Source organism: Urocitellus parryii, chromosome 2 (genome assembly GCF_045843805.1).
Source record: "Urocitellus parryii isolate mUroPar1 chromosome 2, mUroPar1.hap1, whole genome shotgun sequence".
NCBI classification, from domain to species: Eukaryota; Metazoa; Chordata; class Mammalia; order Rodentia; family Sciuridae; genus Urocitellus; species Urocitellus parryii.
Window position 1 is genome coordinate 109,158,475 of NC_135532.1, and position 72,089 is coordinate 109,230,563.

Genomic DNA, 72,089 nt, shown 5'->3' on the forward strand with positions numbered 1-72,089 from the left:
AATATTACTCGCAATAAAAGAGAATAAAATCATGGCATTTGCAGGTAAATGGATGGAGTTTGGAGTTAGAGAAGATAATGCTAAGTGAAGTTAGCCAATCCCCCAAAACCAAATGCCAAATGTTTTCTTTGATATAAGGAGGCTGATTCATAGTGAGATAGGGATAGGGAGCATTGGAGGAATAGATAAACTCTAGACAGGGCAGAGGGGTTAGATGGGAAGGGAGGGGGCATGGGGTTATTAATGATGGTGGAATGTGATGATCATTATTATCCAAAGTACAGGTATGAAGACACTAATTGGTGTGAATATACTTTGTATACAACCAAAGATATGAAAAATTGTGCTCTATATGTGTAATAAGAATTATAATGCATTCTGCTGCCATATATTAAAAAAAAGAGAGAGCGCAACTAAACTGTATCTGCCTCTCTTTCCAATAGACTCGAGTTCAACGTTTGCTCACACGCATGTGCAAGTGCACACAAAATTTTAAAAAACATTTTTAAAAAATTTACATAAAATTATAGTAAAAAAAGAGGAAACTAAACTTTAGCAGCAGCTGGAACAATCCCTGGCAGTGGCAGGAGAAGAGGTTTAACTTAGTTGATTTTCTGTGGTTGTTGGTTGGTCACTTTCTCACAGTAATGGAAGCTGTACATTTATTCAAGGGACCAAGAAGCTGGTGGAGGTTTGCTTCTCCTGGCAGCACCCTGCTGCAAACCGAGGGTATGGGGGATCTTGTCACTCTTCCAGGATCTGAATGGGATGTACTTTTGAAAGGTGTGCAATGACAGTCCTAAGTATAACAAAACCTGACAAGCAGGAAGCTTATGTACTCAGAGAGTAGCATGGTTGTGTCCAAGAGCTCTTTCATTTTGAAGACATGTGATACCACTCTCTTGCTGAAAGCATTGGTCCCCTGTGGAAGCTTGTTAGGGATTACAGTGGGTTTGACTTAGTTGAAAGTTTATTTAATTCTTGGAAGAATTTTATGAAGCCTCCTCACCAAGGACACCCATCTCGAGATTTCCAGGAAGAAATAGAGCTTCTTAATGCAATTTTCCCAAGTGGTGCCACATATTTTCTGGGACATATGAATTCTGATTGTTGGTACTTGTATACTTGGGATTACCCGTCTGGGTAACAAGGCAACCAGACCAAACCCTGGAAATCTTGATGAGTGTGTTTGACCCAGAAGTTATAGACCAGTTTTACATGAAAGATAGCATTACTGCAAAGGATGTCCCTGTGAGAGTGGAATTTGTGACCTCATAACAGGTTTTGTCATTGACACCACACGGTTCAATCCTCATGGGTTTTCAGTGAAGGGAATGAAATCAGACAGAGTTTATTGGACTATTCATATTGCTCCAGAACCAGAATTTTCTTATGTGAGCTTTGAAACAAACTTAAGTCAGACCTCTTACAGTGACCTGATCAAGAAAGTTGGGAAAACCTCAAGCCACAAAAATTTGTGACCACTTTTGGTCCATCAGAGTTCTAAATGCCGCATAGAGCTTTCCTCTCACCCCAGAAGACTGAAGGTTTTAAATGTCTTTGTTGCCAGAATGCTGTGTTCAATGGTTACAATTTTGTTTTTAGCTATTTTTGTAAGAAGCAGCAACAACAGAAAATTTGATGGAAAAAACAATGAAGAAAAAATACTAAACGAGAAAACACATAAGTGGTAGCTGCTTTCTAGATATTAATACTGGGGGCCATGCTTTTCCTAACCACCACCTTGTAGATGCAGAAAGTGGTAGATGAAGGACAGCATAATCATTTTGAAGTGTATGCATTATTACATCAAGGAGTTAGCTCTCTTGCATGAATGTTCTCTTCTGTGTTTAGGTGTTCTATGCCACTCTTGCTGTGAAATTGAAAAACATGCAGAAAAAATACATTTTACTATGTAAAATATCACCACACTTGTGAAAACAATTCAGTTCAGTTTATGCACACTGTAATATTTCTGCAAGTATTATTCAAAATTCCCCACAGTAGAGGCTTTTGTCCTTGCTAGGTATTGGCCTCAGCCTAATCATTTGGGACTCTTCTATTAAATTGTTGTCAGAAACTTATATCCAGTTACCTCCACTTTCTAGAACCATATTCTCTACTGTTAAGGAAACCAGTTTCTACTTCATACAGATTTTTTTTTTTTGCAGAAGCAATTAAATTTTTCATTCACAGTTTAAGTCTTTAAGACAATGATTCCAATTACTCATTTGGGGTATTAATTTTAATTAGTGTTTTTGCATTTGTAGTCCTTTAATTGATTTCTTCCCTCAACATGGTATCTTCCTCCCAGCCCCACAAATGAAGCAACACACTTAAACTGTGGGCTTTTGGACCAACCTTATATTCCAGGTGGACAGTGAAAGAAGGGCTCTCGGTTTAAGGGCATGTTAATTCGGTCTCCTTTTTATTGGCATGGAAACTTCTGGAAGGCAAGTGACAACATTAAAAGTCTTCAACAAAGAAAATTTAAGCATCTTGAATGTTGACTATCAGGAAGGACCCATAGAGAGTTAGAGATTGAGATGCACTGACTGAACTGTATACCTTATGCTATACTCTGTTCTTTAATAGGTGAGATTAGCTTATAATGGAGAACCATGCCTTTACTAACTTTGCTAAGTAGTGATATAAAAGGATTTTTATAACTAAGTAGATAAGTAGGGAGATTTAGCATCTAGGTTGTCCTGGACTCATTAAGTCCTGTTAATTTGGATCGTCCACTTTAACTTTTGCTTTTAATAGCTATTGCCACTAATTTTCACTAACAGTATACTGTAAACTTTGGTTCAAAGCACTATCAGGGGTCTTCCATCTGAAGACTGACATATTCTGTCAAGTGGGCGCTATGACTTCGACTGTTCCTGTGTCATCTTCCTTCCACCATGACCTTCATAGGACCAACATAATGACCGCCCAGAAGGAAAACTGCCCAGGTTATTCATATATTACCATGTTGCAGAATGTAAGGATAGATAAATAAAACTAAAAATTCCAAAAATATTCAGCAGGAAATGACTAGCAATATAGGCTTTCAAGAGTTGGAATCTTTTAGATACCCAGCAAAATTATTTAGATTTTATCTTTCTTTCCCTTCCTTCCTTCCTTCCTTCCTTCCTTCCTTCCTTCCTTCCTTCCTTCCTTCCTTCTTTGCCTCCCTCCCTCCCTCCTTCCCTCCCTTTCTTCCTTCCTTTCTTCCTTCCTTCCTGCCTTCCTTCCTTCCTTCCTTCCTTCCTTCCTTCCTTCCTTCCCTCCCTTCCTTCCTTCTTTCTTTCCTTTCTTCCTTCCTTCCTTCACCAGGGATTGCACACAATGGTGCTGAACCACCAAGCCACCTTTCTAGTTCTTTTCATTTTTTTGTTTTGAGACAGGGTCCCACTAGGTTGCTTAGGTCCTTGCTAAACTGCTGAGGCTGGTTTGAACCTGTGATCCTCCTACCTCAGCCTCCTGAACTGCTGGGATTACGGGTGTACACCACCACGCTGGGCTAGACTTTATATTTCTTGTACTCACAATATTAATAATTTCTGAATTGAGCAGTGATGATGCTCTGTTCCTTCTGTAATTATAAACAAAACATGAGCAAAACTAAAAAAGTGTTTATAAACATAAAATCTACTTGGTTTTAAATCAAGTGGTTGGAATACTATTTTGACTTGAATCTCAAGCATGTTTTTGATTGATTGTTTCATTGAGGAAGCTTTCAATCAGCCTGATCTGTCTGAGTCTTCACTGACCACAGCACCTAATGTTTTGAGTTGCTATGGAGGACTTAGTCTCAAGGTGGATTTTGTTTTGGAGCAATATCCCAGTAGATTGTTGACATTCATGGCTGGAGGACTGATTCATTTTTTCTTTTCTCATAAAAGACTTCAGCTTCTAACACTGGAAACTTGCAGAAACGTATGTGAAACAAAGTCTAGAAAAATGAAAATTATACATTGAGTAACAAGATGTCCCAGTATAATAGAAAAAAAAATTTGGTGCCATAAAGTTTCTCTGTGTTGGTGTTGGACTTAAGTCAGTTGAAATGTATTTCTATATTACAATTTAAACTTCAATAAAAATTGCTTACTTAAAAAAAGTGGGCTTCAGTTAGCAGTACTGCTGGGGCACCCTAGAAACAAGGGCAAACTTATTTGGAGAGAGCTCATTGTAGACAGGACCTCCTTTAAACCTCACATGCTCCCAAACATCACCTTGAACTTCAAAACACATGTGGTGATTGCCCCCATTATTTTCTGCTTTCCTCTTTGTTTCTTTTTTAGCACACAAGTAACCCAACATAACACAGAGATAAGAGAAGTACAGGGTATGAAGGTTTAGAGTGCAGCCAGTATCAAACAATGAGTTCATGGACATATAGGGAACTGATGAGCTTATGCAGAATACTTTCTCATCTCTACAAAGGGGGTTATCATGCTAATCTATCTCATAGGCTTTTTATAAAAATAAAATGCATGAATATATGGAATGTAGCCAGAATCATAACTACACCTGGAAAAAAAAAAATATATATATATATATATATGAAACACTAAAAAGGAATAGGTATTCATACCAATATCAGCATCATCATCTTTATTGTATTACAGGCAATTGTTCATATTACTCCACCTATTTTATGTTATGTTGTGTTTTCTCCAAATATGCCCAGATACATATCTATCTGGGCTGGAATCAAATCTTGATTTAAACCTAGCAATCTCAGAATTAGGTCATTTCACATAGTTGGCTTCTCTCTTGAGAAGAAGCAGAACTAAGAACTATGAGAAAATTGAAGGAAAACTATTACACTTAATAATTACAATATGTGTTCCTGGGATTTGCTATTTACTTTTTGTTTATATTTAAGCTATACTCATGTATGTTTTCAGTAAAAATTATTTGCTTTATAAATACCATGTGTCCTATGTACATGTATGAATACCCCACTGTGAATCCTACCAAGGTGTACATCCATAAGAATGATGTCCTAATTAGAATAAAATACATTTCCTGCTTATATAATTATATCAAATACACTCTGCTGTCATGTATAACTAAAAAGAACCAATAAAAATAAAAATTAAAAATTAAAAAAAAGAAACTACCCCCAAAAAATGAATAAATAAATAAATACCATGTGTCTATATTGATGTACACATATTTTAACTCTTCAGAATTCAGAAAACATCACGTGGGTATATACTTTAAGATGAACACATGGTTGATTAAGCGTATGCAGCTTTTACCTCAGAAGCACGTGTCAAAGTCATCCAAGTCCTACTACCTCCTCCTACCCCTACCTTGTAGTTGCTAGAACCAAGTGATATTGATGTGCAGCTGATTAATTTAAATTTATTCTATGGAGTGATTTTTGTTCAGCTGTGTGCTATAATTATATATTTACTTGCTCTATACTTGGTGAAGGATAGAGTCCTATTCCATTCATCTTCTTGTCTCATTAAATACCTAGCACAATATTTTACAAGTACTGGGACTTTTCATTCATTTAGTCATTTATTCATTCCATGAATGTTCATTGACTATCTTGAAGTTTCAGATACTGATTTTGACTTAGGTGGAGGTGAATACACAACCAAAATTTACGCACTCGACTTTTCAATTAAACCTGATTTCAAGTCATGTAACTAGTAAGTGAACAAGTCATGTGAACCAATCAGGAAGTATACTAGTTCCCAAGTGTACTATTTTTACTGTATGCTATACTGACTTTTTTATTTTTTTATTCTTATTTTCTGGTAGGGAGGATTGAACCTAAGGTGCTCTGCCACTGAGCCACACCCCCCAGCCCTTTTAATTTTTTATTTTTTGAAATAGAGCCTTGCTAAGTTGCTGGGAATGGCCTGGAACTTTCTATCCTCCTTCCTCAGCCTCCCAGGTAGCTGGGATTACAGGCATGTACTATCATGTCCCACCTATATACTGGTTCTTATGAGAAAAATAATTGTAGGATAACTCAAAAATGACAGGCTCATAATAAGGAAGCAAGGTCTGAAATCATGGCTTTCCTCTCTTCACCCAGGTCCAGTGGGAGATGGACATCAAGGTGGCTGGCATTGGCCATTGCTCACAGCAGCCATTACACTCCTGACAATACTGCTGATGTGCCCTTGAGCTATACCATCAAGGGCTTTGATCCAGAAGGTGAAAATGTGACTTGACTAGGCTTAGAAGTTGTGGAAGTAAATGTTTTCTTCTTCAAATTAAAAGCAACTTACACTGAGATGGCATAATTGCAATGCCAGAAAAGAATGCAGTGATAACATAATTTCAAATGAGGGAATTATGGCCAAGAAGGTTTAAGCAGGTTGCAACCTGTTAGTAGCTAAGCTAGGGCATATCTTACAGTTCTTATGCCGGGGTTCCTTGTTCATTCTCAAATGAGGCACTAGGAGGAGCTCATTGCAAAAAGTATGATTTGAATTAATTTCTAAATTTTTCTCAGTGTGGTAAAAGTTTAGGATCAGAGAGTCTCCTTTTTTTTTTTTTTTTTAGGAAGACTCGTGGAGAAGTATGAACACAAATTACTGTGCATTTCACAAAATCCATAGGATCACGTAAGATTTTGTGGACTAAATAGACTGTGTCCCCTTTAGGTTATCTGAAGACACCAAAAGACTTCTGTATCTCAAATAGGACCCTAACACTTTTAAGACAAGTATCCTAATGTCAATTGGTCATGGGAATAATGTACTTCCTCCTCCCCAGAACAAGACTCACCTACACACTCTGTTGCCTACAATAAAGTTTTTATTACATAAGCAATATTTGGTGGCATAATGAAATGAAATGAGAAATAATCAGTTTAATGAATATATATAGTGAGTGATGATGTATTGTAAGACATTCAGAGAGGAATTTTAAGAAATCCAGCAGACATTTCTGGGAATGTATTTTGTTACATATGTGGAGAAATAAGGAATTATCCATAGCAACTCAGGTAACAATGAAATAATTTTTAACCAAAGAAAAATCTATAATGTAACCCATTATGAATTTTAGAGTTTTATTGTTGTGTATCTAAACAGACTTCTACCCCCGTCTTATAAGTGCTCTTTATCTGTGATAAAGTATTAGGCCATTTGATTATTCAGGACCTATATTCCCACCCTGGAAATCTTTGGCATGGTGAATTACATACAGTCAGATGTAAATAAAAACATTAGGTTGGATATGTCTCTCAGAGGTTTAATATTTTTAGTGTTGTCTTACTCTTTTTGTCAATCTGAAAAAGGAGCTCACATTTTTGGAAAAATACCATGTACCGGCAATTGTTTGCAAGTTATCTTACGACAGCTAGTTAGTTAAGTTCTCCATTACAATAAGCATTTTATAAGTGATACTGAAAACCTGCCCACTGCATAGCATGATTTAGTTGGTTAATCCATTTACAGAAAATGCTGAGGATTGTGTGGGTGCTGGTTTCACTGAGAAGCAGAGCCACAGCCACAGCCACAGGTTGGGCGTGCGCATTCTCTTGCTCCTTATTTGTGGATGCTATAAGAAGCCCTGCACAGATTCCAGTATTCTGCCCAAAAGCCAAGAGTGACACCAAGAGGACACTGTATATCCAACTACAAATGAAACAGCGGAAGAAGTTGGATGCCACATATGCACTTCACAAAATCTCTGTGTTCTTACTCATTTAAGGATCAGGGAAATTACCATTTGGAGAGGTAGCACTGCATGTGTGTCTTGCTCTACTGAACGTCCTGCTGCATGTGCTGAAAGTCAAGGTCCTGGCCACACTTTACTCAGCCATTTCTCCGTGGTTATCCCCACAGGGAGGAACCTGCAGGAAAGAGGTCATATTTCCCCTCAAATACAAAACAGGCCTCTTTATTACTTGCTAAAAATAGTCAACTGACTTTTCAGTATTTTGGTGCCTGTGATTATAGAAGGAGATTGTCGAGACACAGAGCTACCAATATCTGCATTATGGTGATGGTTGTAGGAATCCATGCAGCTGATAAGACTGAAGAGACTTAAATACATACAGACATGCATGAATACAAGTTAAGCTATATAAATCAGAATGAGATCCAGATAGTACTGTGGGATAAGTTTTCCATAATTTTGGAAACTTTGTAATTTCTTTTTGTGGATCTGGGCATTGAACTCAGGGCCTGGCTCATGCTAAGCACATACTATACCACTGAGCTACAACCTCAGCCCCAAGTTTGCAATTTTGGTTAGCTTACAACCTCACGGCTTCCTATAATGTTGTAAAGTTACACATATAAGATACGAGAAGAAAAGTCAGGTAATGAATATGAAGAAAATTTCTAGTATATTTAAAAGAATCAAGGACAGTAGTGAAGATCCATCTCAAATATAAAGCTGGTATTACAAGTCAGTGGTAACAAGGGAGCAAAACATCTAGGAACGATAACTAACATTCTTGAACACTGGACTCAGGGCCAGGTGCTGTTCTGAGCAGTTAATATTTATTTTCTATTGAATTCTTAAAACAATCCTAAGTGATAGTACTCACATCTCCATTTTATAACTGAAGAAGTCAAAAGTCAAAGCACAAGGAGGACTGAATTAATTAACATTTAGTAAATGCTGATACTTAGCATAACATGCATTTTAAATATCCCAGGAATTCTGTAAAGTATTTCTATGCACCTTTGTGTACAAGTTCACTGAAGTCCAAAGATGTTAAGTAAACAGTAAAAATTTATGCAAGGGGTGTATCTACAATTCAGACTCTGATTGGCTGCTCACTAAAACTGCTTTCCTTTTTCCTGTAGCAAACAACTTTCCTAGAACTGACAGGTAATAGAAAAATCAGCAAATTTAACTCAGCACATCTGCATTCTAATTCAATTATGACTATGCTTAGTATCACCTTGCGCAGGAATATGTAGGTGCATTTCAATAAACGTGTGTCTGCTGTTGATGTCCACAGACTTCTAATTCAGTAGACACAACTGACAGAAATGGAGTCACGGCCCAGATAGCCTTCATTTGAGCTTAAGCCACCAACAAGCACTTGAAGAGAATGAACTGCAAGAAAAATCCCTGTGTAATTCTTCACAGGTGAGAGGATGTGGCTTCCTTCTCCTGGCATCTTCTTTCCTTTGATGAGCAGAGCCAGTGAGAATCCCTCCCTTGGAACCCTCGAAGGAGCATACCACACGATGGAGGCTGGATCAGGAAGAGACAATGGCTGAGACTGCCTTTCTCTACCTCTTTCCTGGCTGAGGGGCAGCAGAAGTAGCAGCAGGTGCATCGGAAAGGTCTCTGCATCGTCATGATCTCTCATGAAGTCAATGACCCTGAGGATGAAGGGCCTTAGCGTCCAATAAGCATTGCTGGTAAAGTCATCAGTGTCTTCATTTACCATGTAAACCATCTGGTCTGCACTGTTTTTAATATCATATATGTTATTATTTTCAAACTGTCATCACTGTGAGATAAAATGAGAAAACTATCTTAAATAATTAGCTGTTAAAACTGGCCTCAATGAGGCTTCCTGTATCATTTTTCAGGGTGTATGGAAAAAGAAAAATAGTTTTTTAAAAATATCAGTTGAGGGGGGTGGGGCTCTAACTCAGTGGTAGAGCACTTGCCTCACACGTGCAAGGCACTGGGTTTGATCCTCAGTACCACATAAAAATAAATGAATAAATAAATACATTGAGTCCATCTACAACTAAAAAAATTAAATTTAGTTGAAACACACACTTACAACATCAAAATACTCCATCACCTTATGAATATTAATATCATTTAGGGTTGAAAATATTTGTTTTAATCTCATTTAAGTATTGATGTGGTTTAATATTGAAGACATTTGTTTTAATCTCATTTAAGTATTAATATCCTTTAGTATTGAAAATATTTGTTTTAATCTCAAGGCAAGATAATATTTTTCATAAAAGATTAAATGTGTCTTGTATAAAGCTGATCTTATTTATTACTTCTATTCAGAACTTTAATTATAAAGCTATTTTAATGAAATTATACACTGTGTGATAAGTTAGTTGATTTGGTAAAATGATCAGGGTCATTACTAATTAACACACAAAAAGGAACCAAGAAGATTTGAAGGCCTTGTGTTGTGGAGGAATGAGTTTGTAGAGCTACAGCCTCAAAACTTCATTGATGAACACAGGGTAGAATTCGTGTGTCCAAATTCATGCCTTCCTACTTTGAAAGAAAAAGACATTGAACTGGATTTCAGTAAATCTAGTAATTCACATCATTTTTCTGCTCCTCCTTTTCTTTATCTGTCAAAGGTAAATTATGAGTAGGTAGATTAAGCGTACATGAGGGATTGCCCATATAATGTACAAAATTCTTTTCAGACTAAAGCTAATGATTATAAGGCTTATAAATATATGATGTTAAATAAAATAACTCCCTACATTAATTTCTGGAGGACAGTCTTTTCTCTTTTTAACGCCAGGAAAAAGATCAATATAAAAAAGGAACTGAGTATTCATTCATGCAAATTTCTACCTGATTAAAATATTGCTGACCACTACAGAATTGTATATACTTTGCAGAATCTCAAAATTATGGAACAACTATTGGCAGATAACAAGCAATTAAGAGAGAGAAATGACAGAAATAAAACTGGTTAGCCTTAGAAAATAAATTGATGATAAAATTTTATAACAAATTAAATTCTAAAAATGTATTTTATTAACTGAAATTAGCTTATCTTTATTTGACCTGAGGGATATTAAAAGAATTGTCCAATAAGAATATGTTTCCTCTAGATCTACTGTAAAAAATTAACACATTTGTCTAAAATATCAGAAACATCAGCTTGCCACAGTATTAGGTTTTTTGTTGTTTTTTGTTAACAGGAATTGAACTCAGGGGCACTCAACCACTGAGCCACATCCCCAGCCCTGTATTTTATTTAGAGACAGGTTCTCACTGAGTTGCTTTACACTCTCACCATTCCTGAGGCTGACTTTGAACTCGAGATCCTCCTGTCTCAGCCTCCCAAGCTGCTGGGATTACAAGTGTGTGCCACCACACCCGGCCAGTGTCAGTATCTGGAAGTAGCTGTTTTCATGGGCTGTACCTACCTTGGTGGGTCTCACTGGTCTCTGATATGCCACCAGTAGACTGGAGTTGCTTTGGACCTGAAATGTTCCCAAAGGTCTATATGTTAAAATCTTGATCCCCACTTTGACATTACTAGGGAGTGCTACAAACATTAAAAGGCATGACCTACTAGGAGGTCTCTAGGTAACTGGAAGGGGATCATAAAATCCTAGTTTTCTCCTTCTCTTCCCTTTTGTTTCCTGGCGATGAGGTGTGCATGCTATTCAACCCTGCTCTTCCCCCATGATATGCTGCCTCCATATAGGCCCAAAGAAATGGGAACAAATGATCATAGAATGAAACCTCTAAAACTCTGAGTTTTAACTTCACTTTCCTCTTGTCAGTTGCTTATCTCAGGTAGAGTAAATTAACAGACACAATTTGGAAGTCCAGGATGTCTGCACATGGACCAGCCATAGAGATTATAATTTTCTCAATGGTTTAAGGAAGGTAAATCCACCAGGGAAGGCCTCCTACAATGTTGGACAATTTTATGTTATTTCACATGTAGCTCTGAGAGATGAACATTCTAATTTCATTCACTCAAGTTAATAATTCCAGGGTCTTTCATAAGGGGAGAATCTAAGAGGGCAGGAACATGTGAATGGGATTAGGGAAAAGGAATGGAAGCATTCTGGATGGGGAACATGGAAGGGAGGTTGGGAGCACCATTAGAGGAAATTTTTGTCTAACTTTTGCCTGGCCATCACTCCCAAGATGGAAATTTGATGGTCCTTTATCTGTCATACTTGAGAACGTTTTAATGGAAGAGAAGATACAAAACCTACTAGAAGACAGATTGATTATGTCTTCTACAATTTTATGTCACTACTAATTCTTGGGCAGGTAAAATTTACCAAAATATTTTATTTCCTTAAATATTTTTTGAACAAGTTAATGAGAAAATGAAATAACTTGTTAAAAAATTAGATATTAAAATAAATAAAACTGCAAGTGACTTTTCTCGGCATGACATTCCCATCACATACTTGATTACAGGAGGTAGAGAGAATGCAGTCTGTGCCTGACTAAGGAAGACTTTTCTGTGTATGAAAACACAGTCAGGGGAGGGGATATAATCATATCTTAAATCTTTTCAAAAGTGGTCACTATGTGCATATCTGAATATGCCACAGTGAATGCCACCTTTATGTGTATCTACAGAGCACCAATTCAAAAACAATAAATAAATAGAAGAAAGGTTATGGAGTGGAGGATGGGGAATGGGAGAGGAGGAGGGAAGGGAAGTGGAAGCATTGGGAACTGAAATGGAGCAAATAATATTCCATGCATTTATTATTAAGTCAAAATGGACCCCAACATTATGTGTAACTATTGTGTATTAATAAAAACATTTTTTAAAGTGGCCACTAAAATGGTTTAATATCTTTTTTAAAAGTTTTGAAGATTTTAAAGTCCTAAGTCTAAAAAGTAAAAACATTTACTGCTGATTAAAATGTCCTTTGATGAACAAAATATCCTGATAACTAAAGCCCTTTAATATAGGCAATTTCTACCCAGATATCATGACGGTTAAGAAGCAGTCTTTTGACAAGTTAATAGACTAATTGGCAAAGCCAAGACTTAGAAACATTATGATTCTGCTATATTGAACAGAGTTCCTCTAAGGAATCCTAAGAATCCATACATGAGATCTCAGATGTCTGGGGAAGATAGAGGAAAATTACTGGGCATGCACCTGTCACTTACAACCAAAGAGGCATTTCAACTAGGTAACGTTCAATCTAGCCGTCACCCATTCAGTACCATGTGCTGGGCATTGTATTACACATCATCAATTCTTATAGCTGCCCAACAAGGTAGGGATAGGTAGCACTATCTTATTTGTGATAAATTGAAGCACCAACAGGTTAAGAAATATGTTCATGGTTGCAGAACTACTAAGATAGAGCCAGAGTTGGAAACACATTGACTCCAAAGCTTATATCATTTTTATTTCATTCTTCTTGTTATTTTTTTTAACTCAAAACACATATAAGAAGAGAAAAGTGAAAACATTTTATCTTTTATTTAACTTCTGTCAGGATAATAGAAGAATGGGAGCAACTATTTTTTTAACTTGAACAACTTAAAAACTACCATTTTAAAAGAAAGAGAAATGGTCTAGGAGATGTCAGATTTGCAAGGACAAATTCCTATATTTACCTGCAAGTATGAAAAAAGATCTAACAAATCTATTAAGAATAAAATTCCTAAATTTTGACACAGTGAAGAGGTTTGCTCTAGCATTTTAATGTCTCTATGTGTGTTTTATAGTTATTTTATAAAGAGAGTAATTTAATACAAGTTTTGTCTCCAGTAAATTCTTGGAGTTTATAGCATTTGGTTCACCGAATCTGCCTGTTCCTCTCATTTCTGATCTAGGTGTCAGCATGGCTCCATAATATTTGTATGGAAAGAAAATAGACCATCATCAATTCATAGGGACTTCAGGAACATGGTGGGCAGCTACAATTGCTTGGGATACACCTGTTTGTATTTGGAAAACAGGTGTTTAAGGGAGTGAAGTAGCTGATGAAACTTGCAGTGGAGAAGGAAATCACAGGTGGAAGCCCTTTACGACTAAGCTTTTAGTGTCCTTCTTTGTTGCCTGCTCTGACGGCCACCACTACTGCCAGGAACGAGGTAACTGAGCTAGCAACCAAGAGCTTTTCTTTACTCCTGTTTTTTCTATTTTCCTTCCAGATGATATCCGGACCATCTTAAAAGTCAACCTAAGTCCTTTATAAAGACAATATTCACTAAAGCCTCTCATATTCAATGTCCCTCTTCAATGAGCGCCACCATTCCTCATCCCAGAAGCTGGGCTCTGGTGTCCCTGATTGCCTCCTTTATTCACAATATCCAGTCTTTTATCTTTTACTGGCGCCCCGTGGTCATACTTCATGTGAAAATAATTCATATTTGTGTGGAGTAACTGAGCTAAGTCTTCCACGCATGGGAGATGGTCGTGGCACCCACGGAATGGGAGTGAGCTGATTCAACAGAGGATACATGCAAGCTGATACTGGACAGGATGGGTACTACCAAGTTGGCTGGAACAAGAAGAAGGTGCTGGGCAGCTGTGGACTGTACTATCCCATAGGCAAGCCTCCTGGGTAATCTGTAGGTGGAAGGACAGCTGGTCCAGAGGGTCCTGGGTTCAAAAACAAATGCAGGCATCTTACATCATGAGCACTTCAATATACTGGAAGTCGGCACAGTCTTGTCACTTGGAAGTGACATGGCCACATGACAGCTTCTTAAAAGTAATGAGGCTGCATTTTCACAGAACAAGACATGCCATGCACGAAAAGCATAGTGGGGAGATTTCTAGATTATTGATTCATTTAATCCTTTTACGCTTTATGAAATATGTATGCCCTTTTCACAAGTACAAAAATGAAGAGTGACAAGATGAAGTAATTGTGGATCCCTGCCTGTCTCATAAAGTGCTTACACAGCAGACCCAGGGCTTAAACTGGCTTAAAACCAGGATGATGCAGACTTGTGTTTTCTATTATTGCTGTTCAAGTTCATGTAGATAAAAGGTAAAATATGGGGATTTGAAGTCAGGTTTTAACTTCAATGTGGTGAATATGACTCTGCCCTGTTGGCTCTGACCTCAGTCACTAGTTGGTACCCTCATCGTCTGGCTCTCCCACTGTCCTTACTTCCAACTGGGGATCAGTTAAATGTTAACTTTGTCAAAGTAAATAAGATCCCAGTCAGGGAAAGCAGGCTTCTTTAAAAACACACCACAGTTTAAAAAGAGAAGCACTCAGTCATGAATTAGTATAGGGCATCAATAATACCTGACTTCAGATTTTTTTAAATCAAATTTCTCTTAAAAGTAGCAGTGATACCATTTTTTGTCTCATCCTCTTCTTCCTGTTCCAGTGGGAAAAAAAAATCTCTGGTTAAGGGAACAAGGTCCCTCTCCAACCCTGAGAGAAGCAAAGATAACTCAGCTTGTCACAAGGATTGTGAAAATTTTAAAGAATCACCAGAATTTGGACATGAGACTGTCCATCCTCCCACACTTCTGTCTGTACTTCCCTTTCCTGCATTCCTTCACTAACCCAACAAATATTTACCAAACCAGGCTCCAGAGGGTGAAAATACAGTAACAATCAGACAGTGAACTTGTCCACCCTGCTGGTGCTTGCATTTTAGTGGTTCAAGGTTTAAAAACATGATAACAGATATTTAAACTTACAAAGCACCACTCTGAATAGAACTGAAGATTGAAGAAGATCATGCAGCAGAGGTTCCAGAAGGTCAGGGAAAGCCTCTCTCAGGAGGGGCCTCCGAGCTTCCTGGACTCTGAGAAGGAAACAGCACAATAAAATTGTGGGGAGAATTCCAGGAAGACAGGGAGCTCGCCCAGAGGCCCAGAGGTGGCAGTGAGCTTGGGGTGCTCGAGGGACAGAAAGAGAAAGAGGTCGGTGACAGGGCCACAGAGAAGGAAGAGAACCCAGGTGAGAGATGAAGACAGAGGTCGGCTCACACCTGAAGGCCATGGCGAGGGGTCTGGAAGTGGTAATCATGACAACTGGAGGATTTGAACCCGTGGGGTGGGCAGATCTGACTTAGGCTGGATCCTGAGAGGTGGGAGCAGAAGCAGGGAGGGGGCCGCTGCAGTGCAGGTGAGAGCTGCTGCTGGCTGAGGTGGCCAGTGCAGGCTGGCCCTGGGGAGGGACAGACAGAGGCAGGACATGGGTTGGACAGAGACCCACAGGAGTCCCTAATAGACCAAGGAAAAGAGAAGGCACAAGGGAGTATCAGTTTTCAGGCCAGGGAAACAGGGGTGGTGATGACTTAACTACAGAGAAGGTGGTGGGGTAAATGGAAGGACTGGAAAGCAGGACTCAACAGTTCAGGCTGAGGTATGTTATGCAGAAGAAGGGGCCAAAGCAAGACCAATTGAATATTTATTTATTTATTTATTTTTGGTACCAGGGATTGAACCCAGGGATGCTTAGCCACTGGGCCACATCCCCAGCCCTTTTTATTTACTTTTTTTTTGAAATTTTGAGATAGAGTCTTGCTAAGTTGCTTAGGGCCTCACTAAGTTGCTTAGGACCTTGCTAAGTTGCTGAGGCTGGCCTGGCACTTGTGATCCTCTAACCTCCTGAGCCACTGGAATTACAGGTGTGCACCACTGTGACCAGCCAAATTGAACACTTAAATTGAAAATAGGTATGTAAATATTATAAGAATAACTCAAAGAAGGGAACAGGGAGTTGAAATGAGATTTAGAAGAAGGAATGAGATGGGCTAGAATTCCTTGGATTCAAATAGAAAATATTTTTCAAAAAAGCTATTATCAGAGAAACTAAATTATTTCATGATCTACATATTTCTGAATTCTGGGTGATGATAAGTAATAAGAACAATATCAACTAAGACTATCATTTACAGAATGCACACCGAGTGTCAGTTTACATATAATCTCTAATAACAACCCTACTCTAAGATACCTACTGTTATTCTTTTTTAATAGATGAGGAGAAAGTGTCAAGCCCACTAAAATCACGTCCTTCTGCATCTGTGACCCCTGTCCTTTCCACTCTATCACTGTTTATTGCAGTCCAGATTGCGGTTGTTTGTGTGGTTCAAGGGAAGTGGAAGGTCACTAAGCTGAAGTAGGTGGAGGAAGCGTTAGAACAGTCCAGGAGTCATTGTCCTGGACACCAGGCTCACTCCACAAAGCTGCCACAGCCTCTAGACCTGACCCCAGTGACCTAAAACCTGCCATTTAACGTGTATTTCCGAACATTCATGAGTAAGAGGATGACACCACTAACTTCCTCCTTCTCATCTCCACTCTACGGTTCTGGCAAAAAAGATTTTATGAGCACTGTACCTACTAGATTTAAGATGGAGAGAAAGAACTGTAAGAAAGAAAACGGAGACATTGCTGAATGGCCTTTTCTATTTCTAACTAAATGAAGGGCAATGAGCTAGAATACTTCATCTACTTTTACTTAGGACTGGAACACCATGTTCTATCATTCAGATGACGGGACTTTTCGAATATTAAACTCTTTTTTTTTTTCCTCTTTGGTACTGGGGATTGAACTCAGGGGTGCTTGACCCCTGGATCATATCTCCAGCCCTTTTTATTTTTTATTTTGAGACAGGGTCTCATTAAGTTTCTTAGGGCTTCACTAAGGTCCCCAGGCTGGCCTCAAACTTGCCATCCTCCTGCCTCAGCTTCCTGAGTTGTTGAGACTACAGGTGTAGGACACCACATCCAGCTCTAGTATTCGACTTTTTAGAAAGCAGGTAATAAAAAATAGGGTCAAAAACAGCCTCAGAAAATTAGGAAAAATGGTACTCATTATAATCCTACTATGTACAATTAATGACATTCTTTTTAATTTGTTCTAATTGGCTATACATGACAGTAGAATGCACTTCAACACATCCTACATAAATGGAGAATAACTTCTCATTCTTCTGGTTGTACATGATGTGGAATCACACAGGTCATGTAGTCATACATGCTTATAGGGTAATATTCTTTAACGTACAACTGTTGAGGGTGATTTTTGTTTTATAAACCTTTATGGAATTTGCTTAAAGCCAGACAAACTCCATCTTGAATCTGCCTCTTTGAAGTATGAATTGGCTGTGGGTGATTGACTAGGCAATCCCCTCCTTCTCCAGAGCTGACAGCTCACAAGACACTCTGCTCATTACTTTGCAACAATCCTACTATGAAACCTTCTACCTGCAACCCCTACCAACCAGTCATAAAGATTTCAATCTTGCTATCAAGATCAGAGCATCTTTCTGCTGGATTCCTTAAAAGCTCCCCTTTTCCTGTCCTTTGTCTGAGCACACCTTATCCCTTTTGGTTGGATAACTGAATCATGATTACTGTTCCTGAATAAACACTTTCTTTGTTTATACTATAGCCTGGTTCTTTTTTGGTTGATAATTGCAATGTGAAGAATTAAATATTTTTTTACTTCCTATTACTCTAGGATTTAATCATATAAAAGATAACATATTTGCTTATGAAAATGCTTTGATGAAGCTATTGGTAATTGTAAATGTTGATAATTTTCAAGCGTTCAGATCTCATAAACCTTATTTTTCACCATAGAGAATTCAGCTGAATGCATACAATTTGATATTCTGTCAAAAAATAGATTGCACTTAAAATGGAGCTGGGAGGCCATGGTTGGATCATGTTTCAGGTGCATCCCTATGAAGACTGACTTTTGAACTGCAATACAGACGTGTCCTTCACCATGTGAGGTGACTTTTGGACTGGGCCAAACCACCGTTTCCTGAAACATTGTTAACCTTCACTGGCCTTATGTATGATGAACCTCTTTTCCCAACTGCACAGAGACTCAGGGGTACCCATCCCTTTTTTACAAGATAACTTCTACTTCACTTTTGCTGGTGTCAATCATAATCTCCAACAAAAGTGGTAACTACTTCTTGCAGTTTCAGATTTTTAAAACAGCTGCCACTTTCTTTTAACCTGGGAACACAATGTAAGGCTACTTGAATTTGTGTCTTCCAGGTTGCAAACCTAGTTTGTTTCAAATAAATGTGACTCTCTTTGTTCTTAACCAAGCTGATTTTATTTTTGTTTGATGATGCTAATGGTTCTAAATAAGAAGATATGCTGTGCCTAAACATGAAACATTGATTTGCCTTTGCAGTAAAAGGCTAATATATTATTATTTTTTATATCCACAGAAGATATTGGCTAGTGTACTAAGTTGTTACAAATAATTAAAAATGTCAAAAATTTAGAAGATCATTACATAAACATATATACAATAATATATTTTATTATCAAAAAACATTTTATCTATATAAAAATGAGAAATGCAAGCAAATATAGATAAGAAATGAATTATATCCTTGTTTTTCTAAAGTAACCAGTCTTAATATGTTGAAATAATCCTTTTGTGTGCATATAGGTCTCTGTGTGTATTCATGGGAGGGGGTTATTACAAAAAATTAGGATCTTTATTATAGGTACTATAATATTGTCATGATATTAAAATACTTTGGTTATAATCAATATTTTTGAAGCCATAATTCAGTGCTGACAAAGAAATGGCTATAGCTTACAAAGACTAGACATACTTTCGCTGTTGTACTATTATTATAGCTTTAGTCCGATTTCTGCTGCTGTTGCAAAATACATGAGAAGAACAGCTTAAAAGAAGAAAGGTTATTTGAGCTTCTTACAGGTTTCAGTCCATGATCACTTGGCTCCATCACTGTGCACTTGTGCTGAGGCAGAACCTCAAGATGAGTGGGAAGAGCAGAGCAAAGGTGCCCACCTTGTGGCACAGAGAGTGAAAGGAAGGGGCTAGGGACAAAATACAACCTCTAGAGGCCTGACTCCAGTGATCTACCTGCTCCATCTAGGACCCTCTTCCAAAGGTCACACCACCTCCTAGTAATGCCACAGGCTCACAGCCCAAACCTTAATACATTGGCTTTTGGGGACATTTCATATCCAGATCATAATTATTTTACCTTTTTTTGTGAATCATGAATTCTAAAATGTTCCTGTGTATAAACCGTTGAATACACACATAGTTATTCCCTCAGTATAAGTAACTATGTGTTACTTGGAACTGAATATTGAACTTAAATTGACTTAAAAGAATTCCTAATTTAAAAAAAATACTACAGAATAGCAGGAACATATAATTTCACATCACATTCAGAAGGATCCCATCCTTCCTTTTGTAAAAGACACTTTAAGTAATCTATTGCTAATTTTAAAACTTGCTGCTTTTTATTCATTTCTTCCAATGAGGCAAAGTAAAGACAATTGGAAATATAACAGATCACTAGGCCAACATTCCTCCAAATTGAAAATTTAAAAGTCACCGATGCAGTGTGTTTCCGTTGAGCTTGCCTGAGGACTCTCAAAGGAGTATTAACATAGCCGGCTCACTAGAGCTCCGTAAGAGAGGAAATCAATATTGACACAAATGTTCAGTGCAGGATCAGTGAAGTTGCTGCGGTGAAAAAATAATTCAAGTCAGAATTGGCAGGGTTGCTCTGGAATATCGACCTTACTTCTTCCCTAATCTTATAGTTTTAGGGTGTTTCCTAGTCAGCTTTTTCATTGCTGTGACAGAAAGACCCAACAGGAGCAATTTTAGAGGAGGAAAAATTTATTTGGGGCCTTGGGGTTTCAGAGGTCTCAGTCCATGAACAGTAGGCTCCATTCCTCAGAGCTTAAGGTGAGGCAGAATATCATGGTAGAAGAGTGTGGTGGAGGAAGCTGCTCACATGATGATCAGGAAACAGAAGAGACTCCACTTGCCAAATATAACATATACGCCTCAAACGCACCCTCAGTGACCCCCCCACCCACCCACACCCTTCCTGCCTTCAGCTACCACTCAGTTAATCCCATCAGGGGACTGATTCACTGGGTTATGGCTCTCACCTCCCATCATTTCCCCTCTGAACCTTCCCACAGTTGTCTCACGCATGAGCTTTTGGGGGACACCTTACATCCAAACCATAACAGGGTGCAACTAGATTCTTGGGACAGAACTTCAGTAGACTTGTTAAGTATTCCTTTGTTTACTTTTTTAAAAAAGTTCTTAAGTCCTCACAGAAACATGAAGAAAGTTGAGAGGCCAAGACACCCAAAGAAATCATTTTTATGACAGATATGTTGTATCAGAACTTGGCCATTCCATTACTTACCATCCCTGTCCTTAAATTGTCACTTCCACAACATAGAGCTTAGAGAGAGAGATTAATCCATTTAATTACATAAAAAGATGCGTAGGACAGGTACTATAACAGAATTAGAAACTGAGGTGCAGAGAAAATAAATATATGCCCATCACTAGGTTCCAATGACTAGTGAGATGTGCCACCGGAACTTGATCTCAAGTAGACTGGTTTCCTCAAGCATACAACTCCCTCTGTGCTTTAACCACTGTGGCTTCCTGCCTTTGGATCATATCAAAGTTCTGCAATATTGACCTGTGAGGAAGGGTAGGGGAGTGGAGAAAGAGGACAGAAAAAAAAATTCATGAGACAATGCTTTCTTGTTTATGAAAAAAAAAGTAGTTATGGTGGTAGGTTTGGTAAAATCAAAAGGCACAAATGGATATTTTAGTATGTTTTTTTAACATAAAATTATTTCAAAACTGAGTCCCTGGGTTTTGAGATGGGGATATGTTTTATTTGTATATTTTGGCTCATCCAAAGTTTTGTGGATTATGAATGGAGATTCATATGTGACCTTGCCATGAGTAATAAAAACATTAGTTGCAAGGGAGTTAGATATTTTAGTGAGTGTAATGAATAGAGGAAGAATTCATTTCACAAAATATTCTGTCATTGGATGTCTCATGAGATAAATAGAGCTCTTGAAGATTTTTTTTTTTTTTATGAGCATTGTGTTTATAGAAAGGAGAGCTGTGGTCTGTGCAAGCTACTATTGCCCAACAAAACCATGGACTGAAAAGGAAACACATGTGTCTCTCTAGTGGGGAAGTGATGTTGTGTGGTCCCAGAGCATGGGAGGAGGGAAGGGGAAGTAGAGCATGCAGGCTTCTGGTAAGGAAACTTCATGGGGGAGAAAGGAGAGAGAAATGCAGCGACAGTTAGCAGGTAGAATTTTTCAAGGAGGAAAGAGCTTTAAAGAGGATTAAATTTTGGTAGAAATTCTCACCAGAATGTAAACTCCTGGGGGAAGAGACTTTTAGCTTTTTTCCATGCCTGTATTCTCACTGCATGGAGTAGTAACAGCACATGTTTGGTAATCAATCAATACATACTAAGTGAAGTGTTGGTGTGATGTATTATGTAAAACCCTTTAATACATTCCTTAGGAAACTGACACAAATACACTCATGATACTTCTATGCCTCTGGGGTGGATGTGTGTTCCCTCTAAAAATAATTTTGTACAGATCTGGAATCAAAATAAAACAGAATTTATGCAAGTTGTGTGTCTCATCTTCACCCCAAACTGGATGTGCATATTGTAAAATCTCCTTTACTTAATTGCTTTTAGATTGTTTATTAATTCAGGTGGGAGATACTTCATTGAATTTTATATATATATATCTACTACTATTGCATTCCTTTATAATATTTCTCTGTCAAATCATAAAGCTAAACTTCTAACTCTCTTAAACATATACCAGCACTTACTCCATGATCCTGCTATATCGAATAGTAGCTGCTAAATTCTTTATAATAACCAAAGAACTAGAAATAATGGGTATGGCAGGCATATTGAGAATAGTCACCTATTCTCAAATAGATAACTGTCATTAAATATCAATATAAAGCTAACTGCAAAGAAGAAAAAGAAAAATTAGATTATGAAATAAAAAGATTAAAATACTTTTGAGGTGTTTAAAGAATGTTTATAAGGAATTGTTAAAGAAGGTTGGAGCAGTTACCTACTGATTATTTCTCTCAGTTGGATGGATCCTTTCAATGCCAATCCCATTTCTTATCTTTCATAGACAACAACTGATATCAGATATTTGTTTCTTCCAGAAAACATTCTAAGCATACACAAGATAATATGTGTATATTATAATAAAATGAGAATATTACCTATGTGTATATTCGTGCATCCATTTTTCCTTGTTAGAAATCTTCTGATTGATTGCCTTTAAGTTCATATAAACTTTATCTTTCGAATGGCTGCTCCATATTTTTTTAACAATTTAACAATTAACAATCAACTTATGAAAATTTAAATTTCTTCAAAATTTCTGCTATTACAAACAATAAGAAAAAAATGTATTTATTGTGCAACTGTGCATTTATATCTATGGTATATATTCCCAGAAGCAGAATTTATGTAGATAGATATTATCTGTTAGTCAGCTTTCCTTTATTATAACAAAATACCTGTTTTTATCACTTTATAACAAGAAAAGACTTATATTGTCTTCCAGTTTTGGAGATTCTGGTCAATGATCAATTGGCCCCATTGTTTTGATGGAGGAAGAAAAAAACAAAAACACTCATCTCATGGACAGGAGAAAAGAGGAAAAGGAAGAGACCAGGATCCCATGATCCCCTTTGAGGGCAGGCTTCCAATGACCTATGGGCCTCCCACTAGGCCCCCACCTCCCAGAGGTTCTACTTCCCCCAACAGCACCATCCTGGGAACGGTGCCAGCAAGGGGCCATCCCAGGTGTGACCCCTTGACTTGTGTCTCCAGAACCAAGCAGTCAAAATAAACTATTTTTCTTTGTGGCTTGTACTATGTCATTAGCAAGAGAACAGGGATTAAAACAGAAATATTCTGTATACATAGTTAAAGAAAATCCTTTTTTTCTTGCAATGATAACAAGTTTTCTTTAGAAACATGTATGCATATAGAATTATGCAACAGAACATGAACAATTATAATTTGGTCTATATTCCTATAGTGGTTTGTTTCTATATTGTTAGGACTTATTTACAAAAATCACATCATACTATATGCATACATACATATACATACACAGATACACACATATGTATATGCTAAAACAAAAACTATCTGTACTGTATAAAATTTAACTTGTTATATGATCACATATCTATCATAGATTATATGACTAAATCCTTATGAATAGACTTAGAGCTGTTTCCAATTTCCTGGATTACAAACAATCATACTGTAAACATCAACAGATTTTCATTTGAACAGTTGGGACCATGTGTTGCAGGATAAATTCCAATAACTAAATGAACACTATAAAGTGTTACCAGCTGTTTCCATAAAACAGTTTTACTAATTCATGTTTCCACTTGGAGTGTGTTAGGATATATTTTCTTGGTCAAATTTTAATTGGAAAGCTCCCTGCCTGAGCCAAGAATTATCTTCTACATGCAAAGGGTAAGACAGAACAAAGAAAATAGCAGATCACTACAAATTGATTGATAGGTAGAAAAGAGGGTCATGTTCTAGGACCCCATTCCATGGCAGATTGTATATCTATGTATGTCATTGTGCAGACACCTGAACGGTCCACTGTTGTCTTTTCCACATGAGAGAATTTTGATTTTGGAGTCCATGACTGGGGAAATACTAACAAAGGTGTTAGCTAAATTCAGAACTGTATGGTAGTTCCCAGAAAGATGCTAATTTCTCAAGCAAAGAAATCATGTTCTGCACAGCAGCAGATATGGGAGTCACCACTAATTCTCTGTAAGCCACTGTCATTCTCCATGACCCATATGATTTCTACATTGCATCCCCAGAATAGTCTCTCCTATTTCTTTGTGACACCTTGGCAATCCGTATTGTCTGATGACCACTGTCCTTCATGGTCAAGGAAAGGTGATCACCTCCTTGTCTATAAATCCAGGTAAGACAGATTTATTACCTGCGCCCATAGGCAAGTTTCCCCCAGGGTGGTTTGGAGTTTATCTTTCCAAGTTGTCAATACCTAAAACATTGTCAGAGGTGGGCAAGATACATACCAGATGCTGTGTAATGAATTCTGTCCAATTTGCAAAGTAAGGGTATTTGGATATGTGTTTGCCAGGTTAAGCTTCTTGTAAACCTAAGTGGGTATTCAATTAAAATCAATGTGACATGCTTTAACATCACTCACTCCATTTTGAGCTTTCTCTTGTAAACAAGCTGTAAGTGCACAAAGTGGCCACCTGATCACCACCTTAACTATAGTGTGCCAATGTACAAATAAGACAATGGGCATCCCAGACTTTCCTTTGCATAGTGGACTTTGGAAGCTATTGTGCTATATATAATATTATGTCTTGCAAGTTATCTTGAGTATTAACAGAATTCTCAGAGCAGCTAGGATTCCCATGAACTTTAGGAGACATATTCAAACCATGGAACCCAGAATATAATTTTACAAAAATTAGCAACACATACTATTGTTATACTTTTAAAATTAATACAGTTCATAAAATATTTTATTTAAATTTGCCTTTCTCTGTTAATTAGCATGGCTGAGCATTTAACTGTGCTTAATGTTTTGCATTTCTCTTTATGGGAATTGGCTTTTAGCCTTTATCTTCAAACTAAATTGTTGATTTTGAAAATCACTTATTAGAGTTGTAGAAATGTTAGCATATTTTATTAATTATGTGCTCACTTTGCATCCATTTTGAATGCAAATGTTTAAAATATTTATTACTTAATGAAGTTTGGTTTTTAAATCATGCTTTAAAATGCATTCTCAATTGCATTGTGCACAAATTTTCAGAGACCTTCAAATCCTGTATATTTTATTATTTCTTGGTAACCTGAATAGGGTTTTAAAATTTTTTCTAGGCATCTAGAGTCAATTTAACATTTTCTATAGACTAAGATTAAATGTAGTTGGTCAGGGTGCTGGTTACTTTTACATTTACACACAACATATTTAAATTAGTAAATCACTTAGACTCTCTATGGGAGTTAAGACAACAAAAAACAGAACTATATTATATTTTTTTCAAAATAAATATCTTTATGTCCAAGCATGAGCTATTAAAAATTTCTTCCCCAGCTTTACCTTTGGCTTTGAAGTGTCAGATTTCCATTTATTCTTGAGTCTCAGACTCTTCAGTTTCATTGACCTAGCTGGTCATAGGTCTACTCCATTGTCTTTAGAGCTTTATAAAATTTTCTAATATATGGAAAATCCTACACCTAATTTGTTTTTAAAAATCTTCCTATACTCTCAAGTGTTCGTTTTCCATATGAATCAAACAGTTAAATCATTAAAAATAATATTCTGTTGATTCTATATTAAATTTATAGATTGTTTTAGAGAGAGATGAAATCTTCACAAAGAGTTATAAATATATTTTCATCCATACTTTTACCAAATTTTTATAATACTGTTAAAAGCATTTCCTTTCCTGGTAGATAGTTTCGAATCTTTTAAAAATAGGTCCTGCATATTTGAATATTTGTTGATAACCTGACAAGGATTTTAAAAATACAGGCTAGGGTTGGGATCGTGGCTCAGAGATAGAGCACTCACCTAGTGCGGTTGGGACCCGGGTTCGATCCTCAGCACCACATTAAAAAATAAAATAAAAAAGCATTGTGTTGTGTCCATCTACACCTAGAAAATAAATATTTTTTAAAAATACAGGCTAAAATTAAATGTTGTTGGTCAGTTTGCTAAATTTCTTACTTTTCCAAATAGCTTTGTTTCTTTTGAAGTGTAAGTATTGACTTGAATAACAATCAGAGAGAGAATCTCCAAGAATAATGCTATTTATTGTGGAATAATAGAGGAACGCCATGGGAATATGAATCCCACAGTCAACTGTGGACCTCTTCAGGGAGATTACAAAGGCAAGTTCTCAAAGGCAAAAAGGGAGAAATGTGTTAGAAAGGTACTTATAGACACAGTTCCTTGGTTTTGAGGACCTAGGCTGGGGTTGGCATCAGCTCACAGAAGGATGAGCCTTGCTGGGCAAATGTTCTGGGGTGAGCATCTTGTCTGCATTAGATCAATCTTAAAGAATGTAAAATTTAAACTTTGTTACAGAAAACATTAGATAAATGAAGCCTTGCAAAACATGGAGACTTTTGGAAGACATAATCTCTTGTGAGCCTTTTAGAAGGTCCTTGAAAAAGTACTTATCTTAGAGAAGAAGGCAGGAGTCATCTCTCTTCCCTGTTTTCCTATTTCAGTTTTGTCTGGGTCTGATAAGAATGGTTTTGTCTGTGTATCAGCAACATTCACAAAGAATACAACCACATATGTGAATAACAGTGGCTCTTTTCTGTCTTCTTTTTCTGTTTAGAATAATGTAGACGGTCTACCTGATTTCCTAGGCACTGAAATGCATAATGTCACATTGATGGTGAAATGAACATTCCTATTTCTTTTCAAATTTAATGGAAATGGTGCTGATGATTCATTATTAAACATGTTGTCAAGTAGATAGAAGATTGCCTATGTCTACTAGAGACACATGCAATCTGAAATATTGACTTTATGTCCCTTTTAGTGAGTGGGAAATCAACCATACCCAATATTTTCTTCACCTGAATCTGCTTTGGTGGCTCCAACTTTGATTATGCGATATAAAATTAAAAACTATTGCTGAACAATGGAGTCCAGGAAGTGGGTCTGGGAAGGAAGAGTGGGAAGGGGGAAGTACTGGGGAGTGAAACTGACCAAATCATATTATTGTACTATGTGTATGTATAAATACATACCAAGGAATCCCACTATTATGTATAAAGGTAATGCACCAATAAAAAAAAAATTAAAACACCGAAAAGCACAAACAGTACCGAATCTTAATAAAGTATGTGTGGTGGGGGCAGAGTACAGATTACACAAGAATCGAAGTCCAGAAATATAAATTATTTATTTTGTAGAAAGAATGGAAACACGACTCCAAATAAATTACATCTTCCAGGCTTGTCTGAATGACAGTGTGACAGGGTCTCTCCCTTATCCTCCTTTCTGGTAGCCACATAAAGAAGTGACCCTAAACCCTTTTACTAGAGAGCGGCTGGCCCTAGTGGGGTGGAGGTAGGGGGACTGCAGCCACGCATCACCTGTGAGAGCCACCAGAAGACCCCGCGAGCGGGACCTGTCGCATGCCAAAGAGAGGCCAGGTGGAGTGCCGCTACCCCTAGAGAGCGCCTGTCCCAGGGCGGAGTGAGTCCCTCCGAAAGAAAGTCTCCAGCAGGGCGGCTGCCCCGCACTGAGATCCAGGGGGCGCTCGGGCACCACGGTCCCAGGGCTGTGTGTCACTGCCATCCAGCCCTCGGTGTGTGCACCGCAGAAACCAAACTTGGCACCCACCTGCCGGTGCAGCGGCTGAACATCTGCCGAGCCGCAGCCAGGGACTCTGCGCCGCCCGCCCCGCAAAGCTCCGCGGCCCGACTCTGTGCCCGCGTCACCTCTGCCCTGGCTCCAGTGTCCCTGTCCCCACTCACCGCCCGCTCGCAGACCGCTAGGCACCGCGAGGCCGCGGGCAATCTGATCCGCCCTGAAAGGAGAAGGAAAGACCAGGAGGCGGAGAAGGGAGGCTGAAGAGGATGATTTGGGGAATAAAATCAAGAACTCAGGGGGCCGCCAGGGTCGCCGAGATGCTTAGGTGCGCGGCCCAGGATAGGAGCCGGCCCCCGGGGTGCTTCCCCTTGGAGGAGGGGTTCTCTGCAGTGGGCTCCAACTGGGGTACCGGTGGATGGGAAGTGAGGTTGTCCTGCTTCAGGGCGGGGACCTGCCCCGGCTGCAGCCCTGCGGTGTCCCTTCCCGGGGGAAGAATCCAGCGAAACAAGAATTTCAGGCAAAAGTTTACTAGAGTGAGAGGGGAGGTGACAGACGGCGAGGGAACTCCAAGTACTTTCGAGGAGCGGAGGATATGGTGCTCACAGAGTCAGATTTTATTCGAGAAAATTAGTCCTCCTGGGTTTTGCTGCAATTCCCTGTGTTCTTAACCGGCTCATGTTTTTTGAACGGCCATCAAGTTTTCATTCTGAGGTCTTGATATTCGGCCACCAGGGCAACTGGGGGTTGTGACAAGTTTTGGTGAAAAGGGAGGGTTCTGGACACATGGTTGCAAGATATAATGAAGACATGGTCCAGAAAAGGTAATTTTTCTTAAGAGGATGTAATTAATTATAGTTAGTGGAGGCATGGACACACCAGGACAGCTTCTTCTAGGTCCCTGCCTGTGGTGGGGGTCCAACATGGCATTAATTTGTGAGTGAAGGCCAACGAATGCTTTAGAAACATTAGCGAAGTTGTTAGAAATATATAATAACCCCCACCTTCAGCTACAGTTAAAATATCTAGTGCCATCTGATTTTCATAAAATAGGCTTTTCTTTTTTTCCATTAGCATTTCTTCTGTGTTTAGTAGAGGGATCCATTTATCTGCACAATTTCGGCCTTTCTCGGTTATATTAGTTAGGGCTTTCAAGTGCCACGTTACATCTTTTAGACCAATCTGAGAGATGATTATTGGGGCCAGATTATCCCACAAGTGAAAAACAGATAAAGTCCTCCAATTTAGGAGGTTAGGAAGGTTTGTAGGTCTATGAGTCCAGGCTCACATTGACTCAGGACAAACCAGTGATTCTGGCAAATAAGTACTTCTGTATACGAACACTTTCTTTATAGCCATCTGGCATTATTTCATTTCCTTTTGGCGGGGATGACACAGATGAACGTCTCAACTTACAGTAAAACAGCCATTTTCCTTATGTTCATGTATGGCTGTGCTTTGAGCATATTTTCTTGCCAAGTGGGTAAGACCAAGTTGATCAAAAATTAACCATTTCCTATGTACTGTTAAGGTCAGCTGAGATTCCTCAGGGTCTCTCTTGAGAACTTGTAAGCAGCCTCTTAGCTTCTTTAGCTTTCTTCTACCAGTTGTGCCATCTGCCAGGATGAGTCATGGTCTTGCTAACCACATGTGGCTTCTCTTAGAGGCATCAGGGACATTGCCATCTCCAATGACCCTCCTCTTTGTAGAATGTGCACTGGTTGGCTTCCTGTTCTCTAGAATCTTCATGATCCTCGTGGTCAGGAGGTCAGGTGACTCACTAGAGTCCCATGGCCCTCAGAAGGGCCCTGACATCATTCCCTGGGCCTTGGCTGACCTCAGAGGGCAAGGGTTAATGTGTTGGCTGGATTTTTTTAGATCTTTATATTTTCTTGGCTTTGTTCTCCAAGTTTTGATTTTAAATATCTAGCAGGCTAGTTTCATCAGCCATAAAGTGGTATTAATGGGTTTTAATTTTAATTTTTATAATATTGCTGTGTCAACCCTTCCATTTAATTGGGGGTCAGTATTAGTACTGGGAGTCAGATCCTGTCTGTCCTAGGGATAATGGCTAATTACCTCAGATTGTTCTGTTAGAAGTAGTACTTTCAACAAACACAGGCAACAGTAGTAAAGTTTTACAAGGGAAGGAATTTCAAAATGAAATTAACAAGAGCAAAAACATTTGGTTCATATAATAACTTTGAACCAAGAAACACAACTCTGATAACACTGATGAATTTTTGATATCTATTTTGCCTCTAAAAAGTTAAGCAAGTCAATCACGAATTTTACTCTTTTGCAACCCTTAAATTGCAACCTTTAAATATATTTTATTATTTACCCAAAACTAAATAAAGTTTTGTCTTTTTATTTTGAGGTCACAATAAGCTTTCTTTTGAACATAAGTTGAAATGACCTTAATTTTACCCTGCTTTGAAGTCATCCTAAGATAAAGTAGAATGAGAGGAGGAGCCTTATCTCAAGTGAGTCTTGCCTCTTGACACACCATTGTTAGAGTGTTTTATTTCTTAAGCTGACTTTTGCCTTTAAAAAAAAATATATATATCATTCTACAAACTTCTCATCTATTGTTTCCTGAGTGTTTTTGACAGTTTTTTTTTCTGGCTTTGATAAAAACAGCCAAACAAAAATTGTTCTGATAAGAACAATTAGAAGAGGAAAAGTTCATTTTCGAGCTCATAATTTCAGAGGTTTTGGTCCATAGACAGCCGACTCCATTCCTTGGATCTCCAGGTAAGACTGGACATCATGGTGGAAGAGTGTGGCTGAGAAAAGCAGCTGGGGACATGGCACCAGAAACCAGAGAAGGAGACAGCTTCCCTCAGGAACAAACTATATCCCCCAAGAGCATGCTCCCATTGACTTACCTGTTTGGTAGCAGTTAGTGATGAACCATGAAATGCATAGCAAGGTCACAGGTTTACTTGGAGTTACTCTTAACGTTTTTCTTTTAAGTTACTGCCAAAGAATATGAGTAAATAATTTTAGCAGATAACCTATGGAAAAACATTAGTACATAAACCTTGAGGATAAACAAATATAGAAAAGAAAATGAGGGGAATACCTCAAGAAAGAAGAACGTAGGGGGTCAAAATAAAACAGGAAATTAAGATTGAGGACTCCTGTTGGATTGATGATGACATCTGGATCTGCATGAGTAAGGACTGTGAATACCTCCGGCATCTGAGTTCCTTCAGTATCTCCCACCAAGGGCAATTGCCTCAAAGTTTCATTATGCCAGGTGCAAAGTAAGGCACATATCCATTTGTGGTGTTCTTCTCTGCCCTGTGTTTCTCATAATGGATGTGGCCTGTGGACAGGAGGATGGCTCCATGGTCAGGTGCCCTTAGGACCGTGCTGAGGCAGAGCATCAGCCCAGTGTGAGTCCTGCTTAGTGTTCCTGCTTGGGACAGGGTGGGATCAGGTCTTAGGCCTGAGCCGAAGTATCTCCTGAGCCCCAGTATCTCTTACCAGCTCAGAAGTGGGGGAGGATTCTTTAGTGGTGCAGGTGCAGTAAGGTAGCCTCTGACTGGCCACTAACCCCAATGCCCACATGAACAAGGATTGACTGGTAGATGACGCCCCCGCCTCAATAATGGTTACCATGACAGTTCTGGAGAGGATCAACTAAGGTCCAAACCTCCTCCACCCAACATGAAGGAGTTGAATACCTGACTGATGAAGGTTGCTGAAGGAGGACACCCGTTTTCAAGCCAATCATGAAACAGGAATAAACTTGGTGACAGCATTGACTTCTTTGTCATTCTCTTGGAGAATGTCATTCTCGCTTGGAGGTGGCCCATGCTGTCTGGAGAGTGCTCTCTGCTTGAACCTCACTTTGCATTCTCTTCATTTTTTCCTCACTTCTACTCGACGGTCACTTATAATAAAGTTATCTTGCATGGCTATTGGTGTCTGACTTTAAATGTTCTTTCATTGGAACACCAGAGCCAGGTTTGTAGTTTCAGCTCCCTGGTTTCCTGTGACAGACCCCCCCTCATCCAGCCACACCCCACATTCCTACAATCACCACCCAGTTAAACCCAATTGGGGGGGGAGAGGGGAGGAATTAATGCTCTGATTAGGTTAAGGTTCTCATAACCTGATCAGTTCACCTCTAAACTTTCTTGCATTGTCTCACATGAGCTTTTGGGGAGAATCTAATATCTAAACTGTATCATTTTTATTCCTTGGTCCTCAAAAGCTTGTGTTCATCTAACAATACAAAATACACTTAATCCATTTCTAAGAGTTCACAGAGTCTTAACACTTCCGTGATTGCCTAAAAGTTCAAGTCCAAAGTTTCCTCTGACTCAAGACAAACTCTCAGCAAGGGCCCCTGTAATAATAAAAGCAAGTTACATATAGCCCACATATAAAGATACATAGTAATAATTTCCATTTCAAAAGGAAGAAATGGGGACACAGAAAAAAAGTTGGTTTCAGAGGTCTCAGTCCACAGGCAGCCAGGTCCATTCCTCAGGGTTTAAGGTGTGGTAGAACATAATAGCAGAAGAGTATGGCTGAGGAAATCATCTGGGAACATGGTACCAGGAAGCAGAGAGAGAGACAGATTCCTTCAAGGACAAAATATATACCCCAAGGGCATGTCCTCATCTACCCAACTCCTCCACCCACACCCCACCTGCCTATGGGGATTAATGCACCTGTTGGGTTAAGAAACTTTGTTGCATTGTCTCATACATGAGCTTTTGGGTGACCTCTAATTTCTAAGCCATAACACTGAGTCTGTCTGAATGTCAGTTAACATTATTCAACATTACATTTGAAACATGCATTAAACAGAAAGGGTAAGAGGACTCCTAACTTTCTTTTTTTGTGGAAAAAAAAATGACAAAAGCTTTTTATCTTCCATGTTGTCAACCTTTAAATAAATTAGGTTTCCCTTTCCAGAAACACTTTAAAATCCCCATTTCAGAAATAATAGATTTTATATGTGTGTGTGTGTGTGTGTGTGTGTGTGTGTGTGAGAGAGAGAGAGAGAGAGAGAGAGGGAGGGAGATAAGGCTGGCCTTAGGCCTGAGCCTAAGCAACTCCATTTTAAAACTCCAGTTTGAAACCTGCAGTCTCACCGGGTACACCTATGGAGCCCTCCAGTATGTCCCTCAGACACAAACAAGTCACTTCTCCCCACCCTGACAAGCTCAGAGTGAAGTCTCTGGCATGTTGTCCTCACCCCAATAAGGGAGAAAGGCAAGAAAACCAGGGTGGGGACCACCAGACCAGATTCTTTAAACCCAGGGTAAATTACATCATTGAGAGACCCAGTGGCAGCTGATAAGTATTGAAAGGGTGGTCAAAAGCCCCCAAATTTAGTATAAATGATGGGGCAAATGAACATACATTCAGCCAGCCAACACTGATGCCCTCATGCTGGAGAGCCTGATGAGGACCTGGACTGACATCCCAACTCTTCTCAACCTTTGTCTGATCCTCTGCATCTTCCTCACCACTCTCAAACTCTACAGCCACATCTTGACCCAGGTGAGAGCCACAACTTCTCCCTATGACCCTCTCCTCAACCATCCATCAGCTCCACCCCAGGAGAAGCCTGCCTTGGTTCCTGATCTGATCACTGTGGTCTGAGTGAGTGTGCATCTAGGGAATTAAAGCCTAAGGCTTGAGACTTTTGATCTGACACTTGACTTAGCACACAGAGGGAATGTCTGTCATGAGCCTGTCATGATTAAGTGTGTTTGCAGTGCTTAGAATTAATCTAGAATTGCTTGCTGTGAATTAATTAATCTAGAATTGTTTGCTGTGAAATGATTATGTCTATTTCAGTGCCTACATTAAGGATTGTCATTTTCTTGATTAAGAACCTATAGGGTGAAATTCTATTGAGTTATTTGAGTGAATAAAGCATCGACAAAGGCAGAGGCGCATGGACATTCTTTATTTCTCCTCCTCGACTGCATATCACGAAGGTGTGTGTGTATGTGTGTGTGAGTGTGTGTGTGTATTTTAAGGGGTCAGACAGATGAGAGCAGTGGGAACAAGAGGTTAGGAAAATAATACTATAAAATGGACCCACTGTACTGACCCCCCCACACACATGCTTTTATTCCCAGAAAGTAATCTGCCTGCTGAGCCGCCTGGCCTAAGTGGACAAGATATGTCATATTCCTCAGCACACTGAGGCAGTCAGTGTAATAAATGATGGGGGTCAACAGAGGATGAGGGCTGGTTACCAGAGGATAATGGACTGTTAGTCTCTGCAATCATGCGCCTAGGCACTCTGTGTTGCTAACAATTAACCTCCAGGTCCCTGCTCCCAGGCATATAAGTGGAGAAGAAAGAGAAGGTATTGATTAAAAAGAAGGGTTCTGGGTCTATAAAAAACCAAGATGTACCCTATCCTGTGGACATCCAGCTCTGGGGCCCCTTCTCTTTGGAGAAATCTGTCTCGATCACTTTCTTAAATAAAACTTGCTTTCTACACTTGCCTCAGTGTTACTTGGGTGTTTAATCTTCAACACTGGGGAGGGAATAAAGACCTGTTTCTGATCTCCAAGATGGGTATCATTGATATATATATCAATATATACACACATATATATGAATTATAATATATGAATATATTATGAATTGTTATATATTATTTCTTTTTATTTTGATTAAATACTTTACTTTTATAGTTTTTCCTATTCCAGAGATTCAGTCCTTTGTATTTTTTCCATATAGAATTACATCTGTTAGAACTTTAACTCTGAAAAACTTTGCTTTTAGTGAAATCCAGAAAGAAAACAATCTTAAAAAGTTCTTACATTTATCACCAATTCATAAAGCACATTTAATAGACCCAAATATCTGTTGTCTTTTAGAACTCAAATTCAAGACAAGAGTACTTGAATTTATATTTAGCAGTTGATATTTTAGTATTTTAATATTGTAAATTATTCAGATGTCTCCTGGAATAACCATATAAATGAAGATTAATCCCATTTATATTAAACCTAATTTACCCATTTGTAACAGTTAACTTTAGGTTACCCATACAAACCTAGATATCAGAGAAGTCTAGTTAACATTTTAAACCATCTTTTTTCAGTGGAAGAAAAATATAAAATATTTTTATGAAAATATTTTTATAAAAATATAAAATTTAAATATGAAATTCACATTATATTTTAAACATTTTTATAGAAGGTGATACTCTTTCAACTGACCATCTAGAAAGAGGTATGGAATAGTAATTTTAAAGACATTTTTACTCTTATCATTTTTTACACCAATTTAAATCATATGAACTAAAAGACAATTTGGATCCACTTTTTTAAAATGAGTGCTCATTTATTTATAAGCCAGTTTTGGTACCATGTACATGATATATAGACAGGAACATATATATAGACACAATATAGAATACACAAGCATGAGCAAGTATATGTAAATACAGACTGGAAACAAATATTTTATACCTTTTTACCAGATAATAGATCCTCACAGGTAGGAGACAAAAGAGTTACAGATGTTTATCACATATGCTGTCATAATCAACCCTTTAAAATTAAAATAGTGCCTATCACATATTTTTGCAGTATGACTCAGATATGGGAAGAGCCATTGGGAGGTATTTGGAGTTTAACATCTGTCAGCCATGGTGCATGCTGAAAGCAAAGGTCCAGCTGGTCATTCATTCTACGTGGGGGCAGATTTACTTCCACCATCATCACTATTTATTTTTCTCCCCAGGACTCTCCAAAAGAGAAGATGTATTTTAGTTTCCAGTTTGTTGAGCATCAATGCAAAAATAATCAGTGTCTGTAGAAGGACAGCAAGACAAAAAAAATAGATAGCTAAAAAATAACTTCAGTTAGACAAAACAATCCAGAACAAAAATATATTAATTTAAATGCACAGAACTAAAGATGAAAAGACTCACGAGCTCAAAAAAGATGGAGTTTCAGCTTCCTACCCCAATCCCTGCCACACAAGCCTACACTGACTGTGGTGAAACTGTATCGGTGCCTTTGATCCCTGACTCCTTGGTTCCCTGGGTCAGAGCAGATCTTGTAATGGAGTGATTCTTTTTCTCACACTAACAAGATGCCTGATTTCCTCAGGATTGAGGGAGTGAAGAATATCCTGGGTTCCACTGGGGAAAGTCCTCCTGAGGCATGTCATCTGGCATACAGATGTTCACAATCAGATTCAGGAGGAGTCAGGTAAGTGGGAAATAAGAGAACTAGAGAGACAGATGGAGATGCTTACCAGGGGACGAAAAGGAAAATGTCACCCAGAAGATCAAGTTGGATGTATCGTGATGGTTTTGATGAAGAAAGTCAGAGACTACTGGAGGCCAAAGAATCAAATTGCTGGGACACCGGAAGATGATTTTCTGAAGGCTAAATCCTGGAACAAGTAGCTATAGGATTATGAAGCTCACATGCCAGACAGATGGGGTCACAGTGGTTCTAAAGAGTTGTACCCTGAAGAGTTTGAAACCGACAGTGATCAGCAAGATATTACCATTGGGCAAAGAAACATCTCCCCAGGTAAAATCATCTACTTTCGAACCCTGCAAACATAAGAAGTGTGGGAGACCAACGTTGTGACGGGTCACACTCCCCGGCTGGGTACTGAGGCACTCAGTCACAGAAATGTCTCGTGCATGGATCCATGGGTGTGTCTTGCTACAGCCCCATGGGTGAAGCTACGCTCACCTGTTCCTTTGTAATATAACCCCTTGCCCTGTTTAGGATAGAATCTTCCATGGAAGTGCCTGTGTGTGTCCCCTTCTCTTACTGTGCCCTTGGGTGTGGCCTACCCAGGTGTCAGTCAACCTGCTGACAGTGGACATCATGAAGATACTCAGCCCCCTGAAACCTGACCCCTTGCCTCATTTGAATAGCTTCCCTCAATAAAAGGGGTCAGCACCTGCTCTCGCTCTCTCTCTTTCTGCGGACCCTTAAGGTCAGAGGAGCCGTCACAGAAAAAGGTATTTGTGTCTCTTGTGTGGTTATTTCCTGCAGCCCAGTCAGCCCAGTTTAACTAGAGTGACCCCTGAGCATTTTAGTCACGAGAACAAAAACCAGGCAAAGAAGTCAAAGAAATCTCACAAAAAGAAGCAAATCTCACAAAAGATCACACACACACACACACACATACACACACACACACAAAAAAAATCAGAAGAAATATAAGAAGGAAGCCACAGATATAATAGCAGATTCCTCAAGGGAGTTCTCAAAATAATCCAGGGCTTCTAGTACCAGGAAAAGAATACATCTACATAAGCAGAAGAAAAAAAAATCTAGAAAAAAGTCTCTTAAAAATATCTGCTTTATTTGTAGGAGCAGAAAGTGACCCTTCCCAGTCAGATGATTTCAGCATCCAGCAGTTCAAGGAGAGTGAGGAAAGACATATCTACTACACCTTGGAATTTTGCCAGTGACTCCTTCAGCAGAGGGGATCTGAGGTCAGAGCTTTCTTGTGCTGTCTATATGTTTTGACAGACTATTGTCATCTGTTTTGGCCTTAATGTTAAACTTGATTTCTTTGTCTTGTTAATAGGGAATCTGGTATTTTTTTTTTTTTTTTGCGATTAATCACATTTAGTGTAGAGGACATATATAGCAAATTAAAAAACCAGAAAGCTGAATCCAATAATGTCCTGAGTACATTGGAATGTTGATATTGGGAAAATTGAGGACTGAGATCAAGAGGGATTGATTGGAAAGCCGTGATAAGTAGAATGGTTTGACAAAGCAAACACTATGTTCTGTTTGTATAGTAGGTATCCTAACTGATTTGTCTTCAGCCTTGGTGCTTTGATCCTTGGGTTTTGTGACCCCACAAGTGTGATCTGGTTTATTTAAAGAAAAAATGGGCTGAAGAACAAACTGTTTTATGTTAAGATCCAAAGACAACTGTTGTTAAAAAAGAATCTAGAGTTTTCTTAGTCAAATATCCCTGCTGGACAGGATCTATAGCTGTACTTATTTGGCATACCCCTAACACATGGTAACTGGATAGTAAATGGTTTTCCATTGCTGTATATATGTCCTGAACAGACTTGTGTTCAAAATTATTTCCTTAGTTAGTCCTCATAATATCTACCAAATGGGGAAGAATTAGGAATTAGTTATGCTAATAATGTTCTGAAAGGGATTCAAGCTAGCAATAGCCATCTAAATGTCTAAAAGTCATCTTCCTTCCCCCACCCCCAGTCTGGGGATCGTTCCCAAGGTCTTGTGCATGCTAGACAAATACCCTACCACTGAGCTGTACTCCCTCCCAGTCCTTTGTCTTCCTTGTTCATTTCTAATTCTAGTAATAAGTTTTAGATGATCCCTGAAACTAAGTTGAATCCAACTGAAACAGGCTTTTCAGGGACATATCTCCTTCTTCTAAGTCTGCCTTTGAGTTAAAGCACCAAGTAGAGACCACATTATCTATTTTGCCATACTGTGATCCCTACTATGTTATTTCTTCAGAAACCAAAATATCACTGAAAGAATGCTGGCAGAACACAGGTGATTTTTTTTATTCTGGGAGAAAAGGTCAAGTGGCATATTGTCATTTTCTTCCTTATTGTCATTTTATAAGCTAAGTAAAAGGCTTAAAAACTCAAATTTTTTGTCTTAATTCTGCCATTAATTAGTTATAAGTTCTAGAGCAGCTTAAGTTAATCTCCTTGGCCTTTCCCCAGGTGTAACAGAGAAATACTTCATGGTAGCATGACAATTTAAGACATTAGCAATAGAATTCAACTATGATGAATTTCATGAAGTGTATTTTATAGTTATAACTACTAAAATTAGTTCTTTTTATGGAACAATTTCTAATAAATGCTTGATTTTAAAATAATGCAAATCAAAACTACTCTAAGATTTCATCTCACTCCAGTCAGAATGGAAGTTATCACAATAAGTGTTGGCGAGGATGTGGGGGAAAAGGTACACTGATACACTGCTGGTGGGACTGCAAATTGGTACAGCCAATATGGAAAGCAGTATGGAGATTCCTTAGAAAACTAGGAATGGAACCACCATTTGACCCAGCTAACCCACTCCTTGGACTATACCCAACGAACTTAAAAACAGTATACTACAGAGACATAGCCACATCAATATTTATAGCAGCACAATTCTCAATAGCTAAACTGTGGGAACCAATCTAGATGCCCTTCAGTGGATGAACGGATAAAGAAAATATGGTACATATACACAATGGAATATTACTCAGCATTAAAAGAAGATAAATTCATGGACTTTGCAGGTAAATGGATAGAATTGGAGAATATAATGTTAAGTGAAGTTAGCCAATCCCAAAAAACCAAATACAGAATATTTTCTCCGATTTAAGGATGCTGATTCATAATGGGTTGAGGGGGGCATGGGAGAATTAGATGAACTCTAGATAGGGCAAAGAGGAGGGAGGGGAACAGAGGAAATATGGGGGTAGGAAAGACGGTGAAATGAAATGGACATCACTACTCTAAGTACACCCATGAAGGCATGAATTGTGTGAGTCTACCTTGTATATAACCAGAGATATGAAAAATTGTGCTCTATATGTGTAATATGAATTGTAATATATTCTACTGTCATATATAACAAATTGAAATTTTTAAAAAGTGAATTTTAAAAAAGATGGAGTTTCTCTCACTATCTCTGTTTTCTTTTTTCCTGGACATAGCCATAATTACCCTAAAGAAAGAGCACATGGAACATCTTTATGAGACTCAAGTGCACTTTGGGTTCAGATTAGAGCCAGTCTAGATATTTAAAGAATGTGGGAGCCCATAAGGTCCAGGGAGAGGTGGAACTCAGGAAAAGATTCTCAAGAAAAACAGAACTTGTTTTCCTTCCTGGTGCTGTTGTTTCACATATGGAGAGAAGAGAAAATCTTGTGGGAAGTAGGAAATCCCCTGAAACTCCAGGGCTTGCAATGTCAGCTTCCTTTCTTGCAGAACCAAGTCCTTGTGGTTTGGGGTAATGCCTGAATTGTTCCCAAAACAGAATATAGATCTCTTGAGCATCCTCAAAATGTTTGAGGTCTGGTGCAGCTTGGCTTTACAGGTCCTCTATCCCTCTGTCACCCGCTTTCTCTAGCATTTAGGGAGAAACTTATTGAGAGAACAGAATCCCTGCGTACAAGAAAAGCAAAACAGCTACTTAGGTTACACAGCAGCTTGACTTGAAAAGTGACAGACACATTTTTCCCCCCTCTGGTCTTGAACCAGTTTGTGCAATTGCTTATGTAGCATACATTCTAGATGCAAATCTCAGAAGGATAAATATCAGGCAGACATCTAAGGAGTAAGGAAAACTGATGTTTAGAGCATGAGCAAAAAAAGGCCATTAGATTTAGCATCCTGATCCAAAGAGATGGGGGATGAGGGGAGCAGGTACCGCTGATTTCAGCATTGAGTGAGGCCTGTGATATTCTGTTGGTTCAAAAATAAAGATGAAAGGGTAAAAGGAAAAAAAAAAAAAAAGAAGTCTCTTTAACAGGTGTTGAGGTTCAAAAAATCTCATGATCACTGGCCTTCAGATTCTACAAAGGTGTTGCCCTCACCAGATTTTCAGTTGCTGTGGTTAAGCTTTATCTCCCTAAAAGATGAAGAATAAAAGCATCAATTCTTTTCCCGAATGACTGAATTTTAATCAAGAGACTTTTTTTGGTCCTTATTAGAATATGCTTACCCAAAGAACTATTGTTTATCTCAGGATTTTTTTCCTCTAATCAACAAGATTCTGAGGTGGAGAAAAAAAAGGACCTGGAAAGACTGAATGGAGAAAGTAAGCAAAAAATAATCATAGTAATTCATGATGACCTGGGGAAACACTATGTGTCACAGGCTTGCTGTGAAGCTGAGGCAGCCATGGGGGCTCATTCTGGACCATGATTCTTGTAATCAAGCCAGAAAAATTTTAGAGATGTCATGCAGAGTAAGAGACATGAGTTTATCAGAAGGGATAGGAAAGGGGAAAGGGGGGACACTCTCAAGGGAGAGAGTGGGTCTTCTCACAGGAGAAGGATAATGTGCTCCTCCTCCCCCTATTCAGTTTTATTGGGGGCCCCAGGGAAGTTTCCAGAAAGTCCCACCCAGGTCCACCTCTTTTTTACTTGCAACAGAATGACATTAGACTTTCAAGTTCCCATTGAGCATGACAATTCTAGTCCACTTTAGCCCATGTTGACAGGTTCTAATTGGAACCTATTCTTATAGATTTCACGGTTAGGGGCAATTATCCTTTTCCCCCTGAGTTCTAGAATATGGTCTGTGAAAAAGTCACAGAATTTCTCCCCTTCAGGGTAACTTGTGTTCTTATCAGCATTTTTATTTTATTTTATTTGCACTAGGAATTGAACTCAGGGCACTTGACCACTGAGCCACATCCCCAGGCTATTTTGTATTTTATTTAGAGTTGCTTAGTGCCTTGATTTTGGTGAGGCTGGTTTTAAACTCTCTCGATTCTCCTGCCTCAGGGTCCTGAGATGTTGGGATTATAGGCATGTGCCACCGCAGCCAGCCTTGACCTGCGTTTGTCCTGCAAATAATAGATTGTTTGCTGAGGAATGTGACATGTAGCCTATTGATGTACACTAGGCAGGGTGCAGGTAAATTTCTTCCTCTTTTTTTATTTTTTTGAAGGAAAACATATAGAGGTCAGCACAGTGGGCTCTCCCCTTAGCCTCATGTTTCCACTATTTGTGTCTGTCTGTTCACTATCAGTCAGGTCTCTCATAGAAGGTGAAAAAGAATGTAGGTGCCAGCCCTAGGGTGGCCTCTGATAAGGAGAGGCAGGTTCCCAGCCTGGGAGAAAGAGTTTTACTAATGGAGGAAAAGAAAAAGCTCTCTTTTGCAAGAGTGTCTTACAACTGCATTTACTCCTACCCTTGGCCTTGGGAATGCAGTGCTGGCTGGAAGCAATGGAGCCCCTGGGAGTTTTGTTTTCTTTTCCACCGAATTGGAGGAAACCAATTTGATCTGAGAGGGAGGAAGGGAGGGACACCAGCAAAGAGGGGGAATACAAGCAGCATTGCTGGTATTTCCCGACATGAGAGAAGCAAATGCCATTTGTTAATTACTGTTATTAGACACAGAGTCTTCTTTCCAACTAATTAGGATTCAGGACTGTGGTGGTTCATGGGGAGACCACAACACACTGTCAGGAAGGGGAAGAACACAGATTTCATCTGAGCTCATAAGGAATCACAGCTGGACAGAAGAAAATTTGATTAAGCTCAGAAGAGCATTTACCACTGCTCTATCTTGGGAGAAGTGTGGGTTGGAGATGACATGTGGGAGTGCAATTCTAGAATTTTCCATTTTCTTTTGAATGCATGCTGTTTGTGGATGAAATTAGTTTTTTAAGCGATAAGAGGAAAAAGCTTTGAAATATCCTAAATTTAATTTCAAAGGGCCTGAGGATGGAAGGGAGAAGCAATGGTGAGGGGTTGCTCAGGTCTAAAAGAACCACAGACTGTTTTGCATTCTTAAATGTATATTAAAATCTTAACTCAAATACTATCCAGAATCCCTGGGTACCACGCATCCTGGCTTGCAGCTCAACCAACCCACAAGCAACAGTAACTTCTCCTGATAGACATTCCATCTATTTAAGTGCTTCTCTTGCTTCCTGTCATCCTGTCCCTTTTACGTTTAGCTGCTGGATGCTCAATGCTTGTGACTTGCTTTTCTAAATTTTCATTATAAAATACTATGGATTTTTAGATCTGGTGGATATTTTTCCAAGTGTTACCTTGCTTTGTTTCTGGTGGCTGAGGAACTTGTCCCAGGACTAGTCCTTTATGTCTGGCTAATACCTGTTACTATAACAGGGACCTAGAGGCTGCTTTTTGTAGAAGCACTGACTCTCCACTTAAGCCTGCAGATGTCCAATGGGTAACTAAAAGCTGGATGAAAGTTTGACATCCTTTCTTTTTGCATCTTTCTCCTTTGCTAACTTAAGTCTTGGATAAAGCTGGCTATTCTTCCCCTTCAAGGCAGAAGTTACCAAGATCAGAGTAAGATATTTTGGGGATTGGCAGGGACTTCACAAGCAACAGATCGTCAACTGCCAGCTTTTACAACCTCTTTTTTCAGACCACCGAGTGGTGCCTAAAAGTCTCTGGTCATTGCCCTGAACCTGAAGGAACTAATGTCATACTGATTTCTGCCTTGTCCTTTCTGAATCATTCTTTCCTACAGTTAACATGGACCCATTCAATTCCAGGAACAGCAGGTTTAATCAGTGAATATCTTGTGATGAGTGGAAAGACAGCCCAGGCAGCAGTAACTTTCTTATTGATGCCCACAAGGCTCCACCTGGCTGATCTTGAGATAATGATCAACAAGTTTTTCCAAGACTAATTTGACTTCCTTTCTTCTGTCATCTGGGAGCCCACATAAGCATTCTTTAAGACAGGGATGCGGATGCTTGATTCTGCCTTGCCTTCTACTAGAGCTATAGAATTAATTTCTGCTTTTCACTTTTTCCATTTGGTTTCTGGGGGAAACAGCTACACCTGATTCATTAGGACCCTGTAGAATTAGGCCTCTAGCTGAGGACTCTGGTTGCACTGCAGTTCGACAGGTGATTTTTAGCCTCAAGAATTTTGATTTTAAAAATAATGTATTTTTATTAGAAATTTCAAAGGATTTTCTCAAATTGATAAATAGCTATTAAAGTATAAAACAACGAAAAAACTAACAGAGATATAGCAGTTCAAACGACTTTCTATAAGTCATCTGTCAAGATGTCAGGATGTTTCAATCTTGAGTATTTCAAATCATAACAGCTGTCTTCCTTTTTTCTTTTAGTATCTAATTTTATTTGCTTTGGTGCTTTTTAGCTACACCTTTTATAATTGCTATTACTACTTTTTACTAAAAGAACTCTACATATTGTCCCACAGATCACTGAGGATTTTTTAATGATTTAATACTTTTCTTGATATTGGATAGTTTCTGTGAATCTTTTTTCATTTAATGACCTTTATTTGATTTGGTGGTAAGCCTGTCTGGTAATTTTTCCATTTTGAGTAGTACATTTTTCACTTATAGTATTCCTATTTGGTTCTTTATTGCACTTCTAAGTCTCTGCCAAAATTCCTTATGTGCTTGTTTGTTATAACCACCTTTTTCTTCAAGTTCTTAAGTATAATTATGTTAACTTTTAATACAACCTTAGCTGTTTATTCAGCATTGGAATTGGTTTTGTCTTTGGATGATTTCTTGCCGGGGTCCTGCCCTAGCGGGGTCCAGGGACTCCTGAAGGATGAGTGGCGTCGGCGAAAAGATGAGACAGGAGTCGTTCCGTTCGAGCAATCTCCAGAGAGAGAGCTAATGCAGCTTTCTCTGGGTCATCTTTTATTACAATTTTTCTCATCATTATAGATTCAGAATACGTCATTAATTATATAATTTAAAACTTTGCCAAGACATGACATTTCCTTAACCATGATTGGGGGGGTACAAAAAATGTAACATTAATTTACATTTTTCCAGGATATGACCTTCAGTTATGTAATTATTAAAAGTACAGAATCATTAATAAAATACGTCACTAATTTACATTTTTCAGATTTTCCCAAGATTTACTATTTTTCCCAAGATATGTTATTTTCTTATTAACTAATGCCAAACTACGTAACCAGACTCTAAGTCTCCTAACCAATCATTAACCTAAAGTACACTTGTACTTTATTTCTAATCTAAAATTCCCATCTAAAAAAGTCCCTTTAAATCTTATATTTAAAATATCCTAAAGTTTATGAATCATTCTTAAAACATATCAGAAACCTATACAACTAAAAACTTCAGAATTTCTAAACTTAAGAATCTAAATAAAATAATATTTCTAACATTATTCTAAAACTGTGTCTTATAAAGCTATTTTAATTAATTCCTAAATTTATTCTCATATAACTGGTTGAGCTGCTTTCTCAAAGAGTTTCTTTGTTTCTCAGTCAATGTGCACTAGTTCTCATATCTTTATAATCTTTCTCAATAGAAAGTAAGTTCTAAACATCAATCCACTTTCCACCAATATTAACTATGCTCATCATATATCCCTATGTAAAGTAAGAAAGAGTATATAAAAAGAGAATATATCTTTATATGTTTTAACTTTCCTAAGTGTATAATATAACTTTCCTTAATCAAAAATGAAACTGCATGTGGTGAGCTTTGTGAAATAAGCATAATGATTAGATTTTCTAAGAGGCTGGAAATATGGGCTTGGGTTCTAGTTGATATAATCAATGTGGTGCCTAAAATTCTCATGACCTTTCAGAGGATGATTGTTGTCCGTTATCAGGTTTGTCCACAATGTACTAAGATAGAAGAACAGCCTTCTACTTTGTCCTTGATATGCTGAGGGGTAGTAGAACAGCTTCCAAGGCATGAACTACCTGTTCTGTTCTAGCCATCTGAAATTTAATTTGTTTGGCATTTAACATACTCATGCCTCCTGTGAGAAACATAAGCATGAAAATGCAAAGTCCCAATTACATAAAAAAGGGTCTCATGGTTTCAGTTTCCCACCAACCAGCGTGGCTTTGCCAGCATTCATCCTCACTGTGACCCTGTCAAGACAGTGGGAGAGCGGCTTTGCCAACACTTTTTCTCACTGTGACCCTGTCAAGACAGTGAGTGGGGGATTGCCTTCACCACTTTCTGATTACTTTTTATGCCAAATCATAATGTCCTACTACTTATAAAGAATGATTGACACCAATATATGATAACATAGTGTTTTTCATTAAAGAACATTTGTATGTTTTCTTACAGAATAATTTGAGTCATTTCTCCTGTTATAGTTTGGAAATTAGTTTTACCCCCAAAGCTCTTGTGTTAATTTAGGTATATTTAGAGGAGAATTGAGAGAGAAAGAGAATAATGGAGTTAGATAGATAAGGTATGATAGATTAATATGTACTATTCTAATCTGATAAGTTTATAAGAATGTACAATCAAATAAATGATTAACTCTCATATTACTAGGAATGGAGGAATTCTTTCTAGTCTTTATGTATTTTATCAAATTTAGTGAGATATAACTCACCCATTTAAAGAGTACAATGCAATTGGTTTTAGCATATTTTCAGAATATAAAATGTATATTAAATAAAACATTTTGTTCCAGACATTGTGTGCTGGTTCTTTCATGTTTTGGAAGCTAGAGTGAAGCCAAATATGGTATCTGCATTTCTCAAGAATTAAATAAGTTATAGAATGAAGAATCCAAGTGGGGAGAAAAGGATAGCTTGCTTAGGGAAGAGGTTGCTGCAAATAAACAACCAAATTATATTAATTCAAGTGAGTGAATGATCAGTAGAAGGCCTTCATAGAAGACCCACCTCTCTCAAAGAGGGAATTCAGCCAACAGAAAGACTTTAGTTCTCACTGCAGCACCAATTCTCCCCCAAGTTTCCAGCCTGCCCACCTGTCCTGCAGATTTTGGACTTGGCAGACTCCATTTCTATGTGAGCTGAGCCAATTCCTTAAATTTATATATAGAGATAGATGATAGATAGATAGATATATAGATAGATAGATAGATAGATGATGTCAGATTTATTTATGGATTTGGCTCACATGATTGTGGAAGCTGACAAGATAGATGGTCTACCACCTATCGCTCTTCCCATGCGTCCATCCACCTTCCTATTGTTTCTGCTTGTTTGGAGAGCCCTAATATACATTATGAACAGAACTAGAATCAGTGGGCTAGGAAAGCTGAAAGAAATTGTGACTAAGTTAAATGAACAGGATACAGACAGAGTTTCTTTGCAACAGTAGCCCAGAGAAGGCACTGAGCCCACAGTAACATATGCTAAGTCTAAACAAAATGTCTAAAAATTGAAATGAATCATTTTACACTTCAGTTAATTTTTATTCCTTATTTCAAGAGCCTATAAGCAATTTCTAAAATTAAATTTGTATTGTTTCTGAAATTGGAAATATGTCACTGTATAAATATGGTAAAGATAGACACTGCTAAGGTTTAAAACAGATTATTATAAAATAACTTTTTCAAATGCCATATACTTATAAATATAGAAAATTGGCAAGTTATGCTTTTAATATAATGGGGATGAATTAGAAAAATAATTTCTGGTGCAGTCATTATTGTGAAAAATATTTTTTAACTCAAACTATTATTTCAATTATACTTCTGATTTTTTTTTTTGCCTGCTTTGGGTCATTTTTCCCTATATTTTTACATAATAGATAATTTTTTGAAATGTTTAGATTTTGAGGTATAATTTAATACACAAAATTCATTCCTTTAGAATGAATTGGCCTTTTTATCTTTAATTATCCTATACAAAACTATTAGGTAAGATTTCTTATATCCCAACATTCATTAACATTTTATCATCTTATAGATGAGCTATTTCCTTTTTAAATTTGTTCCTAAATTCTCAAACTTTCTCTATTGCTCAAAGATATTTCAAAATATCTACTTTCCTAGAATTTTTTAATCTTATACTCCTTGGAAAGGTAAACATAATTTTAATAAACATATTAATTTCAAACAAGAAGAATTAAATAAAATAACATATGTACATATTTTTTAAAATAAGTATTTTGTAAATAAATCAGGGAACTGGGATAGAAAGTATATAGTGGGACTTAAATTTTAAATATAATTAGGGAAAACTTCACACTTATGGGACGATTTGAAGGGGTCAGAGAACAAACCCTGTGTCTTTCTGGGGCGAGTATTCCAGTCAGAGCACTTAGCAGGTGCAAAGATCTCGAGATGTGAGCAGGGCTCAGTCATCAATAAAACAAAACAAAACAAAACAAAAGGTCTCTATGTTTAGAGAAAATGCAAGAGAGAGAGAGAGAGAGAGAGAGAGAGAGAGAGAGAGAGAGAGAGAGAGAAAGTAATGGGAGATAAAGTCAGTGTGGAGAAACTGTGCAGGCATTTTGAAGATGTTGATATATATACTGAATGGACTGGTGGGGTAAAAGCAATCAACTTGCCTGATTCTTTTGAAGGCAGCTGGAGGAAGACTTTCAAAACTCAAATTTATTAGGGATCTCCCAGATAGAGGAGCATGAAGGTGAGTTTCTTGTATCTGCACTGAGAGACCTAGACTGCAGGAATCATCAAACCCAAGTGTGCATGGCTCTGCATGAATGGCAGCAAGATCACAAGAACATATTACCTCACATGCACACAGATACCTGTGGGTCTCAGCATCTCAGGACGGGTGCACAGGGACTCAGAAGGAGAGAGAAGGACACACAGGAGTTGGTATGGGGGTTAGGAAGTGGTCCTGCAGTCTTTCACAGCCTTCCACCCACTCCACAATCTCTGTCATTTCTGCAACTTTCTTTTTCATTTCCACCTTTCCATATCTCAGAGAAGGTAACATAAAAGTCACAAATAAATGTAAACTACTTCCAAATTCCAACACAAAGCATGTATTTCAAGTGTTATTGGATTTTAGCATAATGAACTTTGTGCAACAAATTATGCTATTTATTTTTTGTTGTTTTCTATCATTATTTATTAGTGAAATTTTATGGTTTTGCTTTTTCAGAATTCATCTCAAAAGATTTTCTTTCTTTTCTTTTTCTTTCTTTCTCTTTTTAATTCTTTTTAGATATACATGATAGTAGAGTATATTTTGACATACATGGACTACAACATTCTAACTGGGATCCTATTCTTGTGAGTGTACATGATGTGGAGTTACACTGCTCTTGTATTCATATATGAGCATAGCAAAGTTACATCCAATTCATTCTACTGACTTTCCTATCTGTCCCCACCTTTCCTTCATTCCCCTTTGTCTAATCCAGTGGAATTCTCCTCTTCCCCTCCCCACACTTCCTTGTTGAGAGTTAACATCCACATATCAGAGAGAATATTCAGCCTTTGTTTTTTGAGGACTGGATTATTCCACTTAGCATAATATTCTTCAGTTCTATACATTTACCAGCAAACACCATAATTTCATTCTTCTTTATGGCTGAGTAATATTTCATCATGTGTATATATCACATTTTTTTATTAATTCATCTGTTGAAAGGCACCAAAGTTGGTTCCATAGCTTGGCTATTGTGAATTGATCTGCTATAAACATTGATGTGACTGTGTCACTGCAGTGTGCAGATTTTAAGTAGTTTAAATATAAACAGAGAAATAGGATAACTGGGTCAAATAGTGGTTCCATTCCAAGTTTGTAAAGGAATCTCCATACTGCTTTCCAATTTGCAGTCCTACCAGCAATGTATGAGTGTGCCTCTTCCCCAACGTCCTCGCCAACGTTTATTGTCATTTGTATTCCTGATAATTGTGATTCTGACTGAAATTTCAGTGCAATTTTCATTTACATTTCTCTAATTACTAGAGATGTTGAACATTTTTTCATATATTTTTGGTCATTTGATTTCTTCTTCTGTGAAGTGCCTGTTCAGTTGATTTGCCCATTTATTGATTGGGTTGTTGTTGTTGATGTTGTTGTTATTAAGTTTTTTTGAGTTCTTTTTATATCCTGGAGATTAATGCTCTATCTAAGGTGCAGGTTATAAAAATTTTTTTCTCATTCTGTAGGCTCTTTGTTCACATTCTTGATTTTTTTTTTTTTACTGTGAGAAAGCTTTTGATACAATCTTATTTATTTATTCTTGATTTTACTTCTTATGCTTTAGAAGTCTTATTGAAGAATTGGGTTTGTAACCAACATTATGAAGAGTTGGGCCTATTTTTTCTTTTAGTAGGTGCAGGGTTCCTGATCAAACGCCTAAGTCCTCGATCCACTTTGAGTTGAGTTTTGTGTGGAGTGGGAGATAGGGGTTCAATTACATACTACTACATATGGATTTCCATTTTTCCTAGCACCAGTTGTTGAAGAGACTATTTTTTCTCCAATGTATGTTTATGGTGCCAGGTCTAGACTGAGATGACTATATTTATGTGGGTTTGTCTTTGTGTCTTCTATTCCATTGGTCTTCATGTTTATTTTATTATTATTTTTGTGTGTGTGTGTGTGTGTTTGTGTGTGCGCCAATACCATTCCATTTTTCATGCCTTCTGCATCAATTTTCTTGCTACATTTGCTTTGGCTATTCTGGGTCTCTTATGTTTCCAAATGAATTTCATGACTGCATTTCCTATTTTTAGGAAAAACATCATTGGAACTTTAATAGGAATTGCATTAAATTTGTGTAGCTCTTTTGGTAGTATGGCCATTTCAACTGTATTAATTCTGCTTATCCAATAACATGGGAGATCTTTCCATTTTCTGAGGTCTTATTCAATTTCTTTCTTTAGGGTTTTATAGTTTTCATCATAAAGGTCTTTCACCTCTTGTTAGATTGATTCCCAAGATTTTTTTTAGCTTATTGTGAATGAAATATTTTTCCCAATTTCTCTTTGAGCTGATTAATGGTGTATAGGAATACAATGGATTTATAGGTATTGATTTTATATCTTGCTACTTTGCTGAATTCATTTATGAGTTCTAGAAGCTTTCTGGTGTAGTTTTTTTTGGGGGGGGTCTTCTAAGTAAATATAGAAACATGCTATTGGCAAATAAGGATAGTTTGAGTTTTTATTTTCCTATTTATATCCCTTTAATTTCTTTATTTTGTCTAATTGCTTTGGCTAGGGTTTTAAGGACTGTGTTCAACAGAAATAGTGAAAGAGAGCATCCCTGTCTTGTTCCAGTTTTTAGAGGAAATGCTTTCAATTTTTCTTCATTTAAAATTATGCTGGACTTAAGTTTAGTGCATGCAGCTTTTACAATGATGAGGTATGCCTGTGCACAGAGACACTCTAGTTTATTTTCAGAGCTGGCATGGGAGTTTAAAACTATAACATAAAAATAATAAAAAATAGCTAATATCTTTTCAGCATTTCTATATACTTTTGCTAATTTTTAAATATGTATGGTTATCTCAGTCCTCATAACACCCTACTGTTGTAGGAATTACTGATATTTTATTGTTTCAGGGGAGGATATATGCAGGGCACACACATTCAGATGGTATTGCTGGTCTTGTCTGACTCCAAATCAAGGGGACCTAACATTTGATGTTTATAAAGTCACAGAGAAAGTTAGAAATATCCAAACCTCATGGATACAGAGCATTTGCAAAAACTTATAAAACTATGTTACAAAATTCTCAGCTCCGTTTGTCCTGTTTAGACAGTTGAGAAGAGCAGCCCACTGAATATCATGCAGCTTTCAACAGAGCAGTGCAGGAGCCACTGTCTATTCTATCTTCTGCCAGAAGAATTCTGCAGGCCAAGAGTTACATTTTTAGCTCCAAAGCAGTCTCTCCCTTAAATATACAGCTTCTTTACAGAAAACACTTTACTCTGCCTCTGATTTTCTTTCCATTTCTTGAGTACTTTGAAATGGTGAATTTTATCATATTTATTTGAATTTCTCACAAGATAGAAAGCAACCGACTTAATGTACTGTTTGCCTCTCTCACACATGGAAGCATCATGTTGGGTGTAATTTACTATTGTCATCATCACCACCAATATTGGTAGATAGTCTCACCCAGTGCTGAAAGTATTGTGTGAGATCCCTGTACTAAGAAGGGAACATCTGTGATCTCTTCTCAGGTTAAACTGCTGAGTGCTGGGCAGGGACTTTTCAGTTCTGAAATTATCTGTGTAATGTACTTGTCCAGTGAACTATGTTTATGTTAGTTCTTAAAAAATCCTGAAGACAAAATGAGTAGAAATCAATATCTTAAGTCAAGTGAAAATCAGATGTCCTCTTCTAAAAATTCTACTTCTTGTTTTTAGCTCAATGCACTCAGATGCAAAGACACTTTTAAGAGGTGGTTGTTCAAATATTCAAGACAATATTGCCAACCATTATCTTTCCTAAATCTTCACTTCTCTGTGTTAAGTATCCCAAACTTTAGCTCTTTTTCAAATGAAGCCCTGCCCAGATACTCTCTCATGCTGATGGCTCTTATTTAAGATATTCTCATCATCTACAGCTGAATATGAAATGAGACTCCAAGAATGGAATATGGCCTTCCAACCGTGTTTCCACAGTGCTGTGTGATGATCTACTAATATCAATTATGTTGATACAAATTTCCTTGGCATGTGAGATTCCTAGCTCTTACTGATCATGGAGCTAGTTGGTTGTTTATATATATGTCAATTTATTTTGCAAGAAAATTTTCAGTGTGCTATTTAATTTGCTTCTTTTCAATGAAGGTCATAAGATATAATTTAAAAAGCGCTGGACTTACTTAAAATCAGAAAATCTATATTGAATCTCTTGCAGCAACATTCATGTATTCATTCAAAAACATAAAAAAGAATCTCTTACAGTTTAATTAATTTTTTTCCTTCTGTAACTTGGTCTTCATAAGAATTAAAGGTAAATGGGCATGAAGATAAAAAAAAGAATTAAAAGTGATGTACTTAAAAAAGAATTTTAAAAGATTTGTATGATTATTAACTACAACATACCTTAGAGATGTTGGGCTTGAGTTGGGCTTGAGACACCATGATAGGGAAAACACAGTGAGTTACACAAACTTTTTGGTTTACTGATGTACATAAATGTTGTGTTTACACTACACTGCCATCTGGTAAGTATGCAATTGCATTATGTCTAAAATAAACATACACAGATATACATACACACACAATGTATATACCTCACCTAAAAATACTGTATGGCTAAAAATGTTGATGATCATCAGTCTTCAATGACATACCTTTTTTGCTGGTGGAGGATCTTGCATTGATATTGATAGCAGCAAACTGATTAGGGTAGTGGTTGTTGAAAGGTAGAGTGGCTGTGGGCAATTTGTTAAAATAAGATAATGACGTACGTGTGCTGCATTATTTGACTCTCTGTATCCTTTGACTCTTGCATTCACAAAAACTTCCTCTATACCATGCACTGCTGCTTAATAGCCTTTTATGTAAAGTTTCTTTCAAAATTGGAGTCAGTTCTCTTAACCGCTGCTGTTGCTTTATCAATTAAATTTATGCAACATCCTAAATTCTTTGTTGTCATTCCAATGATTTTCAGAGAATCTTTGTCTTCCATCACAAGAAACCAATTTCTTTGCTCAATGATAAGAAAAAATTCTTCATCCTTTAAAATGTTATCATGCAGTTGCAAGAACACATGCACATTTTCAGGTTCCACTTCTAATTCTAGTTCTCTTGCTATTTCTACTATACCTGCAATTACTTCCTCCACTGAAGTCTTGAACCCCTCAAAGTTATCCATGAGAGTTGGGATCACTGTCTTCCAATTCTTTGTTAATATTAACATTTGGATGTCCTCCCACAAATCATGGATGTTCTTGGTGCTGCCCAGAATGGTGAATCCTTTCCAGAAGATTTTCAATTGACTTTGCTCACATCCAATGGTGAAATCACTGATCTATGCCACGCACAACCTTTTAAAACATATTTCTCAAATCATGTAGACTTGAAAGCTCAAATTATTCCTTGATCCATGGACTTCACAATAGTTGTTGGGCAAGCAGGTATAAAAAAAAATACTAATCTCATTACAGCTTAATCTTCATTAGAGATTTTGGGTCACCAGTTGCTTTGTTATTGACTGGTAATATTTTGTGTTAAAAAAAAAGGGTCCTTTCTTTCTTCTTTTATGAGCAGTAGGTATCAACATTGAACTTAAATATTTGGTCAACTATGTTGAAAACTGATATTCTTTATTTTTCTGTCCATGGAATACAGGCAGAGTAGATTTTGTGTAACTCTGAGGGACCCTAGGACATTTAGAGTTATAAATGAGCATTAGCTTTAACTTCAAGTCACTGGCTGCACTAGTGCCTTACAACAGAGTTAGCTTATCCTTCAAATTTTTGAAAGTAGTCATGAACTTGTCCTCTCTAACTATGGTGACATCTTCTTCTAATAAGACTCTTTCCACTACATTGAAAATTTTTGTTTAATGTGTGCACCTCCATAAATTATCTGAGCTAGATCTTTTGGATGATATGCTGCAGCTTCTATGTTAGAACTGATTGCTTCAGTTTGAGCTTTTGTGTTATGAAGAATGCTTCTCCCCATAAACCTCATTCACCACACTCTGCCATCTTCAGAATTCCCTCAGGCCTTTCTCACCTCTCTCAGCCATCATCAAGCTGAGTGAGGAGAGTCTTCACTCTTGCTCTGAATTAGGCTTTGGCTTAAGGAAACATTGTGGCTGGTTTGACCTTCTCCCAGACCACAAAAACTCTCTCCATATCAGCAATAAGTCTGTTTTGATTTCTTTTCGTTCATGGGCTCAGTGAAGCAGCACTTTTTATTTCCTTCAAGAACCTTTGTGTGAGGCCCTGGGTTCGTTCCTCATCACCACATATAAATAAATAAAGGTATTGTGTCCAACTACAACTAAAAAATAAATATTTAAAAAAAGAACTTTTCCCTTATATTCATAGTTGGCTAACTGTTTGGCAAAACAGGTCTGAATTTGGGGCTCTCTTCCTGTTAATACTGGCATCTTGGGACTATACCACAACTTGACCACTGATAAGGAGATTCTTCTTGTCCTCTTCATCAATACTGATGTTGCCCAGGGGTCACTACGGGTGGGCAGCTGAAAGTGCTCTTGAGCCATCATGGAAGTTTCAGTAGTAGTGAAAGTAAGAGCATGGACTAAGAACTCAGACCATCTTGGTTTGAACTCCCCACTTCTCCACTCCATAACAGTACGGTGACTTTGGGATATCACCAAATTTCCTTTTGCCTCCGTATAAAACTACAAGGTACTAGAAAAGTCAAAACCTGATCCTGCCCTCTGGCCAGGGTTGACTTCATGGGCTTGCAAGCTGGTTAGTCATAAGGGCCTGGGGCTTGGATTAGTGTGCTGCTGTTGCCATTCTGAGGTTTTAACAAAATTTGAACAGGAGTACTGCATTTTTAGTTTGCACTGATCCCAGAAAGATATGCAACCTCTGCTGCTTCTGGAAAGTACTTCAACCCCCCTTTCAACCACCTTTATGTATGTAATGAAGGTGATACAACCTGTCCTCAAGGTTGTTCCCACACAATCTTGGGACTGATCCATTTATTTTCATTTTTGGTAAAACACCTTCCCCTCTCAGACTCCAATTTCTCTTTCCTGGGAGGACTGGTACTTCATGTGTTCACTTGGTGCTGAGGTACTTTCTACCCACCAGGCTGCTTTGGGGAGTTCTCAAAAAAGACGCCCACTGGGGCCTCTTTAGCTGGCTAGAAATGTCTTCAACAGTCCTTGTCCCTGCGAGAGCTGTTGTTGGTTTAATTGTGTTCCTCCTCCCCAGGAGGCTCCTGAAGTATTCGAATGCAGCCTCCACTGTCTTTTATTTCTTTGACACCTGAAATTTGAATGGAACATTTATTGAAAAGAAATGAAGTAAAACTTCGAAGTTTCCCCTTTGTTGAGTGACTTTGGCAACTATAAATTCCAACCACAATTACAAGTTCTTCAGGTAAGTTACATAAAAACCTTTTCAAACTAAAACTTAATGAAGCCCCCAAACAGATACATCAGTGCTTCATTACCGTGAAGCAATGTTTCTCGTTAGTTTCTGCCTCTGAGCTTTATTTTCCCATTGAGATTGAGTTAATGTTTGAGCTAAGGAGGAAGCAGGTCTCTCTTTTTCTCTTTTGTGGTGCTGTGGATCAAACCCTAGGTCTTATGTATGCTAGGCCAGTGAGCTACATTCTAGTCCCCTGACTTATTAAATTAATATCCTAGCACAAGGTAAAGTGAACTACTATCAGCATAAATCTCTCTTTTATAGGCTTTTGAACAGCCTTTGATAATAACCACTGATAATTAGCCAACTCAAATGTGTGAGGCAGTAGGGTCCTGGATGGCATTTTCTTTCCCTTTTCTTCATTTAAGTTTATTTTTCCTGGAATATGGCACTTACATATTAAAAAAGAGTATCTCTTGAAAGACACTGTGATTGAGGCCATCCTCTCTATAAAAGAGGAGTAATTTTCCATATCAAGAAATTATGTGTATATAATATGAAAATAATTTAATAGATGATACATTAATACAATAATATATGTATGATTATTATAATATATAATTATAGAGTATAATTACATAATTATGATATAATTATAAAAATATAGTGTATTTTATTATTCATGTAACCATATAGATTTATAACTAACTATATGTAATTTTAAGACTGATCGGACTAAAATTCAAACTCATTAATTAAACTTCTGTGAATGTAACAAGTTTAAAGAGTAAGAAATAATACTAATATTACACCTTTTTTTTTTTCACAGTAAGAAGCACAAAAGAAAAATTCCCTACTTGTTTTTTAGGTCAGAACAGGGGTGTGCCAGAACCAGGTTCACAGATTGAGATGGGAACACCTCAATCCACTGGTGGGCTGAACTCAGTCATGGTGATGTGTATATCAAGGTAATTGCCAGCCATGTCAGACCAAGGCTTTTTATTACCCTTTTTATTAGTCAGTAATTAAACATATCCCAGCATACATTACCATTGGGTCAGAGTAATCCTGATTTTACAAGTCAATGAAGATATTAAAATAGAATTATAGAACAAAATAAATATAAATGCTATGTTATGAGTCATTAAAAACAAACAAAATGTTATAATCAAGTGGGATATAGAAATATATATGATATTTTAAAATTCCACAGTTAAGCAATCCAAAACCAATAAATCTTGATTACTTGATTATCAGAATAAACAGAGAGAACTTACAGCCTTTCACTTTGATGTATAAAAATCATTTTATACATTTAATTAAATTTAATTTTTATTTAAATTGTCATTTAATTAAATTTAATTTGGTAAAAATCTCTTTTAATTCCTAAAATTAAATTTAATTTTAGGAATATAATTAAATTTTCTCAATTTAATTTAGAGTGTCTACCAAAAGCCTAGTGGTAACATAATAAATACAAGTGAATTATCAAAATTTTTCTTCTTAAGTGTGGAGCAAAGCAAAGATACCTATGACAATACTTTCATTCATCATTATACTGGAGGTCCTGCCCAAATGTAATTTAAAAAAAAAAAAAAGAAAATCTACAAGGCTTGGAAAGAGTATAGAGTGTAATTATTTTGCTTGTAAATGACAATTATATGTACAAAAATTCCAAAGTACTTGCAAAGAAATTGCAAGTATTAATAAGTGAATTTAGCATTGTCACAATATGCAAACCAATGTGCAAAAATTAATGTAGTGATACATATATTAGAACTCCAAACAGAAATACCAGCAATGCTTTTGTTTGTTTTTGTAGAAAAGGGGTAGAGGGTAGTAGCCAGAGGTTATTGATTTGGTAAGGGTCTTTTAGTAGTGTTTAGTATTTTAGAAAATTCACATGCTGTACTTAAATAAATAAAAGTTATTTTTCTAAAAGTTCACGTGACCCCCAATTTTCCTGCTATATAACAAGGTAGATAGTCTAGATGAGAGACTAAAAGGCAAATTTGAGAAATGTCTACATTTAAGGGATGAGCACAGGATGAGCTTTAAGAGTGGCAAAAATGGGAAATAAATTCCAGAGAATGGCTTGTATGTAAACATGTTAGTTATTTCCAAGACTGTAATAAATACGTAAGATAAACCAACTTACAAATAAAAAAAGTTTATTTGGCTTCACAGTTTTGGTGGTTTCAGTCCATGACAAATTGACACCATGGCTTTGGGCCTCTGGAAAGGAAGCACATCATGATGGGAATGTGTGGCAGAGCAAAAAATCCTTCACCTCTCGGCCCGTGAGCAAAAGTGAGAAAGGAGGGGGATGGAGTTCTGCTATCTCTTTCAAGGGATGCTCTCTGTGACCTGAAGGCCTCTCACCAGGCTCCACCTCTTATAGTTCCCACCACCTCCCAATTGCATGACCCTGGGGAACAAGTTACTAATACATAGGCCTTGGGATATTCAGGTCCTGACCACAGCATCAATGACAGAGCTCAGGAAGAAGTTGTCAACAATGCCAAATGCCGTAGGAAAGTCAGGTGAGGTAAACGTTAAAAGGATCTCTTGGTGAAAAGAAGGAAATGGTAAAAATGCAAGAGGACTGGTGGTGAACAGGAGGCGATGAAGAGGAGAAAGTTAAGCAAATTTAAGAAGCTTAGGCATGAAATAGCAACAACCAAAATGATGACATATAGGAATTTGGGGTAAAGTCCATAGTCAAGAGTCCTGTAGTTTTCTGGAAGACAGAAGATTCCACTTGTTCCTGTCCAAACCAAACACAGGGTTCTGTATGTGGAAGTCCCAGGCACAGAAGGCAGCAAACAACATCCTCAGCCATACTTGTGGGCTCATTTACCTCTGGATCTATGAAGGGGGAGGAGGGGAGAGATCTCTGTACCTGGCTACATGTGCCTTGTAGACCCCCTCTTGCTTTGGGTGGTCTTTGATTCCATGTATTTCTAGAATGATCTCTAGGCCATTGCCTTTTGAGTTTTTGCAAACAAAAAAATCCAATGTCTTATTCTGCAGACTGAAATTACTACCACCAGGAGAATTACTCAGGAATGAGATGGTAATGCTTGGATGACAAGCACTGCTATATTCTGACTCTTTTTTTTTTTTTAATAAGAGGCAAGTATTCTCCTTTATCTGGAAATATTCAGGTGTCATGTATTTTATTTCACTGAGTCCTTATCTCTCTTTCTTCCCTTAGGTTGATGTCTGTGTGGTCTTGATGTAGGATTACCAGTTTATTGGATACAATCACGTTAAGAGTAACCATATCTAAGACTCATCTTAAATATTTATATTAGTTAAATGATAAGATATAATTGAATAGGATCATATTTTAAATGTTATTTCATAGGTAGTATAAATAATGAAAAATCACCAGTTGAATACTATGCTAGATTGTGAAAAAGTGTCCACAGTATTTGACCGTTCCTTCCATCAAGAAGCAGGTCTCTTTTAACATCTCCTGACTGTGAATTCAGCTGAGTGACTTGATTTGGCCAGTGGGACATTAACAAGCATGAGGCAAACAGAAGCTTGAGAAGTGCTTGTGCGTAAAGGAATGTTCTTTTGCTGCTTTTGGCCCACCTGTCATATGAAAAAGCCCGTCTAAGAGTAAGTCCAGAGGGAGGCAACTGTCATGTAAGAAAAAAAAAAAAATGGATTGGCAGATGTGACTTTTCCATTCATTGGAGTTGACCAAACCTGATATATAAAAACCCCAGACAGTTTTAGTTTTTAAGAGAGTTGTGCAAGCATAGACTAAAAAAGACTTGTTACAGTTCAAAATGAAAAGAAACCTAGGTTCCCAATTTTTAATAGGCAGACAGAAGGCTACAAAATCTACTCAAAACAAACATCACAAAAGGCACAACCAAAATCACAGAGAGCAGAGTAGACAATGGACTAGATGTCCCCTTCTGGGGAGCAGGGCTTTCTCTATTCCCAGGGAAAGGAGAACTGGAAGCTTGTGCCCATCTTAACTCTAGAGTTCTATGGACCAGTGACTACTGTATGGATACCATTTTTTGGTTGTGGTTATTTTGATTTTGGCTATTGAATGTTGAGTGGGTCTCTTTAGTCATGTATGAACCTTATATCCTCATTGGCATTCACAAAAATGCTGATTACATGATACTGGTCCTGTGCTGGATGCTGTAATTGAAATAAACTTTTGGGAATCTCCTAAGAGGACTGAGGCTATTTTGCATATGGGGAGAATTAAGTAATTGTGATCACAGGTAGATGGTGATAGATTGGTGTGAGAAAGGGCACAATATTTTGCAATAACCCCTTTGAGTCCCTTTGTCTACATCTTGACTCTTAAGCTAAGCTAAAGGACCTGCTTTGGCTTCACATGAGTTTGCACATTTGAACTTGCTTCCTGGATTCCTTAGTAACAGTCTTCCTGTGTAAAAGCTTTGGCTGGTCTCCCAGATGATCAAAGATATGTGTCCACTGTCCCTGTTGCTCCAACTAACATCCAGATAGGCAAATGAAGTCTTCTGAGATGAGTCAGTCCCTGGGCAATCAGTTAATTGACTGTATGCACGTGAGGGAGCAGGTTCTGGCCAAGAGAATTTGTATTTGTCCAGCATCAGAGTCCTGAGCTAAATACAATAATTATTTTAACTTACTAAAGTTTATTATGGTTTAATATAGGTAAAAAAGTATACAAATAGTTTTTGCAAAATAAATTTTATTTAGATATTTTCAGGGCAAGTTGTTTAATTTTGCTGAGGGCTGGCTGGCAAAACTTAATGATAGCAATCTCTGCCAGTCTTTCAGGATGACTCTTAGGGACAGAGTTCAAAATACATGTAATCCTAAAAAAAAAAAAACATGAAAAATAAATGCAATTAGGTTGGCTTAATAGTAGAAAGAGCTAGAGGTGCTAGATCTGAGAATGGTTTTTAGGTCTTCTGATATAATACTATGATTATAAAATATATTATGCAACACAATTTTCAGGATCAGACCTTTGAGGTACCACATTCTAAGAATATAAGAATTATTTACTGCCCTTAAAAACACCAAATTGACAAATTTGAGTGTAAAGCCCCTTAGAGAACAGTGACTAGTTCTGTTTTGCTTTATATGTATATAGACATATATACACATGTACATGAATTATAAAAATTTTATTTCTAGTTACTATAAAGATCATGCACATTTTCTGCATCCCTAAAATACGAATATATACATATACATTTTTATTCTTGTATATTTGTAGAAAATTAGAAAAGAGAAGGGAAAAAGTTATAATTCTCTCTCTTCTAAGAATCTATCATTAATACTTTTGTTCAAGTTCCTTCTAGACACACATAATTGATATTATAATATGCTGACATCCTACTCAGCTTTTCTGTTTTTTCTTTTTCTGATACTGGGGGTTGACCCAGGGGTGGTATACCCCTGAGTTACATCCCAGCCTGTTTAATTTTTTATACTGAGACAGCATCTTGCCAAGTTATCCAGGCTGGCCTTGAACTTGTGATGCTTCTGACTCTGCCTCCCAAGTGGCTGGGACTATAGGAGAACCCTGCTGTCGCTACCCATTGTTTCAGTGCATGAAATAACCTAAGGGGATCATGTCATTAAAATTCTTTGAGAATATTTATTTTGTGTCTTCTGTTAGTTTGTTTTAACATCTGCTTAGCATAATAATTTAGAGGTATCTCATGCTTTTAAATTTGGGGGAGGGTTAACTTTTAGCTATTTGAGTGAAGCTTGCTAGATAGATAATATATTGTGACTTAATATAAAGATTTTGCACAATTATTTGTCTGCATCTGAGAGAATATGAATACCAAATGTTAATAAATCTTTGCAATTTATTCCCTAAAAGTTGTACCTGTAGCTCATGAGCATCTGGTTTCTACAACCTTCATTGACATTGAAAGTTCTTCATTAGAAACAAAAACATTTCCGTGTCATCAATGAAAAGGGGCAGTCTGTCATTTGTTTATTTACTTATTTTTGCTTTCTATTTGTGTTTTTGAAAAGTTTTCTTCTGTTTATTGATTATTTGTATTCCATCTTTGATGGTTGTATGGATTGTTTTCATAGCCCGTGTGCGTTACCATTGGGAATCTGATGGTTTTTTCTCACTTATATGTACTTTTGTTAAAATGAGAATATTATTTCTGATTAATATTTGTAGTACATACATATCTTTGTTTGTCCATACATACCTTCGTTTGCCTTTAAACATTTAACATTATGATTTGTTTTGAGTTACGGAAGTTACAGATAGTGGAATTTAGCAGTGTATAACTTTGTGGTTTCCCTGATTTGAAAAACCTGTTAAATTTTTTAAAGTTTTTAAAATTTGTTCTAATTAGTTACACATGACAGTAGACTGCATTTTGACACATTGTACGCAAATGGAGCACAACTTCTTATTCCTCTGGCTGTGCATGGTGCAGAGTCACACCAGCTGTGCAATCATACATGTATAGAGGGTAATAAGGTCCATCTCATTCCACAGTCCTTCCCATCCCCATAACCTCCTCCCCTTCCCTCATTCCCCTCTGCCGAACCCAAAGTTCCTCCATTCTTCCCTAGCCCCACCCCCTACTATGGATAGGCATCCGCTTCTCAGAGAAAACCTTTGGCCTTTGGTTTTGGGGGATTGGCTTATTTCTCTTAGCATAATATTCTCTAGTTCTATCCTTTTACCTGCAAATGCCATAATTTCATTCTTCTTTAAAACTGAGTAATATTCCATTGTGTATATGTACCACAGTTTCTTTAGCCATTCATTTGTTCAAAGGTATCTAGATTGGTTCAATAATTTAGCTATTTTGAATTGAGCTGCTATAAATATTGTTGTGGCTGCAACCCTGTAGTATGCTGATTTTAAGTCCTTGGGTATAAACCAAGGAGTGGGATCACTGGGTCAAATGTTGGTTTTGTTCCAAGTTTTGTGAGAAATCTCCATACTGCTTTCCAGAGCGAGTGGTTGCACCAATTTGCATTCCCACCAGCAATGTATGAGTGTGCCTTTTCCCCCACCAACACTTATTATTGCTTGTATTCATGACAATTGCTATTCTGACTGGAGAGTGAAATGAAATTTTAAAGTAGTTTTGATTGGCATTTCTCTAATTGCTAGAGACGATGAACATTTTTTCATATGTTTGTTGATCGATTGTTTCTTCTCCTGTTCAGTTCCTTAGCCCATTTATTGATTGGTACCTTTTCAATTTAGAGACTGAAATATAAGTGTTGTTTGTTCTTTTATCTTTGTTTGCTCCATTATTCAACATCTCCTTCATTAGGCTTCCTTTGGGTTTCATCTGTTCTTTTATTGGTTTGTCAGTTTTAACTAATGGAGATTGGGCTCATTAATTTTCCCCTTTTCTTTAATAAGTATTCATAGTCATGCACCTTTTTTTAAATGCTGGAAGGAATAAATAATTTTCATATGCATTGATTTATTATGTATTGATGCTCTAATTTTCCATTATGTCTTTTTATTCTTTAGTTATTTACATTTTTTTCTTGCATATACATTTAAAAGTATTTAACGTTAGTTCTAATTTAGTCTCATTTTCTCAGGCAACCAAGACCTTGATGATACTGATCCCCTAAGGTTTGTTGAGACTTGATTCTGGGATATCTATAAAATCAATGTTTGTAAACAATGTTTGTTTGAGAACAATGTGTGCTATATAATTATTGGATAAAGAGGTCTACATAAGTGCATAATATCAGTTTTTAAATTTTGTTTATCTTGTAGATAACTAAGATTATGTCTCATATCTAGTAACAATTTGGAGGTGTATATAAAGTTCTCATTATGATGATAGTTTTGCCAGTCTCTAACTTTTTAGCATTTATCTCTATATCTTGAGATTGATACTGTTACCCAGTCTCAAGTATTTTGTTATAGCATCATGATGGATTAAGACAATATGTATATTTTCCTAATGAACAAAACATTTCTTTTTAAATAAAACAAAAATTTTACCAGCAAAATTTCAAACGTCTGAAATACAAGTAAGTATAATAATACATATTGAATGAACCAATTTGTTTCTATTATCAATAACTTATTGTGAGTTTTTATAAATACAAAGGACTTTGATTATTGTGGTTATAGAGCACTGGTTTTTGTTTCTTTGCTGTGTGAATATTGAATCTCTGGTGTGATTTGGATACTGATGACTAGGTCAAAGAGGCACAATTTGCAATTGATTCAAATGATTTGAGGAGAAATATTAACAAAGGTTACAGTAATATAAGAAAATGTAATTTTCAGTCAATGTAATGAAAATAGACTCACAATGAACAAACTTGCTCCAAGCATCAATGCTTTGATTTTAACATCAAGATCATATGGAAACTGGATTTTAAATGAATCAGCATCTGATAGCAATCCTTTCACAAATCCAGGGCAAAGTTTTGAAATATTTCCAATAACTCTTTCATCACCCACAGACAATATCTAAAAGGAGAGATATATCATTAAAATGCAAAAGTATTCTTGAACCTAATTTAATTACTTACTCTGAACCTTATGAGTTATAATAACACTTATTTTATTCTACCATTAAAAGATTATGCAACATGGGCACAAACTTGCCAGGGGAAAAAAAACACTTGTAGATAATTTCTGCATAAGATTAGCTTTACAAATTACATATAACTAATACGCACATGGGCACACACCTCTCCCACCCAAACATATAAGCTTAGTTTTGTTATTTGCTTAAATTTGATATGAAAATCACTTTAATTGCAAAATGAAAAGCACTAGATTTTCAGCTCTTCCATAGTTAGCTCAGCTCTTCTATAAGTGATCTCAATTGCCTACATCTTTTCCTCACCCCACCTTTAACTATCGAGATTCCCTGGAATATCACTTCTTACACAAAACAACATTCCTTCCTTCCTCATAAGAGATACTCAGGCAAATATAAAAGAACAAGCCTGGGGAAAATCCTACACTCCTTGTAATAGTGCCATACAGGGAGAGGCGTGGTGATATGATGGAATCCAACGGAGAGACAATAAGCAAACTAAAATAGACCATGGGGATGACTTTAGAGCAAGGACTTAGGGATAGCATCATTTAAACTGAGGCTTAGGGGACCAGAAGGAATTTAAAAAGAGGAATTAAGAGAGAGAGAGCATCCCAGAGAGAGATATCGGCATGCTGGGAGTTAAGAGGGAGTGTAGCTGGAGTGAAGTGAGGGGGCTAGTTGCAGGAATGGATTGGCAAGAGAGGCATGCAGGGCTGGTCATGCATAGGGAATGGTGTTAAGGAATTTGGAGAAAGAGAAATATGAAAGAGTTTTGATTAACTATGTCCAAACTTCTGCACTCTCTTCAGAAACCTCAGCAAAACATCTCATCTCCTATGTTATGGGAAAAGTAGAAGCTACTGACAGGAACTTACTAATTTCCCAGACTCCGGCCCTACAAAGTCTTTGTATTCTCACCAGAATTCCCTGCTTCTTTCCCACTATGACAAATGGGCCATTTCCATGCCTATATAAAGCTAATTCCCTGTATGTGTCTTAAATCTCATTCCCAAAAAGAGACTTAGTATTCATCCTTGAGGCACCTCCAACATTTCCCTTTCTTTTGGTTCCTTTGACTTTAAAATCAGAACTTGCTAAGAACTTACTTCTCAAAGTACCTACACTTCCGTGAGCTCATTCAGACAGACACGAGTTCAGGGCAAAGCAAGAAGGCAAGTTATGCAGTGCTTAAGTAATGGATATTTGCTTATAATAGAGTTCTCTGAATTAATTTTGATTTCTTAAAAATATCACATTCAACTATCACCTTAATTACTAAGGTTTTTTTTTTTTTTTAAGTGTCCCTTAAGTTCTACATCTGTGCTACTGTATTTTCTCTCTCCTCTTCTTCATGGCCAAAAACATTGTTCATGGTCATCCAGAGGAACACTGCCTACAAAACAAGGACCTCCCTTCCTGTCCCTCATTCTGGGGGCTTACCAAGAGTGCCTGCTTTAAAATGGTTTTGCTCAAAGTTAGAAGAAAGAGGAAATGTCTTACACACCTTAGAGAAAGTTTTGGAGACGTTAGAATAAAGTAGGACTTGTTGTATCCTATTGTGAGAAATAGAACAATGCACACAAAGCATTTTGTTGTTTGCTGTCAGTAAAAATAAGCCAAAGTGGCTTCAGCTTCCACAGTTATATACATTGATCACTCTGTGACTTTGGTTTCCAACTTAAAACAGAGTTCTGTGTGCTTGTTATACTATTTTCCAAATTAAAATTTTGTAACCATTAATTTGATTAAGCATGTTTTCCTTAATTTTTTGTGCCGGTACTAATCAGAATCCATATTACTAAAATGAATTTACATGATTCTAGGGAAGAAAAGTCAGTAAGTATTTCTGACTAGACATTTTTGATATTATAAAGCAACCAACCAACAATGTCCTTGATGAAATTTTGGAAAACACTGCTTTGCATATGCAATATCTTCTCAAATAATGCATTATTTTTTGTTGTTTAGGAATCTTAAGATTTAAATAAATGTACTCAGTCATTTAATTTTATTAACTATATTTAGCATAGTTAGTAGTTGGTTTCCAAGATTATTTCCTGGATATTGGTCATCATCTGTGAAGTAAATTTGGAAGCAGATAAAATTTTCAATAAAATTTTATATAGCTTTTGCTTTTCATAAAATTCTGAAACTTGTATAATAAAATTTTATTAATATTTTAAATAATTTAAGTAATAAAATAAAATTTTATTAAAAATTTATCAGGGCTGGAGTTGTGACTCAGTGGTAGAGCACTTGCCTGGCATGTGTGAGGCCTTAGGTTGAATCCTCAGCACCACATATAAATAAATAAAGTAAAAGATCCATTTACATCTAAAAAAATTAAAAATTAAAAAAATTGTATCATATAAGTTTCAGAATTTTATGAAAAGCAAAATATAATATATTAATTAACAATAATATAAAATTTGTAATTATTGTCAGATTATGTCATTGTCCATTGCAATAAAGTATAACTTCTTATAATATTACTTGAAATATTAAATATAAAACTTGTTGTTTGATAAGCATAAACAAAAAAGATAGCTTTAAAAATTTTTTTATAAATTATATGAACTTATAGGGTTTAATTAAACAAGGATATTGTGAATTAGTAGTTCATTTGGGAAAAAACAGTAAGTATAGTAACAGTGTAAATAGTATATGTTTTTATTTTTTTTAATCACATTAATTATTTTTAAATATTAGAAAATAATCAAATAATTAACTAATTTGACAATGATAATCTTAAAAAATTATGAATTACTCACATTAAAATTTACATTCCTGAGACAGCCAGAAACCAAACATGGTCCTTTGATTTTCATTACATCCTCCTTTTTCTGATTTTTTATTTTTAAATTTGGCCAAATAGGGTGAAACTTTTGATGAACATACCCAATTGTTTTCCCAGGTGGAGCTTCAACTATTAACTACAAAAGATTGAAAGACATAATATTGATCCAATGAGATGTCAGATTTGCAAGTAACACTATACTTAGTTATTTGCCACCCGCTAACTACACCATGTTTGCACAGAATTTTCTGTGGTTAAGGAAGCTTATGTTGGGGAATGGACATGGAATTGAAGAGACTCAGGATTTAAATGTTGCCTCTGCTGCTTACTAGCTGTGTGAAATGTGGACAAGTAACTATGTCTCTAAATTCCCTTTGCATTTGGGAAAGAAGCACAATAACACTCTCTTTAGGTACTTATGAGAATTTTTTAAAAAAATGACCACCACTCCCATGAGATAAGCCTTAAATTCCAATAACAACAAAAACTGCTTATTTATCTAGTACCTCATGCACTTCTGTATTTTTGACAGTGCAAGTGTGAATTCATTGGAATTCTATGTTCCCGTTGTTACATAAAGCTCTGTTCATCAGAATGCATTAGGCATTGTTGAATATATTATGCTATGTCCGTATAACAGATTATTCTGTAGCCATTTAAAGGATTGGAGAAGTTCTATAGATACTGACAGTGTTCAAGTTGTATAGTTATGGGGTAGAACAAAATTATAAATAATTTGCTACCATATTCCCATAAGAACAGCATCAACATGCATATATTACACAAAAAATTTATAGAACAATTGAAAGAATATATAAAGAACTCAAAATGTTAGTTGCATCTAAAGAGAGAAAGAGAGAAAGAAAGAAGACCTAGGAAGAAGCATTTGAACTTGCTATTTTGTTGGAGTATAAATTATCAAACTATTACTATTTCTGATGACATGATTCTATAGTTAGAGGATCGAAAAAATTCACCAGAAAACTTCTAGAACTAATAAATGAATTCAGCAAAGTAGCAGGATATAAACTCACCATCCATAAATCAAATGCATTTATGTACATCAGTGACAAATCCTCTGAAAGGGAAATGAGGAAAACTATCCCATTTACAATAGCCTTAAAAAATAAAATAAAACAAAGTAAAATACTTGGGAATCAACTTAACGAAAGAGGCGAAAGACCCCTGCAACAAAAATTACAGAACACTAAAGAAAGAAATTAAAGAAGACCTTAGAAGATGGAAAAATCTCCCATATTCTTGGATAGGAAGAATTAATATTGTCAAAATGGCCATATTACCAAAAGCATTATACAGATTTAATGTAATTCCAATTAAAATCCCAATAACATTTCTCATAGAAATAGAAAAAGCAATCACATAATTCATTTGGAAAAATAAGAGACCCAGAATATTCAAAGCAATCCTCAATAAGAAGAGTAAAGAAGGAGTCATCATAATACCAGAGGTATAGTAACAAAAACAACATGGTATTGGTACCAAACTATACTACAGAGCCATAGTAACAAAAATGACATGGTATTGGCACCAAAATAGAGATGTAGACCAATGGTACAGAATAGAAGACACAGAGACAACCCCATAAGAATACAGTTATACTAGACAAAGGTGCCAAAAACATACATTGGAGAAAAGATAGCCTCTTCAACAGATGGTGCTGGGAAAACTATAAATCCATATGCAGCAAAATGAAATTAAACCCCTATCTTTCACCATGCACAAAACTCAACTCAAAGTGGATCAAGGACCATATAGTCATTAGACAATAGACCCTGCACCTAATAGAATAAAAAAGTAGGCACAAATCTTCATCATGTCAGATTAGAACCTCACTTCCTTAACAAGACTCCTAAAGCACAAAAAATAAAATCAAGAATGAATAAATGAGATAGATTCAAGCTAAAAACAAAACAAAACAAAACAAAAAACTTCTTTTCAGCAAAGGAAATAATCAATATGAAGAGAGAACCTATAGAGTGGGAGAAAATCTTTACCACACACACACATCAGATAGAGCACTAATCTCCAGTGCTCAAAAAACTTAATATATATATATATATATATATATATATATATATATATATATATTACCACAACCACCATTTGACTCAGCTAACCCACTCCTCGGTCTATACCCTAAAGACTTAAAAACAGCATCCTACAGTAATGCAGCCACTTCAATGTTTATAGCAGCTCAATTCACAATTGCTAAATTGTGTAACCAACCTAAATGCCCTTCAATAGATGAATGGATAAAGAAACTGGTATATATATACAATGGCATATTACTCAACATTAAAAGAAAATAAAATCATGGCATTTGCAGGTAAATGGATGGAGCTAGAGAATATCATGCTAAGAGAAATAATCCGATCCCCCAAAACCAAAGGCCAAAGTTTTTCTCCGACATGTGGATACTGATGCATAATGTAGTTGGGTGGGGGGGAGAAAGCAAGGGAAGAATGGAGAAATTTTGGATTGAGCATTGGGGAGATTGGATGGGAAGGGACATAGGGGTGGGAAAGATGGTGGAATGAGACAGACATCGTTCCCTTAGGTACATGTATGTTTGCATGAAAGGTGTGACTCTGCATCATGAACAACCAGAGAAATGAAAAGTTGTGCTCCATTTGTATACCATTTGACTCAGCTATCCCACTCCTCGGTGGGAATTTTTGTTACTGTAGCATGTGATTTTTGTTACTATGGCTCTGTAGTATAGTTTGGTACCAATACCATGTTGTTTTTGTTACTATACCTCTGGTATTGTGATGCCTCCTGTTTCACTCTTCTTACTGAGGTTGCTTTGACTATTCTGGGTCTCTTATTTTTCCAAATGAATTATGTGATTGCTTTTTCTATTTCTATGAGGAATGTTGTTGGGATTTTAATTGGAATTACATTAAATTGAAATGCATTCTGCTGATATGTATAACAAATTAGAACAAATAAAAATTTTAAAAAACCAAATCTCCCTTTCATAACAAAACTGTACTTAACACTAACAAGAAATGTCTGGAACAATTTTAAGTCAACTGAGCAAGATAGGGAGATCTAGGGTGAAAGAAAGACATTCAGATAAAGTGGAGGAGATCAATGGAGAAGACAGATTCAGAAAGAACTCAGATGCTGTATGTCTAATATCTCGAAGTAACATAGAATTGCAATCTCTAAACCTGCACTCTTCTATGGGATCACTATAAAAAATGCAAAATGTTCTACAAGCAAATAGGAATGCTTGAGAGACGTGGTAGGAATCAATGTTGACCCAATATTGCTGTGGACATCCAGTGTCGTCATAAAAAGTTCCAAAATTCCTACAAGAGTGAGCTTACACGGGAACCTGCCCTCAAGAAATGGAAACTCTGCAGGCCTGTAATCCCAGTGACCAGGAGGTAGAGGAAACAGCATGACAAATTCATGGCCAGCCTCAGCAACTTAGTGAGACCCTGCCAGAAAATTAAAAAATAAAAGTGTTGGAGATGTGGAGATGTGCACCTGGGTTCAATCCCTGGTACTGGAAAGAAAACTCATGTGTGAGACAATGCAAATAGGTTTGGAGGAGAAATAATTGGGTTGTGAGAGCCTTCACCCAATCAGTGAATCAATCCCCATGATGGGATTAAGGGGGAGCCTCTCTGTTTCCTGATCATATGCTGCTTCCATCTGCCTTGCTCCTCTGTCTTGATCAGCCTTACCTCAAGACCCCAGAAATGGAGTTGGCCATCTATGGACTGAGACCTCTGAGACTGTGAGCCCCCAAATAAACTTTTCTTCCTCTGAAATTGTTCTTGTCAGTCCTTTTAGTCAGAACACTGAAAAATCTGACTAAAACAGTGTGTGTATAAAACGTATATGCACATAGGTTTCTATCCAATCACAGCACAATGATGGTGGAAGGTCAGTAAACAGATAGGAAATGTGATTGATCTAATAGCAATTTTGAATGAACGGACACGTGAAACCTTTCATCCACTAGCAGCATACCCAGTTTCTCAGATCCACATGGAACATTCCACAAGGTAGACCTGATGCAGGCCCAGTAAATAATTCATAGTCAATTTTGAAAGATTGAAATAATACACACTATGTGCCCTAACTACAACAGAATTGAACGAGAAGTAGATAATACAAAGATATAAAAGCACCTTAAAATTTAGAAAATTACAAGTGCACTTTTTAAAGTAATGGTGTCAGTTATCAACTTGATTACTTCTCAGCTCCAAATTGATCCTTCCTCTACTTGCTCTGGGACTTTAAGCATTTCTCCTTTACAATGAACTTGAGGGTAAGCCTTATCAGTAGAGGGCACTGGAGGGACACTGCATGAGACCGAGGAATTCTTTTCCTACTTCTGAGTGCAGTGACCTTGCCCTCCATCTGGCCTCCTTGCTTCATGGTTGCTTAGCTGGGCAAGTGTCTGGGGACATTCACTGGTATTCTGCCCTTGCAGCATATCAAGCTTGTATATTATCTCTATACACCTGCAGCCCTGTTCTGCAACCTCACCAGACGGGGTATTCCTGATGTAGCGATTACTATACATTCTAGGGCTGCGTCCCCAAGACCCCTCACCTCCTATGTTCACTTATTAGCTGCTTCTCAGCTGTGTTCCTGAGATTTATTTTCCATTCATCTCCCCATATGGACAAGCATATCCCAGGATTCAGACCCAGAGTGTCTTTCAGTTGCCTCTGCCTGCCTGCCTACCAGCTCCAGCATCCACAGAGGAAACCCAGTCACCTGCATGCTCATCTCCCACCACAGCATGCCTGCACCACAGACAGGTTTCCCTTGTGGTGCTGTGGACCAGCTCTGGCTCAGGCAGCTTTTCTGTACCCTCCAGCTGCTGGCTGCTGCATACCTTCTCCACCAAGGCTGAACTGCAGCCCTGCCCTACTGTGGGTATGGCTCTCTCAGCACAGGTGTGCCCCTTCATGCTTTCTTTATGACATCATGATACTCGCCTATCACAGGTTTGTAATTCTTTATTATCAGCTTCCTTTTTATCAGATTACTGTGAGGTTTCTGTGTCCTGTCAGAGTCTGTTGACACAACTCTTAGATGAAGTGAAACCGTGTAGAAAAGTTAGAAAATATTTGAAATGAGTAATAATTAAATAGAGCTATCCAACTTATATCTAACTAGTGCTTACAGAAGGACATAAATAGTCCTGAACATTTATATATAGTACATACACAATTCCAAAGACACATAAATAAATACATATAAATAAATATGGTTCTAAAAGCTCATGTGAAAAGTGGAAAAATATTTAGAACCAGAATTAAAAGTTTTCAATTTAATAAGCCAAGAAAAATTGTAGAAAAAAGGAATCAAACATTAGAGGAAACAAATCAATGGAAAGAGTGATGAACAAAAACACAGAGAATAAATGAGATGAAAAGATGATTCTTTGAAAAGATCAATACAATTCAT

General features: G+C 37.2%; 2 pseudogenes; both read left to right on the top strand.

Annotated features, from left to right (window-relative positions):
* The first annotated feature begins 673 nt into the window (after positions 1-673).
* LOC113180202 (S-adenosylmethionine decarboxylase proenzyme pseudogene) lies at positions 674-1,642 on the top strand (annotated as a pseudogene).
* A 26,976-nt stretch (positions 1,643-28,618) lies between these two features.
* On the top strand, positions 28,619-37,274 carry LOC144253394 (uncharacterized protein NKAPD1 pseudogene; annotated as a pseudogene).
* Positions 37,275-72,089: the final 34,815 nt, after the last annotated feature.